Source organism: Phragmites australis, chromosome 7, assembly GCF_958298935.1.
Source record: "Phragmites australis chromosome 7, lpPhrAust1.1, whole genome shotgun sequence".
In the NCBI taxonomy this organism is placed as follows: domain Eukaryota; kingdom Viridiplantae; phylum Streptophyta; class Magnoliopsida; order Poales; family Poaceae; genus Phragmites; species Phragmites australis.
The window spans coordinates 3,107,714-3,179,802 of NC_084927.1; the positions used below are offsets into that span (position 1 = coordinate 3,107,714).

The window sequence follows — 72,089 nt, forward strand, 5'->3', positions numbered from 1 at the left end:
AGCCTCCTGCCGGGTCTCCCAACGGCGCTCGAGAGTGATGCGCGCGTCTTCGATGCCCCTCCGCTCATTGAGGTGCAAGCGGAGGTCCTGGGTTCCGGAAGCGGCCAGGGGGGCGGTGTTCCGCCTGAAGGCCCCCCGGCCAGCGCGAACGCCACCTGACGATGGGCCGGTCCTAGCGGCGCCACGCTGGGTGGTGGCGCGAGAACTCTCGGCCAGCACCTGGCGACGGGCAGTGCCTACCAGGGTAGCGACTTCCTAGAGCCAACGGCCCTCCGGGGTTTCCCCCGCCGCCTGGACTGGTGGATGCCTGAGGAGAGCGTGCGCTGCAAGCAGCGTGCTCCCGAAGCTGGCCTCGTCAAAGGCGAGTCTACGCCGGAGAGGCGCCCGGCGCTGTCCAGACGCGGACCTGGCGGCAGGAGTTTCGGCCACCGGTTGGGGGTCGGATGGTGCACCGGCGACGGTGGCGGCGACCCTGCTGGGCTCAGCGCCCTGGTCCCCTTGGGAGGGGAATGCCGCGCGTGCAGATCGTGGCTGCTGGTGGGACGCAGCAGCGACTGGGGCCTCCTGTGCGAGGGGCTGCATTTCCCCGCTGGAACTGGTGCCAGAACACTGGAGGCGATGACCACCGGCCATTTTTTTCTGCGGAAGAAAACAAACAAACAGATTCAGGGATGCTTCCCCCCTACCTGGCGCGCCAGCTGTCGGAGGGTGAACTCCTGTCGCAGGGATCCTGGGGGGACCCCTTTTTAGAGATTCGGTCGGGGGGATGATCCTGAATATATTCACCTAAGAAATAAATGGGTATGAATGCGATGGCCGATGGTGCGGGGTGATCTAATGCGGAAAGGAGTAAATGCACTGGTGTTTAGACAGGTTCGGGCCGCACGGGGGCGTAACACCCTACTCCTGTATGGAAACTATAATTGCCCTGAGGAAGTCCCTCAAGGATGTTGCTGGTTACAAGAATGTCGGTCTATCTTAGAACCTGGGGCTCCTTGTTCTTCGGCCTGTCTCGTGTTGTTCACTTCTCAGCCATTGTTTCTCTTGTGCTGTGTTTTCCCACACTACTGAGCTCTCTCTTTTTTTCTGCTGTCGGTGGCTTTAAATACCCACCGGCAGCAGCGTGCCCCGAACGGGAGAGGGGCACGAGTTCCGAGACACCATAAATGGAAAGGGCGTCATCATTTCCTCTGGGCGAAGTGACCGGGGGTGGAAAATGCGTCGCACGCTCGGTCATCCGTCACCATAAATGCACTGGCAACGGGCGCCGTGGAGAGGGCCCACCGGGCAGCCGCAATTATTAACCCCACGCCCCTCTGCCAGAACACGGCAGGAACTGACGCTGAGCGCGGCAGGAGCAGTTGGAGGTGACAGGCCACGCACACTCTTTAAATGCGGTCTTGAGCCTTTGACTGGCTAACACCTCATCGGTGGGCCCCTCGGGGGCCACTGCCAGGGGGCTCCCTGGGTCGTCAGGGTACTGAGTGCTCGGGGGCAGGGTTCAAAAAACCGTCGGTAACCGCTCAAAAATCGCGGTTACCGACCTTCCCGGTCCGGTCCGATTTCAAAAACCGCTCGGTAACCGAAATTTGAATTCAAAAAATTCGAAAAAATAAAAAACTTTAAAAAAAATTCAAAAAAATCTTAAAAAAAACTAGACACAATTCTAAGAACTTCTGTGAAAACAAAATTCAAAAATAATATCGTTTGAATCATATTCTATAGGGAGAAAGTTTGAAAAAAATGAAAAAAATTGAAGCGTGCGGCTCAATTATTAACTCACGTTAAGGAAAAGTGTAACACGCAAACACATATTTTTCTTGTATAAAACGTATTTTAAGAGAACCTTTAAAATTGATTTCACTTTATTTAGAGTTTTATTAAATTCTCTATGATTTTTACAAAGTTCACAAGCATAAAGTGAATATGTTAAGAAACATCACTGTAATTAATTTTTTCATGTCTACTATTATTTTTTCTACGTAAATCATAATATAAATAAGCTAATGAAAGTGGTTTCACTAATTTTTAAGGTGTGATGGGTCAGTTATGAATTAATCTAGTCGCAACATATTTACACAATCATGCATGTTACAATAACTAATTCATGAGTTCATATATTTTTAAAAGATATAGGATCATGTAAGAAGACTAACAAAATTAGTTTCATGATTTTTGGATTAGCAAAGAGTAAACTATGCATTTACCTTGGTTTAACAAATAAAATTTCTCACAGAAAATTTTGAACTTTTTTATGAGTATAAATACTTTTATAATGTAGATAATGTTACAAGGAAGCCAACAAAATTTGTTTCACTTGATTTGAAGGTCGGATGAATTAGTTATTGATTTTACAAGATTAAACCCTTTTTTAGGTTTTTTGTTGAACTGCGCTGAAATTCGATAAAACCGCTCGATAAATCGAGAAAACCGAGCGGTTACCGAGCCAAACCGCTCGGTAACCGACCGAATCAAAAATGCGAGAAAATCGCTCGGTAACCGACCCAAACCGCTCGGTAACCGACCCAAACCGCTCGGTTACCGAGAGGGCAAAAACATGATTTTTTCGCAAAAATTTAAAATTTGCCGAATGAATTTTCTCCGAATTTTTTTGAATTTTTGACCGGTAATCGCGGTTACCGCGGTTTTTCGGTTACCGCCGGAGGTCGGTAACCGACCTCCGGTCGGTAACGTGAACCATGCTCGGGGGTCGCCGTTCACCTCCTCGAGCACTCTCTCCCGAGGATGCCCTTTCTTGTTGTCGGGGTACCGAGTGCTCAGGGGTACTGTTCACCTCCCCGAGCACTCTCACCCGGGCACACTTGTACGGATCCACGGGGAACCGAGTGCTCGGGGGCTGCTGCACGTAGCCCCGAGCACTCTCTCCCGGAACTTCCTTCGGTGGGTCCTCGGGATACTTGGGTGCCCAGGGGGCAACTGCTAGCGACCCCAGGCACGTTTCTCCCGGTACTTAGCTTTTCTGGTCATCGGGGGACTTGGGTGTTCGGAGGTCACCGTACACCTTCCCAAGCACTTTCTTTCCGGTACTTAGATTTCGTGGATCATCGGGGAACTGGGGTACTTCGGGGGCCACCGACTGTGGCCCCGAGCGCCCTCTCCCGGGACTCGATCTTTTTCACCTTGCGAGAGAGACTCCGCGGGATGGCGCCACGTGGCGGATTGCTGGCCTGGCCTCGGGATTCGGGGACCCCCGGTTCCTGATACACCAACATACTCTATACACATACACATGCAATTAGTTTCAGGAAGAATGTAGTAGGCCATGTTTGGCATGGTTGTAACACCCTAAATTTTAATTTTTGCAATAATTTAAAATTTTTCTAGAAATTAATTAGGTTGTTGCAATTTTTTTCAATAGGAAAATTAATTTCTAAATTTAATTTGGCCTAGGTTAAATGTTTGATGCGTTCATGCCGTTGGAGATGCATTAGGGTTTTATTGTGTGGAAAAAGTTTGCAAAAAATCGCTAGAATTCACCGCTTTAAACCCCATTTTTAAAATTGGTTTGAAATCAAATTGAAAAAGGAATTCCTAAAAAGAAAATTGCCTTTGGGCCGATTCTCTCTCCCTCGGCCCATCTCCCCTCCCCTTTCTCCTTCCCGCGTGGGCCGCCCTCCTCTCCCGCGCCAGCCCGCAAGGCCAGCCGACCCCCTTCCCGCCCCTTGCCGCTACCAGGTGGGGCCCAACCGAGCCGGCTCCCCCCTCGCCCGAGCCCCTCCCCGCCTCTCTCTCCCTACGCGTGGGCCCGGCTAAGCCGAGCTGGCTCCCCTTCCCCTACCTCTCGCTGGAACCCCCCCCCCCCCGAGCCCCCAAATCCCGTCGCCGTTTCCAATTTCCGCCTCCCCGCGCTTTGATTCGCAAATTAAAGCACGCCCCCACGATCCCCTCCCTCCATTACCTCCTCCCCGACCGTTTACCCCTTGATTCCCCTCTCTTTTGCATGGAAACCGAAGCTTTGATTGCATTTAGGCCCGCCGGCCAATCTTCTCGAATCTGGTCGTCTCCCTCCCCCTCTCGGCTATTTAAGCCCTCCACCGACTCCCTTGCATCGTTCCGCACCCGAACAACCCGTTTCCCCTCTCTCTTGCGCTCGGATTTGCCCCGGCCGCCACCTCAGCCATTGCCGCCAGTAAGAAGCTCGACCACTGCCCTATTTCCCCATGGCCGAGCCTCAATTGATCTTGTTCTTCGCTCAATCGGTGTCGCAGGGTCTCGCTCAACGTCTCCCATCGCTTTTTGGAGCTCTCCGCGCCGTCGGACGTCGTCCCCGTCGAGCTCCAAGGCCGCCGCCCGTTCCTCTCCGTTGCCGACCATCTTCGGACCCCCTCCACCATCACCGATCCCGCTGTGAGACTCCCTTTCTCCCCCCTCTCTCTTTTGCACCGCTCGTTGTCGTGAACCGAGGCCGGTAGCACGATTTCGCGCTACTCCGACAAGCCCCGCTGCCGTCGATCGCCACCCCTTTTTTGTGTGCCGCTAGCGCCCTCCCCCCCAATTGAACTCCGGCCGTTGGATCCAAATCCGGCGGTCAAGATTAGATACCCCTTGGGATTATGAAGCTGGTCCACCATGGACCCGTGCACCGGCCAAGGGTCGTGGTCCGTAAGCCTCGTAGACTTATTCCATGGCTTTTCAGTAGAAAATCAATTCAGTAAATCTTTATTGCATCATAATTCAACTTTTCAATATAAAAACAATTCAAGTCTCTCTGGAAAATAAAGTAAAATTTGCATAATAGCCCCTATAACTTCAAATGCTTATTACTTTTGCTCGTAGCTCCGATTTGGGCGATTTTCGCCTCAAAATTTTCGTAGCGACATGTAGAATCTTTTTATAGGGTTTTTGCTTAGATTCTGTACTATCTGGTGTACTGTTCTTATAAGTTTGTTTTGTGTGTGCTTTTCCAGTTTGTCGATTAGGAGCTGAGCGGTTCGGTTACCTCCAAGACCAAGCTTTCGAGGACGTTGAGCAGCACCTTGTCGAAGGCAAGTGTCCTTGAGCATATCCTATTTTAGGATTTGCAGGTGTAGTTTTTATCCTTCAATATGCATTCTTGTCAATTTATGATGTCCCATGATTAGGGTTTAATAGTTTTGAATGAATTTTTCCTTGTCGCCGTTGTTCATCATGTTATGAAAATGGGTAGTCTATGCTAGCGTAGTCTTGGTTGGAAAATCTTAATATTGACTAATGAACTATGCAATAATATTGGGAGATGGTAATTCTTTTTGTAGCAACATGGTATAGGAATCCCCAATAGAATGGATGGTTTGAGGTGGAGCCTATGGCATGTTTGTGTTTGTATCTGTGTGGGGTCCTAAGGACCGGTTCTTAGACATGTAACCAAGTTATATCCGCACAACCACGAGGCCTATATGGGTACGGCCTGGCCAACTAATTAGCCACCTTCTAGCTTTGTGGGCACCATAGGTCGGTATAAGAGGCACAAGAGGGGGCTTCTGCAGCAATGTAATTGTCTGTTAGTGGTGAAATCTCAGTGGATGCCTGCAGGTTAGAGTGAGCTTTGTAAAGGCCTTGTAGTGAGACCCCGACTCCACACCCCGGAAGTATGGAGAAACATGGGAATCACAACTCATGAGGAAAGCAGTGCAAACTCTGCAGAGTATCAATCTAGTCGATCAGCCGTGCTCATGGACAAGAGCAAGCTTGGACTTCTTCAGGATTAGTTGGGGTAGCCAGGTAATGGAATTACCTGGTGAGTCTTGGTAGTCGGATGGAATTTGGTGTGTCATATCCCTTTGGTTACAGCAGTGTCTTCACACTACTCTTGCGGAGTACAATCTTTGTACTCACACTTGTTGTCCCCTACCCTGCATTATACCGCCGTTCAAAAGCCGTCAATGAAGCTGGAGCCTTCAACAACGACGACTTCAACCTGGAGCTGCTGCTCTAGGCTGTGGTGCCCCCGATCGACGCCTGTGGAAGATGGAGCCGTTGGCGCTAAAGACGCCCCCCCCCCACCTTTGTTCTCCGCTGTGTTTTCTTTTAGACCCTCGGGTCCTTTTTTAATAAGCTAAATACAATATTGTAATAATGGCACTGTGATGATAAAACTGATGATGTAAGCACATGTATGAAACTAGATCCTGGCATACATGTGTTGTGTCCGGTTTTGGCCGTTTAAAACTGGGTGTTACAACAGTTCCAGATTCTCTTAAAAATGTTTCGGATTCAGTCTCTCATGGGTAATGTTTGGTGAATCAGAATCAATTTATACAATCGTTTGGGTAGTTCAGTGTAGATTTCTACTATTTTGCTTGATATATACTTGTGGAATGGGATTCCATTCTGTTCCATTAGATATTTGGTTTCAAACTTCTAGATGTGGATACCAGAAAACCTCACTTTCTGAAAAATGTATCAGTTCTAAGCCAAATCTATGTATCTGTGACCTGGGAGAATCAATGAACTATCTTGAAAACAGGCCTTGATGTGATTTGGTTCATTAAAAATGGCTATCTCCTTAGCTTCAGTTCCATGTTGGACTTTGAGAATTGCTAAAAAAATGGATCATATCTGCCATATCTGAGGATAGTTAAGGCCCATGATTACTTTGTTTGACAATTAAAAAAATGCTTTGATCATATTTTTGCTATGCGAGTGATGTTGGACCAGTAGCGGCAATGCTCAATTTTGGGCTTGAAATATCCAAAATCTAGCATTTGGGCTTGAAGACTAATCTCAGAGTCTTAAAAAAAACTTCTTAGCTAATACTTGACGTGAAATATCGCTATAGGCTTCTATCCTTAATGCACACTACAACTATCATGTATTGAAAGAGAATGGGCCAAAATTGTTATATTGTTATTTCAGAAATCGCCACTTGTTCAGAAGATCCAAACATCACAAGTTTTAATTTTTAGATAGCACTATTATGTGTATATTGACTAGTAAAAGGCAAATGAACTTCGGCATGCATGGATAATTCTTCTATATGCAATTTTGCACTAAGTGCTGGCCTTGATATTCTTGCCAATATAATGCAACAAAAAAATAGTTAAAAGGTATGTGCAGAGTCCAGCTCTTGTAAAGGTCATTGGAATCAATCGTATTGGTTAATGATGGGCAATGAAACCATTGGACAAAAAGATGCTGATAAGAAAAAAATTCTCTTGACTATAGGCAAAACACTTGAACTAATAAGACTAATGCATGTACCATGTAACAATAAGTGGTAGAGATGGTTTACACATAATGTTAGAATGTAGGGGCGCAAGATATTATGTTTATAGCTTGCATCAAAACAAAGATCTGGCAAGAGCAATTAGCTATTGAAATCAAGAATCAAAGTGAGTCATAAGATTGCGGCAAGGAAAAAGATATATTTCATGTTTGTACCTTCTTGAAATTGAAAATAAGTGCAGAGATAAACTTACTAAGTCAACATCAAGTGCATGGTTGTACCTTCTTGACCATAATTTGATTACATATCTCATTAAAATTCTAAATCAAGTGTTTTTTGTGTCTAAAATTTTTATGTAGGAATGACACGTACAAAATCCAACCACCGTGCATGGCCCTGTCCCGTCCCCCCACTGATACAAGGCCCCTTATCAGATCCGACTCCAGCCTCAGTACAAGATGAGCCTACAAATATGGAGCTGGACCAGACTGGAGGTGGTAGCCCGAGTGCGTACCAGAACATGGATCAGTTTGAGTTAGAGACAGCCACTGAGGCTGCGCAGCGTAGGGTCGAAGATGATGCTCCGGAGGGTCAGATCGATCCTGATGCTGATGCTCCGGAGGGTGACGAGATGACAGGAGAATAGAGCATTGGACAAGGTCCCAGCAGGAAGCCCAAGGGACATTTCATCATCACGGAGGTCAATTCAGTCAGGGAGCCCACGAGACCTAAAGTTGTTTTGGGGCCGTTCAAAACAGCAATCAGGTGTCTAGTGAGGGACCATGTTGCAATCACATATAGAAGTTGGGGAGGCAGACGAGATGACATGTGGGTGGTTCTCGATAACATCAAGGATCTTATGTGAGGTAAGTTGGTGGCAAAGTTTGAATCCCATAAAGGATGCAAAATGGCCACAACGAAGCGTCAAGCCCTATAAACAATGGCCATCGCGTTCAAGAATTTCAAAGGTAAGTTGTGGAGAAATTATTACTTGGTGGGCCAGACACTGAAATGGGATGATTATCTGACGATGGAACCATTTTGGAATGATTTCGTAGAGTACAGGTGGTCAGAGGAAGCACAACGACTAAGTGAGGTAAACAAAGCCAACTCCCACAAGAACGTGTACCCCCACAGAACTAGCTTGTGTGGGTACGTGAGGAAATATGATAGAGATGGAAGAACAAGTAACCCGCGGTGATACCACACCTCAAACGGCCGACTGGATTGAATGAGCGAAGCACTATCTGTACGCGAGAGGAGTGACTTTGTCGGCAGATAGCAGCCTAATCTTCAAAAGCGACAGAGAACAGGAAGTGACACAAAGAATTGCAGATTCCCACACCCAGTCTTCCCAAGACTCTTTCAGGCTAGAAAGGGAGAAAGACCAACTAACCTTGGCACTAAGAACCAAGGACCACCCAGGTCGCACCAAAGGCAAGGGTGTGGTGCCTTGGAAAGAGGCATTCCCAGAAGTCGCTGAAAGTTATAGAAGTCGGAAGAGAAGGAGAGAAGAACTAGAAGAGCTCCTGGCTGTAGTACAACAAGAATTTGTAAAAGAGCATCAGATGAGAGACACCAAAATCAAAGAAGCACTTCAACAAGGAAACAGACAGCAGCAAGGCGAAGAAAATGTTGTGAGCCCTGGTGGTCGTTGGAGCAGCTGCGTGTCCATGGGGTTTGTAGAAGAAGAATCAACCCATTACCCCATGGATGACATCACAAAAAGCAAAGTGTGCAAGCTTGTCATGTCCACCTTGAACATTACCATCACAGTGGCTATAGGGCAGGTCGACCAATGCGTGGAAGGAGCTCTCTCCAATGATCTTTCGATACCATGGGGATACGCCAAGGTCCACATGGACTCCGTGCAAAGGCCGTACCGTAAGATTGACATAGATTACCCCAGAGAGACGGGTTCCAAGAGGCTCGGATCAAATGTGGGTGGCTTCGTTTTGTGGCCCAAGTACTATATAGTGTTTGAAGATGAGACAGACGAGTCGTCTGATACAGAATCAGACTCCTCTATGGTCGCCGCCACTGCCACCGTCACCCAGAAGAGAGCCAACTCCTCCCTTACGCAAGTCGCCACCAAGGGAGCCAACTCCAACTCCTCCTCCTCAGAAGTCAACACCAGTTCCACCAAGAGAGCCAACTCCTCCCCCTCCGAAGTCACCACCACCACCATCAAGAGAGCCAAATCCTCCCCCTCCGAAGTTGACACTAGTTTCATAGTCTAAGAATTTGAGTTCATCTCAGAAGTTGGCTTCATCTCAGAAGCAAAGGGCACCTAAGAAGGTGGCAGCACCTGAGAAGTTGCCTTATAAACAAACACCAGAGGAAAACAGAGAAATAGTGGACACCCATGTCAAAAAATTCTTTCAAAAGTCAGAGCCTGAGAAGAAAATACCAATTCATGCAGAAACACAGAAGTTTTTCTTGAAGATGGCCAAACCTGTTGAGCATAAGAGTAAATCAGACTACGCACGCATCAAATGCAAAAAATACTTGAAGGAGTCTTCTATCGAACAAATACGACAAGAACAGAATTTAGAAAGATTTCTTGAAGATGCTAAAATGACAAAAGAGCAATTTCTAAATGAGTCCATGGCACCAAAAGCAGCCGAGAGATGGCAATTTAAGCTGGGCGAACTATTGCTTGCGCCAAACGTGTGGGACAAACTGACATATCAACTTCGGAAATTCCATGCATGGTACATGAAGGAGTCGCGGGATGGTAGACAAATGTTCGAGGCCAGATACAAGGATCAAGATTTCCTACACGGGGATGACTCTATTTATATACTATTTGAGAAAATGTATCGACTGTACTAGCAAGATGCCGTCGACGTGTCTATCTTGAGTTGTTGGACTCTGTAAGTGTCGTGTACGTATAATTCATAGTATACATTTATGTACCATTGGATTGAATGTCTTAACTTATTCCTTATGTAGAATAGAGATACAAAGATGCAGGACAGAGGGCATCGATCATATGGGATTCATCGACCCACATCATGTAAACCCGACAATGATGCAATCCAATCCAAAAGGAACCGAGGACCATGCATTGAAGTGTATTCTGGAGCTACAATTGAAGAAATACATAGTTTTGTCCTACCACTTTGGGTATGTGTTTCCCTCCATGAATGTTCTACTCCTTTTGAGCAATACATCGTTAGAAATTAGTACCAACTAACCTATGGTGACCTATGTGCAGTTATCATTGAATCCTCCTTGTCATCCAACCAGACATTAGCAAGATCGTTGTCTTCGACTCACAAAATAATCCAAAAGAAACCTATCAACCCGTCATTGACTTGCTACAAAGGTAAAACTTGACCATTTCGTTATTGCTCTGGTAATATTTGATTTGATTGAATCTAAGTCTACTTATGGTAATAATCACACACATGCATAGTGTACCTACGATGCATCAAGAAGAGTGTTAGACACCCCATTCGCGAAAGAATGGATTATCTGACATGACTTTCCTTGTAGGAAGTAAGGCCCGAGCAATAATTTATGTGGTTTTTATGTAATAGAATTCATGCATGAATTCAACAGAGACGCGTCATACTAGGTGGTCGATGCCGAGGTATGCAACATACATCTTGATGACTAATTTTCAGATCCGACACGTGTTCATAAGGATTGATTTCTTCAATTCTTGAAATTACAGCTCCTCGTGTTGTCTAGAGATCGACTCATGGCCATTGAAATCAACGCATTTCAAGAACAACTTGTCTGGTTCATCAATGACCAAGTCATCAGTCCAACTGACGAGTTCTATGGATTTGGCTCCTCTCTCTCGTTACCTTCATCCAACAAGAAAAGGCGGAGTTCAGAACCTTCGATTAGCAAGAAACATTAAACTCTTTTTCATTGTTGTAATAAAATCTCACATGTATACGTTGTATATATACTATGACGAGACTTGATGTTTTAAAAATAAAATTTGTATGTGCTTTTGTATATATGCTGCGATAAAACTTGACGTCTCATAAATTAAATTTATATGTACGTGTCTATAAATATACCATATACTATTGCCGGCAATGGCCAAAATTTGAAATGCCACGGTATTAGCGGCAACTGCCACATTTTGAAAAGGACGGGAAATACCTATCAGTGCCGGTTGGTAAAAACAAACCGGCACTGATAGTGATTTTCAGTGTCGGTTCCATACCCGGTACTAATAGTCACAGACTATCAGTGTTGAGTAATCAGTGTCGGTTCAAAACTTGCCACTGATGTCGATTTTGAACCGACACTGATGAGGGTATATGTAGTAGTGCATCGTGATCCTCTCATCTAGCACATTCTTGATGTTCTCTGATACATGGTACCACAACCACCAAGGCAAATGCTCACCCTAACTCATTGTCACACCTGTTTTTCTCTTTGTTACATCTCTCTCTCATCTCTCTTAATTTGCCAGTAGAACCTGCTTGTGATCCCCTTCTGAATCTATATAACTCCTTGTATCCCCTAGTTCTTCGAACACACATCCGATTCTTAAAATATCGTACACACGTCCACTATCCAGTATACGCTGGAATTACTGTCAGTAATTTATCCCGACACTGCCAAAAGACAAAGGTCCTATCACAGACCCTGGAAAGGCTGTGGGTACCAAACAGCTGCGAAGTGATACTCCATCAAGTCCTGGATATCATAATGTTTACGTACGAAGGAAAGTAGAATCTGATCATAGTAAAGTGAACTCTTCTCAGCAGTTGAAGGGTAATGGAAGAGACAAAACAAAAGAGGAGGCACAGCAAGATGCGCAACATGATGAGGCCAATAAGCCCCAAGTGGCATCTCCTGTTGCCGAATCTGTTGAACTAGTATCTTCCAAATCTCCTGAAAAGACAAATGTGGAATCTGTGCCGGAGAAAATTGAGCCAGCAGTTGCTTCTGGTACTGGCATTCAGGTTGCTTCTGGTACTGGCATTCAGGATGGTGTCCAACAGTCAAGCATTCAGTACTGGAATGAGAGATTTAATCGGTTAAAGACATATTTGGAGAATTGTGATCGATCAACCCAGGAGGGTTATTTGCGAAGTAAGAAGTTGGTTCACACCATTGTAATTTATAGTGATTTCCTCATTAATTCCAGAGCTTATGTCCCTTTCAGCAGCTGGGCGAAGCATGCATGCGATTGAGCTGGAGAAAAGGGCTATACACCTCCTAGTGGAGGAAGGTGATATATCACTTTCTTACCGTATTGAATGGTTAAGGTTATGGTTGTTTAATTCATTGGACCGTCTTGTCACATAGCACATCTATGCTCTGGCATCTGAATAGCTTGCTGCTGTAGTAACCCTTATGCTATATGTGGCACCTCATGTATCCCCACCCTATATATATTTCGTCCATTCGAGTACGTTGTTCACACTGTGCTTCCTAACCTCCTCTGAATCACTTTTTATCATTCCATGTACTTTCAACAACTCTGAAGCTACAGTATGTGTCTAAGCATAAATGGTTGCATTATTTTTGTGCAACTTACAAAGTTATTATGCGCAGTGTATTCCTAGATTGACCTAATGTCTTGTATCCCATCTAAGTTCGGCATTCGAGGCTCATCATTTGAACATTTACTGATGCTTTCACTGTCTGTAGTATCCTGCAACCACAATGCTACTTGTGCTGAGTGGCATCCATGTTTACACTTCTGCCATCCTAATCCAAAAGAAAAAAAATATTGTGACATTAATTTGGCATGTATGTGACATAGTGGCGTTTTACTTCTGCGCAACCAGTTCATTTTTTTTCTTTTCAAGAGCGTACATCGTTGCAGCACACAATAATACTGCTATTCTGTAGGGAAAGGGCTGCAGCGGATGAAGGCTTTGAATGTTGTAGGGAAAGTCTCCCTGAATGCTTCGCCGAAGCAGACTCCATTGCAGCGACGACTCCAGAAATGAGATGTCCGTAGAAAACCTGGAGAGCTAAAATTGTAGGATCGAGAAGACGATTAGAGGGGATTAGAGGAGAGTGAATATAAGCCTCATCAAACTTTTGGATGGTTTTATTCTAATCTTTTACCTAATGTTTCTTAAATCAAATAGCGGAAGCAATAAATCAAGAGAAATAAACCACTCTAAATATCTTCATGAAAAACCATAGCTTTAATATAGCTTTAATGGATACGCCTAAACTCTAGGTTTCATAAAAGATCAATCTAAGTATTGTAGCTTCTAAAAACTTACAGATAGATAGTAAAACACTTAGATCTAAAGAACTAGACATCGAGTGAAGAAACTTCTCAAGTTGATGAATCTAGAGGTGAAGACTGGTTCAAGATCAACTCATATATGATTTTTATTTCTCTAGCAATAAGAAGAATAATTCTAACATAGTAGAAAATTTTAGCTTTTCAAAAAAACAAAGATTACTATAAAAACCAAAAAACTTATAATCATGCAAGGGAGCTAAAAGAGGAAAACTAGAATGAGTTGAACACAAGCATAAGAGTAAACACAATCTTCATCACTTGAAGAGGAACGTCTCTATCTTCGACGGATTACAAAGTTTTTTACTTACAAAACTCTCACCTAATACATAGATTAAGTTAACCCTAAAACTCTCTCCTAAATGCTCTCAAATAGTTGGCTCAAGAAGGTTCTCAACAGTCTCTCCTCTATTTATAGGTTTTTGGGAGGTTTCTTACCCCCTAAGTTTTCTAGATTTTTTTCTTGCCCTCTAAGTTTTCTAGATATTTTGCTTTCCAAGAAACCTATCTTCCTTGCCAACCAAAGAATCTTCCCGATGATGACACGTATACCCCATCTTACAATCTTGACTGCCGATAAGTCTCTCTCACTTCAAATCTCTCGGGTCGTTTTGTCACTTGCACTGGTATCTCTTTCGTTCGACTTTATCAACACACCGTCTTCATCCACCTTCTTCTTTGCTTGCTCTCCATGTATATAGCTAGGATCACTCTTGACTCCGTATGGTCTCATTTATCGTCTGGCACTAAGCACCACGCTTAGCCTTAATCATCTCACTGTCAACTGTCAAATTGCATACATCACCTACACATCACAAGACAATCACACATGTTTCTTCAACTCCATCTCTAATTAATCAAAATCAAAATTATCTGTCAAAAAGCTCATCATAGAAAAATCGTGAACACTGGATGTTCTAGTGTATACAATCTCCGATCACCCGACCATCCAGTATGTACACATTTTTCCTCTACCGAAAATCTTCTGGAAAAAGATCCGACGATGCATCTGGCATTCACACCATCAATCACCAGACCATCCGGTGTGTATAACTCCTTTGTGCACTGAAAACCTTCTGAAAAAAGCTCCGATAAAACCTCCAATGTATACTCCTTCTAAACGCCGGACCATCCGGTGTGTATAACTCTTCTATCTATCTAACCAAAGTAGATCTCCTAGAAAATGCTCCGGTGAAACATCCGGTATTCACACCTGCTCATGATCGAACCATCCAGTGTGTACCACCATCAGACAAGCATTGCAATATCTCCTAGAAAATAGTTCGATGTGCATTTCTTTTTAACACTGGACCATCCGTTGAGTTCTTCGATTTTCACTTCTAAGTTAAAATGCTCCGGTGTGAAATCTTCTGAACACCGGATTATTCGGTGTGTATATTTTTTCTGGCTCAGAAGCAGAAAAACTTTGACTCTCATTTCTCTCCTATTTCGGTTAATCATAATCAAAATCATGCACAGTTAAACTCATGCAAGCTAAACTTAACTCAATTTAAACTTTTTAAATAACTTATCACGTATAAATCAAAGTACATATCCACTTAGTTTCTCAAAAATACTAAGTACATTGAAGAAAAGACATGTTCTGCTTATATATGTAGCTCCAGTTTGTTCAGAGCCTCCTTTGCCATGCAATTCCTTTTCCATTTATTTATGTCCTTTCGTTTACCCGGCTCACCATTGTGCTGTAGGTTTGTTGCAATGTTGTGTAAGTAACTTGCCCAGATAAACCTGCCATGGTTAATGGCCAAAACCCAGCTATTTCTTCCTATGTCATTCTATTTATTCTTTTGTTTTGTGAATCTCAGTTGATGTGTGGGTCAGTACTTGTCTGTTAACTTTTTTTAAAAAGTACATAAAGACGTATATTACACGTACATCATACTTATATCATACACACATATGTACGTATCTATACACAAACTAGAAGAGAATGGAAAGCTCGAGGTCTTCAGTACATAGAAATAAGCAGTATCACTGAACACATATGTGTATCCTATTCTAACCTAATTCAGGCCCTGGCAACTTACCAAACGAGCGTTCTCACCTTGTCTCTAAACAATTGAGCACGGCTTTTGAAGCAAAGCAGGACAGGCGTTACGGGCATGCCGAATTGCAGCATGGCCCATCTACAGAATGCAGGAGATCTTAATAGGCTTGAACCTGGGCTTGTAACATAGAAATGTTGGACGATGTTTTGACTGGCCTATACCAAAGGCCCATTCATCTCTAATTCATTCATGCTGCTTAGGATGAAAAAAAAAACCTTTCTAAATTTGAACCATCATAAAAAAAATCAAATCCATGCATGAAAATGGATTGTATGTTTCAGGTAACAGAATTAGAAGTCCATAGATTCTGATAAAACCCAAGAGACATTAAACTCTGAGAAATTTTCTTTCGGTGGATCATAGATTTCTTTCACAACTCCTGGAACACAACAACGCCCCCACCTTGCCATGCACACATCCTCCTCTTCTGGCACCATGTGCCCCCTCTTTTTCTAGCTTTAGATTTTCAAGAAGAAAGAACAAGATTCATTGATTGTTTCCCTCTCCTTTTCTTCTCATGTGAAGTGCTTGATCTGTAGTGTAGGCAGATGAGGTTGTGTGTGTTGACCTGCTTTGGTGCAGGAAGATGAGGCTGTGCTGCCCTGCAAGTCACAATGGGCTGGAGCCTGGAGAAGGAAGGATGCATGAATGGAAAGCCAAGCCACACTGAAAACTGAAAGCTTTCGTTTTCACTTGATTGCAACCTTGTATGTCTGACATTGTTGGATGGATGTGTGGTGTGTGGCGGTTCAGACTCTTGCTTGTGGACTACTATGGTGTAGTGCAAGAAGATAATAATCCATGGAGAACGTGCATGCATGGATGGATTTCATTTTATGGAGATAGTGACTAGAACTGAAGAAATTAAGATTGTCTTTGCTTCTGTCCTTGAATAATGGTGATGGCAACTTCCATTTATTTCTTTTCCATGAATCTTTTCGTTGACTAGCTATATATAGTTGGTTGTTTACATTTTTGCATGGCTTTTGGAACAAAAAAGATGCTATGCTTAATGGCAGCTTTAGCCCATCTGCAGTAGGCCTTGATGGGCTGAAACATGGGCTTTTAATTTGGAACTTTTGGTTAAGATTTGGACTGAGCTCTTTTACCAAAGGCCCATTCAGCTCTAATTCATTCATGCTCCTTACTCCTCAGGATGAAGAAAAACTACCTCTTTTCCTAAAAGAAAATTTTGACCATCATCAAATTTTTAAGTGCATGCATGAAAACGTATCATGTGTTCCCATTCCGATAAAACTAAGGAGACGACTTTGAATCAATTTCCCTTTGGTGGAATAACTAGTTAAGTTACTCCTGAAATACAATACAATAATGCCTTGATCATACCTTGCACGTATCATCCTCTACTGCCAGGAAATAAAATGTAGCTTAGATTTTCTGGCAAGAAAGAACAAAATTGATCAATTGGCCCCCTTCATTTTCTTCTCCATGTGAAGTGCTTGTGCAATGTAGGCCGACGTGGCATATATTGGTGTAGGAAGATAAGGTTGTGCACTGCAGCCACATGGGCAGATGGTGCTGGACAAGGATGGAAACTGGATGACCTACACTACACTCATTTTCACTTGCTGGAGCAGACAAGCCATCTGAGATTGTGTGTATGAGTTTGTTGGATGGATGTCTATTGTGTGGCTCTTCAGACATGCCATCTGAGACTTGCCAAGATTTTCGCAGAAGATCGATGCTCCAAGATACAGATATGATCCATGGAGAACATGCATGTCATGGAAAAAAGGGATGGAGTTTTATGGAGAAAGCGATTTGCATGGAAACTGAAGAAATTAAGATTGCTTTTGCTCCTGTGCATGCTTCGTGGTGATGGCAACTCCCATCAATTTCATTTTCATGATGAATCTTTTGGTTGACAAGCTATATGAGATCTGCAACTTGAACTAGATATGGCATTATCCGCGAAACCGATTCCTGGTTCGTATCACATCGCAGATTTAATTTTTTTCCTTTCCTTTTGGAAGGATGCACACTATATATAGATTAATATTGTGAGAGCGTCTATGAATAAGAGAGAGGTGAAAATATAAGGCAATACATGTACAAATATCAGCTGCATATTTCGTTGGGTCTGCATCTGGATATGTATACCTTGTGCCCAATTGGATAGAGAGTGGACATATATGTAAGATATAATCATCACAGATAGGCGATAGCTACTCCTGACAACCAAAAAGGCTACTACATTTGTACAAGTATATATTGACCAACAAGTGACATTTTCCTGGGTCCTCCTCAACATGAAAACAATTGATCTCAGGCATCGCATTTGGAACATAGAGATTTCACAGCAATTTCGTAACATACAGAAAGCTCGGTTCTTGTGGTGGGAATGAAAAGAAAATGAGCACACGACAGGTGATCATGCATGCAGTTAACCAATCGAGTGAGAAGATTGCATGTTGTGGGGCTTCTAACGAAGGAAATGAGCACACGACAGGTGATCACACTGACACTGACATGCTTCCAGCTTGCTTCAAGGCAGCGTAGGCCTACCTTGCACGGATCAAATCTCTCCAAGTCTCCAGCATTCGATTAGGCCAGAAAGATGGCGGCAGATTAATCCACGTTACCCTCGGCTCTCATGCACATGGACTGCCATTGCATCCGTACGGCACATGCATGCATGGAGGCAGACAAACCATGAGAAACAACTAGTCTTTTGGCTGATCCAAGCTGCTAGATCTTGTTGGGAGTAGAGTAATGCATCCTTGGAATGCGTGATCAGACACGTTGGATATATTTTGAGTCTAGTTGCTCCTGGGAATCTGGGATTCATGCTGCGCTGCCTATTGTAATTCCGGCACCACACCCTTATCTGGCCACATAAAAATGTGAGGTATTTATATGCCGACATATCCTGAGAATACAACTTTGTCCAGAGTAATATTGCAATATATGTTTTTAAGCTAATAAAATTACAATGATATGAGATCATTTTTGGGGCATATATGCACATATATACCATGATATATATGACAGGCCTAGTTATAAACGGCTATTAATATATTAATTGAAGTAGGTTAAGGTTAAAATAGCTTGATTGTATGCATTCTGATCTCATCGCTGAATTTTCATCAAGCGGTTAATTGAGATTCAGGAAAAAATAATCCCAGGCCAGGTTGCTGAGGGATCCGGATCCCCTGACTATTGTGAGGTCAGAGGTGCACAGTAAAACACGAGGGTGCTACAGTACCTCAAGGTCGATTTCTGATTTTACTGTTTACTGTATTATGTAACTCTCATCCAACCATTAGCGAAGTCACTTACTTCACTTTGCTGTGAAGTTAGAGGATCTCTGTCCATTGCTGAGGGGACCTAAGTAGTATCTAGGCAACTAATAAGCATGAGCTAGATCGACGGGATCATATCATACCTAAGAGTCTAGATCAGAAATGTGCTTTCATCGGCCAGAATCCTCCACACATCTGCGATCTGATATTCATGCATGGTAGATGCGTGATTGGTGGGAATGCATGCACTAAGCTCCAATCAAGGAGTTGAAACTGAGCTAGCATTGCAAAAGTGTGTGAGATTTAGAGCTCATCACATGGAGTAGAAAGTAACGTAACTATGCTAGATTTTGACTTGGAGGAGGATACTAGCCTAATTAGGGCACTGCACATTCCAACACTGCGTTGACTACGCAGAGCGAGGCAGGTGTGCGAGTTAACAAACCGTACTACCTTTATTTTTTTTTTACTTATCGATCATTTGATCATTATTTTCTTTTAACTATTTGTAATTGAAAGTTATTAGAAATATTAGCATTTAAAGTATTTAACATAACAAATCTACTAATATCATTTCTATGTAATAGATCTTAATACTTTTGTGTGTACTTAGTAGCCAAAGTTTCTAAAATTTAATCACACGTATCCTAAACATCATTTATTTGAGAACAGATGGTGTAACTCATAAACCAAAGCACATGCATGCGTGAATAACGTAGACGAGATCCCTTTTGTTAGGGGGTGAAAACGCTGAATAAACTTGCTTTTTAGGACTTGGGAGCTTTGACTTTGATACTGGGATTCCCCATGCATGCACCGATCTTCATGGCTATTCAGAATTCTTCTCTGTCCCCGAACAATGCAGAATTCAAATTGCAAACTACACGCAAACACATTTCTGCATTATCCTTTGTTCTGAACCGTATGATGGAGCTTGAAGGTATTAACGCTGAAGTAGGATATGCTGAAGAACACTTTCAAGCCTGTTCGAATAAAGCCAGATCCGGTCAGAACCGGCCAGGTTAGGTCGCATATATCCATGGTAATATAAAGTTATCTTCAATAAATATTTTAAAATTTTATTTTTTATAATATTATTATATCATACTCTAATCTTATTACGATATCTTTTATTTTTTCATCTTCAACAACTACTATATTTCATATTTTTTATTACTCTTCTCTTTTCAAACCCACTGTCATCCTCTATAACAAGTATTTAGAAAGAGGGACTGTAAATTTGGAGTACCCACCCTCCTGTCCGTATACCTATAGCGGGAGATACGGCTCCTGCAGAAGCCGTGTGAATATGACCTAAGATCAATCCTCATATCTGAACATGATGAAGAGTACTATGCTAGGGGCGTACCAAGGCATTGAATCATACATGGAGCCTCAAATGCTCTGACATCGTACTACACCGTGTGCATCAGGGAGCTGGACTCATCTTGGAGCCAGAGCCAAAGTACATAGCCATATACTTCACCAGTCACGCACATATATAATAGAATGTAATGTTTCTCTTCGAGTTGGGATGAAATTTAGACCTGTCATACATGTAACAGTACATAGATCCATAGACCATATATATGAAAAATAATACTATTTCACTGCATAGGTTAATTTACTATGTGAAATAAAGTCATGGGTGATGGATCTCGTTCCGCACGTGTTACTGATGATTAGTTATAAGTGGCAGATAAGGATCCGTCACCAATAAAGTCATAGGTTGCAGGTTGTAACCGTAACCCATCACTAACGCGTGTCTCCTATGTGCTAGAAAGAAAGACATAGGTGATAGGTTAATAAGTTATCCGTCATTTATATTATGATAGGTGACGGGTCAAGATCCGATCTCGATCTGAGAGGCTACATAAGTGACGGATCGTAGAAGTACTCATCACTAAATCGTGTCCTATTTATCTGTTTTTCACATAATGATTGAAAACAATGCTCTGATCCTCTCCTACAGGCGTGAGCTAATCACGATCATGATTGATTATAGCAGCAAAACAATCCTCTATTTGACCTGCAGTGGTTTCATGAAGAGACCAAATTGAAGCCCAATCAACGTATCAATGATGGTGTCGTTGCTGCTCCTTGGTGACCAGGGGGCAACTCACTCGTCCTCTCCATCTTCGGCCCTAAATCCCCATCTCCCCCCTCCCAAAGCTTAGATCCATCTCTAATCCAGTCATTTTGTGCACCCCACCTCCAGTTCCACTAGGTTCCACATGAGTTTCTGCCTTCGCATGGTGTCTCGATGCCACCTCTCTAGGGTTCAGGCTGCTTGGCCTCTGGCGTGCTGGATCTGCTCGTCGTTGGCCATGGGGGCCCTGTGGATGGCTTTTCTGCTCCTAGCCCGACGTGCGACACCGTCGCCTCACCCTCATCCAACCTCATGGACTCAGGTTATCTAGCTGCCCCACAGCAGTCCTCCACTATGGATAGGTCCTCCTTCAATGCTTTCACGATAGGGAACTCTTGCTTGATGCGACGGGACAGAGTTGCTGCAGCCAAGAAGCCAGATCTCCCTCAAGATCTCATTTGCCTTCAATTCGAGAAGTCCAATGCCAACACTCCAGAGATGAAGTGTAGCACTTTTTGCTGCCAGCATTCAAGCGTCATGGGCCTTTTTCAGCCGGGCCATGCTGAGTGTCAGTGTAACATCTTGGCTACCTCCAATGCAAAATCCTCGGCTGCTGTCGCTCGAGGGGCTAGAGGCAAAGCCACAGAGGTCCTTGATGCGGGGTGGAGTTCGGTCCGACCGCCGTGTTGGTAGAGAAAGTCTGGGGTTCATTCACTGCATTGTCCTCTGGTGGGTTCCTCTCTTAATGCAGAAGAGAGGCTGCAGGGGAGGAAGGCCTTCTTAAGGAGAGCTCAGGGGAGGTGCCTCAATTGCCTCTCCCTGGACCATAGAGTTGCTTCTTGCCGTGACCCTCCACAGTGCTAGAAATGCAAGAGGGTTGCCCATGCCTGCAGGACCAATGGAGCTACACCCCTCCTATGATAGTACCTTGGCCTCCCCAACCTTCGATTCAGCACCAACTCTGTTGCAGATGGTCGTGGTCTCTAGTGACCTTCCATTAGATCTCGCAAGTCCTCCAGTCTGCATCGGCAACAATGGCCGACGCCAGCAGGTGCTCTACACAGGCTGACCGGGGACACATCTGAGGTAGAAGACGACTGCAACCAGCATAACTTCCTGGTGACAACCTTCACACCTGCCACCAAATCCCTGCTCCCATCGCCATCCACAACAAGGCCATGATGCCGCTCCAAAGCAACCACTGTGACGACGTTGAGATTCAGCTCATGCCTTAAGAAGAACGCCTCCTCCATCCCGGTGGCACGTTGCTCATAGCACCGTCTCATTCGCGAGTTCGACATGGTGCACCCTGATGAACCGATTGGCGAACATGGGGTGGAGGCCTACCTCAACATGTACAAAGACAAAATTCCACCAAAGGCGATTCTGGCAATACGGAAGATCACCAGCCTAGACACCGAGGTGGTCTTGAAGGCTTCTGCGGCCCTGGTGGATTCGGTTGATGCCATTGAAGTAGTGCCGGAGGCGGTGGCCTAAGCCTTAGCACCCCTGGCTTGATTCATCGCTGCAGTGTATATGTCTCGGTTAGTTCCTGCAACAATAATGGTGTTTAACGTCAGGTCAAGTTTGGTCAGTTCCCTTGTGATGTTTATGTTTGGTGATGTGGTCAGATTTTGGCAGGGCATGATTTTGGGCTGGCCATTATCTGGGTCTAGTGGTTTTGCCCTTCCACCAGGTTGTATGTTTCGGCTCATGTACCTGTGGTCAGATGTTTGTTTGTTGCTGGTTGGTGATGTGGTCAGACGTATGTTTGTCGATGGAACTTGTCTGTTGCTGGATGCAACTTTGGTTGTCCTGTCTTCTTACAAATGAATGAGGCAAACCTCTCAGCTTTGATTTGGAACATTTGGGGTCTCAACAATCCAGCTCGGTGGGAGTCTGTTCTAGATTTGCTAAACTCAGTACGGCCAAACATTGTGGCATTGTAGGGAACCAATTTGATGAATGTTGATCAACATCTGGCCCACGAATTCCTCAGCAATATATTATTGGACTACTTTTACCTGCATGCAGATGATACTTGTTGTGGGTTGTTGCTAGCTTGGGATAGTGCTTTAATGACAGTGACAAGCCCCTCTATTAGAAAATTCTCAATCACGGCAACAATTGCTCTACGGGCGCCAAATGCCCACTTTCTGCTAACGATTGTTTACGGTCCTTCGGAGGACTCTGGGAAACAAGATTTTTTGGATGAAATGCAATCCCTCAAGCCTTCGGCTGAGACGCCATGGATGATCGCGGGTGGTTTCAACCAAATCTATGAAGCTAAAGATAAAAACAACCTCAATTTGAATAGGTGTCTCATGGGAAATTCTAGGAAGCCTTGGATGCGGCGGAGCTCCTAAAAATTCCACTCCACAACCGAAAATACACCTGGTCAAACGAGCGTGAGAGCCCAACTATGGTGCAATTAGACCGTGTCTTTTGCAATGCAGAATGGGACCTTCTCTTCTCGTCGCACTCTCTGCAGGCCATATCCTCTTAGATCTCAGATCACTGGCCTCTTCTTCTTGCCTAGCAAAAGAGCCCACCGAGACTAGCCACCTTCAAGTTTGAGGATTTTTGGGTCAAGGTATCGAGTTTCATAGAAACGGTAAAGTAGGCATGGGACAAGCCAGCTCATAGTCCGACAATGGTTGTGCTGCGAACGAAGATGCAAGCCACAGCCAAGGCCCTCCGACAATGGAGCTAATCGCTATTTGGGCATGCAAAGCAACAAATGCATATTGTGCAATAGGTGATTCTACGCCTAGATGTTGCGCAAGAGGAGAGGATGCTCTCGGATGATGAGTGCAGGCTGCGAAAAGACCTCAAGCTACACATCCTTGGGCTCACCGCAGTACAACAAGCCAGGCGGTGCCAATGCTCGCATTTAACGTGGCTGAAAGCCAGTGATGCATGCACACGGTTCTTCCACTTGTGAGCGAACATGCACCGCTGGTGAAACTACATCTCAACTTTCACCAAGAATAAAGGAACTTGTGTCTTGACCCATGAAGACAAGGAGACCGAGCTGCACCAATACTTCAATTGTGTTTTTGAAAGGACAATGATGTCGCCTAGAGGGGGGTGAATAGGCGTTTTTACAAAAATTCAACCCTTTCTACCGTTGGCCTAAGCTTGCAGCGGAATATAAACTAACGAGTTTTTCACAAGAGAAAAACCTAAATATGCTAGGCTCAACTAGTGCACAATCACCCTAAATAAGTGTGGAAATTACAATCCTAAGGTGACAAAAATTACTCAATTCTAGTAAGAGATATGCAATAAAACTTAAATTGAAAAAGGCTGAAAATACTGTTCATATGCCTGAAATTACTGTTCACCGGAGACTCCGGTGTAGTCCGGATACTCCGGTGTGTACAGGTCCGGAAACTCCGGTAAAGGCCGGATTCTCCGGGTTCTGTACAGAACAGAGCCCGAAACTGAATGAAATGGATGTGTAGAGAGTTTTAGCTCAAACCAAGTGATGTCGTGTGTTTCCGGAGATGATTCCAAGTAGATCCACGAAGAACCTACACTCAAATACACACAAACAAGTAGATCGAGCAATATGCACAAAGATTTGAGCAAGAACATAAAAGTAAGGAAACAAGAGAGGAGACACAAAGATTTGTTTCCCGAAGTTCGGATTCACCACCGTGAATCCTACGTCTCCGTTGAGGAAGCTCCAACGAGCCGGGTCTCTTTCAACCGCTTTCCTCGATCCACTAGCTTTATCTCTTCCCTTTCGGAGGCGAGATCGACCTTCACAAACTTTCCCGCGGCTCACCACATGCGCGGGAGCTCACCGGGCAACACCTAGCCGGCTAGGAGGCTTCACCTCCAAGAGTAACAAACGCTTCGAGAACTTCTTGTCAAGAACTCAAGTGCTCAAGATTGGATTTTAGCTCACTTGCACTCAATCTTCCAATCTCTCAACCCAACTCACTTTTCTTCTCAAATCACACACTAGAATGGAGTGGGATGGAGTTCTTTTGGCTCTAAAAAGTGTTTCTTTCGTGCCCTTGCAGCAGCCCCAAAGGATGGGGTGAGTGGGGTATAAATAGCCCACTTCAAAAAACTAGCCGTTGGGCTCTTTTCTGGAACTTACCGGAATATCCGGCCTACACCGGAGTCTCCGGCCACTCCAGGTACCGGAGAATCCGGTCTTCACCGGAGTCTCCGAGTACAGCACAGCTGACCTCCGAAAAACGGCGATAACTTTTGATTCCGGAGTCCGATTTCGACGATTTTGGACTCTATGGAAAGCTTATTCAGAGGGCTACACATACCAACTGAATTCATGACCTAAAACATATAGGATCAAATTAGGAACACTCCAAAACCCATTTTAGACACTTCCGCACTTCCCGCTCCGGACTCATAACGACAAACTCTCACTTTGGGTTTGGTTGGGAACTCTTGAGCACTGAGACGCGACAATTAGCTCACGTTGCATCCCTCTCAATAGTGCGGCATACCTATACTCAAATTCAAAGATAAAACTCGTTTGAACCACTTTGAGCATTTGAAAACTTTCAAGTACCGCTTCTTTTTCTTTCAAACCTTGAGGGTTGCCAACTTCCATATATTCTTCACTCCATCTCTTCTTGATTCTTCATATGATTGATGTGAATCATCCATACCTTCCCATAGCCTCGCACGGTCCATCGACGCAAAGCCTTCACTCGCTCTTCACCACCGCCTTGGTCCTTCGGCGCCAAGCCATTTGCTTGCCCTTCACCACGGATGGTCCATCGCAGCTGAGTCTTGCTTGTCCTTCACCGTCTTGCCATAGAAAACTACTTTGTATTCGACATCTTCAAGGAATTCACTTTTTCATATATGGAGTCCACTCTTGTTCTTCACTCTTGGCATATATGATTTCAATTCAACTCATGCCTTCTTATGGATCCTAACCCCAACTCACTCTTAAGCACAAAGCACATGAGTTAGTTCATAAAATCTAAATGAAACTTTTATACCTTAAGTTACTTGATCTCCATAAGTAACTTATTAGCCTTCATGCATATTGTTAATCTTCATATAGAACCTAACCCCACTCATTCTTAAACACATAGCACACGGGTTAGTCCATAAAATTCTATTGACAAGTCATATCTTTAGTTACTTGATCTCCACAAGTAACTTAGCCTTCAAGCTTATTGCTAATCTTATTGAGCTTCTTCTTCTTATGAGCATCACCAAGAGCTCCTTTATTTAGATGCATATTTCTCCTCCATGCATTACATCCGAGCATCACCTAGAGCTCGTTCATCTCGATGTACTTTCAATCTTCCCATTCACCTAGAGTTCATGCATGTCTCTTCACCTAGGCTTCACCTATTGAACAACCTACTAACAATCTCAACAACATTGTTAGTCCATATGTATTGTCATTAATTACCAAAACAACACATAGGGGCTAGATGCACTTTCAATCTCCCCCATTTTGGTAATTGATGACAATCTCACTAGATGATTATATTTGATAAAAATTAAAGTTCTAAGTATACATATAGTCCGAAGATGAATGTATACAAAGAACAAGTTTTGGAAATACCAAATATCACAAAGATATTTGAGATTGCCAAAACTAGTTTTACTAGCATCAAACACCACAAAGGTTTTGATGTTAGTAAAAAAACCAACATATGTATATAATAAACTCCCCCACAATCTATGCATGCGTGAATGAATTTTGAATATTATTGCATATATTGTCTATCTCAAATTTTGGACGGAGTTTTCTTTACACATATCAAGCAAGCATGACAAAATATGTATGAAGATGAATATGCTCATGCAAAGCAAACCTTTCAAAGGCAATCATTCAAATTCTCCCCTAATTGACATCTTCCCCATATAAGCAAATTATCCTCCATAAGCAAAGTCCTCTTACAAAATATAACATCTAGTCCAAATTCTCCCCAATTGACATCAATGCCAAAATGGAATCATCGAAACAAATTCTCCCCCAATTTACATCAAATTGGTAAGAATTAAGTAGGACTTGCTAAAACAGAAATCTTTCTCCAAAACACCATTAGCCCTATCCCACAAGAGAGAATCATTGAAAGCTAGTGCAAGACCATGTATAGTGTAAACTCCTCATGATATGTGTATTTTTCATAGTTTGAGTTAAACCAAATACACTTATCTAATTACGAGCTATGTGAGGAGAACAAGCTATACAATAGGTCAAAGGGGGTTCAAAGAGATGCCAAAAGAGATTTCAAAAGGAAATATCAATTAATACTTCAAAAGATATCAATTAGATACCTACAAGAGATACCAATTGAAAAAGATGCCAATTAAAATTCCAAAGGATATCAATTGAATACCTATAAGAGATATCAATTGAAAATTCAAAGCATACCAATTGAAACAATTTAAAGAGATACCAATTCCAATTGAAACTAATTCAATTGAAGGCAAAACAAGCATGAGTCCGAAATGAATATCCAAAGCACAAGTTCAATGGATTATGCTGTAAGTTGAACATAGCAAGATTGTTGACAATATAACGAATTTTTTGTTTATCACAAAGTGTCAACATCACATGAGCGTATATGTCCAAAAGAGCAATTTAAAGCGGACTAAGAATCTCAAGTAAAAGATTTTGCAATTTTCATCAATATTGCATATATGAGCAACTCAAGCATTTGATATGAAAACTTTTGCATATTTGGGATTGGATGAATCATAAACATGATTATAGAGTTTCCACAAAAATATGCTACTTCAAATTGCTCATATTTGCAATAAAGAGGTTTTAAGCACTTGCAAGAAAAACACATTTTTGCAAGACATTTTCATGATATGATGCAATCTACAGAAGATTGAATCTTTAAAATTAAATGCATAAATCAAGAACAAATTACTTGGAATGATATTGAATTGCACACTTTGATATGGTCCTTCTCTTGATTCCAATTGAAATTGAAGGAGATGGTCTTCTTTGTAGATACCAATTGAAAGATAAAGACCTTCTTCATGAAAAATCCAATTGAAAGGACAAAATCATTTTCATGAATTTCAATTGAAATGAGCTTCTACTTGAAAGGACCTTCATTATGATTAATCCAAGCATCCAATGCATCTTCATTGTACCTAAAACTTATTCAAGTATAATTTGGTCCCCAAACTCATTGGGTCCGAAGAGGTTAGTGAACTCATCACATAAAGCACGCTCTCTCATAGATATGTGCATATTGATATGACATAGAAGTGATGACAATTGAAATTCATACCAATCGATAGAAACCAATTGAAAATATATACCACATGAAGGTATATACCAATTGAAGTCAAATGAAAGCTTTATGCACATTTTAGACAATAAAAGCATTTGAGAGAGACTTACTCTAAATGTAGGATCAAGAAAAGCAAACATGCTATAGATATTAACATTTAAGTCAAAAAAGCATGCTCATCACTTTCAAGATCTGATAAGACGTAATTTGGACAAAAATAGCATATAAGACTTGAAGATACCAAATGAAAGGCACAAAAATAAAAAGATTGTTCAAATTACATCTAAGACAAAGATCAACAAATGATCGCTCTCAAAGTTCAACAAGTGAACTAAGCAAGATTTGAACATATAAAGAATAGAATTGTATTCATGCTCAAAAACTTATCTCAAGCAAGTATATTGAAAATAATTCAAGCATTGAGATAATAAGCTTCCAAAGACTCCAAAAAGGAAAGTTTCCTTGAAGAAACCAATATTCCTAGCATATGAGTTAAATGAAACCTTTCACATAGAAGGAAGTCACTTGAAAGCAAGAATTGAAACAAAGATGATCAACAAGGATTACCACTTGTATTATTACCAATTGTAAAAAGACAATGGTATATGGAGATATCAAAGTCGGTAATTGCAACAAGGTATGGATCAACTTTCTTTCAAGAAGCATGAAAGAAGGATTTTAGAAATTAAACACATGCTTCAAACACATTCTTTACAAAGTCAACTATTACAAGAAAACACAAATAAAAATAATAGTTGATACAGTTCTGTTGAACTGATCCGGAGTATCCGGTGAACACCGGAGACTCCGGTCCTTTTTATCAAAAAGAATAAATATTAACCGAGACTCTCTGGCGGAGTCTCCCTCGGAGACTCCGGTAAAAATATTTTCTCCTACCGGAGTATCCGGTGAACACCGGAGACTCCGGTCTTTTTCAACAAAAATAAATACTTAACCGAGACTCTCTGCCGGAGTCTACCTCGGAGACTCCGGACTAAAAAACACCAACTACCGGAGTGTCCGGTGAACACCGGAGACTCCGGACAATGAAAACAATTGTTGATTTGATCCGAATGAGAAATAATTCAAATTAAAATCTTGAGATTGAAAAGGTCACTAGATAAATACCAGGAATCTCAAGTTTCAATTTAAACCAAAAGCGGATCAATTAATGGATTCTTGCAAGAATGAGCTTTATATGAGCTTGACATACCACATAGATGCTAGATAAACAATAATATCAACTCTAAATGGTATTGCTCAAATGTTCACAAACTATGGGTATTTAAGATGCATAAAGCGTAATACTCCCCCATAATGTGATAATCCATTAATATCTCCAAAAGAGAGCCAAATAGAATTCAATAAGACGAATAAGATCAAATAAGGCTTCAATACCACAATCAACACATGAAAGTGCAATGCATCCTACACATACTAGTTATATGACTCACACATACTAGTTGGCAGGAAAAGCTAGATGCACTAGAAACAAATTCATAGCACACTTAGCAAGCAATCAAGATATGTATAAATATGAAACGAGTAAGCATGGCAAGATTGCACTAAAGTCTACACATGCTAGCATAAGCATAAGCTCTAAACAAGCATAGATACATAACCTACACATGCAAAGAGCTAGAAACGTCCACAAAAAGTGTAGAACAATAAATCTAACACAATGAACAAGAATATGAATTTAAGACATTGTGATAGAGAATTACCTTCATAGAGTGACATTGGGTAATAACAAATATAATTCCATAAAACTTGACTCTTTAATCAATTAGATAAATCTTCAAATAATTAGCCAAGTCTCCAATACCCTCTATTTTACCAAGAGACTAAACACAAATTTTACTTGAAAAAATATTAGTCTCAAAGCACAAAACATAGGATGAGCTCCCCATATATATGTGCATCCAAGTACTTGAATTACTTGTAATATGCACTTAGTTCATTCAAGAATCTAGAGGAGTTTACCCTATATTTTGAGTTAAGGCACAAAAGGAATTTACAATGGAAATACTTGTGCTAAGAATGAACTTACAACCATGAGATCATGTAAATTAAGTTCATCTTCCATAGCCATCACAAAGTATCCATTACCTACAATATTAACAAGATCTTGCTCTACTAAAGAGCCGTTAAAAGCATCATATTACACAAAGTATAATTTTTTGCTCAAAATTTACCTAGCCACATTCAAGTGCTCACAACCATGAAAAATTGAATATTTGCACTTATGCTAAGCTAAGTGGCTAGATAGCTCAAGTTAGATACTTGTTACCGAGATGTCATTGAAGATAGAAATAAAGCAATAATCCACACTCTTGGCACTTCTTTCCAAATATCATGAAAAACCCCAATTTGAAAGATTCTTGAGATGAGATATTCAATATAGTTCTTCTCAAGTAAGCCAAGTCTTCAATACATCTCCAAGTACCTATTTAGCAAATTAAGCACTTTGTGGTACCCAAACTATGTTGGGTCCTTTAAGGTTAGTCACAAGAGACTTAGGCACCCAAATGGCATTTCTACTAGCAAATGATGAACTAATCACTTTAGTAGCACAAGTACCACTCTTAACATTCCTAGGCAAATATTGATCATTATTTAATGAGTTAGGCTTAGGAATGTTACCAATGGGACAATTCTTACCAATATGTCCCTTAGCCCGGCAAATGTAGCAAATGCGGTGCTTGTCCTTGCAAGATGCCTTCTCATCTTGCTTCTTGCTTGCTTCCTTGCCGGTGAGCCTCTTCCTTGATGACATAAGACCTTCATTCTTCATGTAGGGGCATGATGCAATTTCATGTCTCTTCTTATTGCATCCATAACACTTCCTCTTGCTTCTTCTTGTTTTCTTCTTTGGAAGTGTGGTCTTGTCATCAACCTTGTTGGAACACATAGAGGCATAGTGTCCCATGCTTGAGCACTTGAAGCACTTGATATGAGCTATCTTCTTATTGGGTTTTGCTTCAAGTCCATAATATTTGTGCTTCTCACTTTTCCCTTTGCTATCAATATTACAAGTAACACTAGAGAAAATATTAGCTTTAGAGCAACAAAAATTAATAGGCAATTCATCATTGGACATAGAATTGACATTAAATGAATTGCTAGAATTAGCACATGTTAAATCTACATTAGACAAAGAATGTGTGCTAATGTCCACATGAGGTTTATAGGATTTTACCGTTGTGATGATTACCTCATGAGCTATTTCTAGCATGGCATGTGAGTCCACAAGATTTTCATGAGAGCACACAAGCTCATCATGATTTTCTTGCAAGGCCGCATGCTTGCTAGTAAGCTTTTCAACTTGAGCCCTTAACTCAATATTTTCTTTCTTCAAAGATGCTACATAAGAATTAGAGTTAGTAGCACAAGCATCATCAATCAAAGAAATATGCTTAACTTTAAGATCCCCATAAAGATTAGATAAAGAACTATGAGATTCTTCAAGTTCTTCATATTTCATATTTAAAGCATTAAATTCCTCAATTTTCTCAATGAGAAATTCCTCTTGCCTCTCTAGGCTTTCCTCATGATCTTGTATTATACGCAAGAGCTTGATCATTTTAGACATATTCTTTTTGCTCAAAAGATCAAACCCGAGCTCATCACTATCACTAGCACTAGAACTAGCTTTAGCATTATTAATCTCACTTACCGATTTCCTTTTACCTTTTGCCATAAGGCACAATGAAGAATCGATGTGAGGGGATGAGCACCTTGGAGAAGTGGATGCTTCACTTCCAAGTTGAGGACAATCCATGCTATAATGTCCGTGTCGGTGACAAATATAGCAAGCTTGACTTGTCTTTGATCTTCTCCTAGATGAAGCTTTCTTGTTGATTTTTGTTGTGGCTTCTCCACCTAGGCTTTGTCTTTTATAGACTTCTATTTCCTTCAAAATGTTAGTCTCACAAGTACTAATGGAAATAGATGCATCGTTATGAGAACAAGGAACCATATCATCATGATGAATAGATATTTTAGCACTAGATGATATACAAGGCTTAACAACATTACTAGATATGGAAATTTCATTGCAAGTGTTGTTAAAGTCCAAAGGAGGGATTGAACACTCACTTACAACACTCACCATTTCATTACCTTGCTCGTTGTTAAATGTTGGTGAAGTGGATGACGGAGTGACATCCTCTTGGACAAAAGAGAAAGTCATTTGGTGCTCTTCATGGTGTGATGATGAAGTAGAGCATTCCACAAATGACGTCTTCGGAAGAAGTTCTTCTTCATCACATTTGGGCTTGTCATATCTTTCTTTAAGAGTGGTCCAAATGAGATGAGCGTCTTCAAGCGGCAAGATTGATTCAATAACATCTATGCTCAAATCATCAAATAAGACATTAGTAGCTTGAGCATTAAGATGTATACATTTCTCTTCCTCTTCGGGTGATATGAGTTTATCATTAGGAGGAGAAATGATCACATCTACAACTCGCTCTATTTGAGGACCCATGGCCCTAAAGATATTACGCATGCGAGTACTCCAATCACAATAATTAGAACCATCTAAAAGGAGTGGCTCTAAGTGCACTAATCCACTAGTCGGCATCTTTACTCTCTAGGCGGTAAAGCCCGAAAAGAGAGACTTGGCTCTGATACCAATTGAAAGTACAATGATGTCGCCTAGAGGGGGCGTGAATAGGCGTTTTTACAAAAATTCAACCCTTTCTACCGTTGGCCTAAGCTTGCAGCGGAATATAAACTAACGAGTTTTTCACAAGAGAAAAACCTAAATATGCTAGGCTCAACTAGTGCACAATCACCCTAAATAAGTGTGGAAATTACAATCCTAAGGTGACAAAAATTACTCAATTCTAGTAAGAGATATGCAATAAAACTTAAATTGAAAAAGGCTGAAAATACTGTTCATGTGCCTGAAATTACTGTTCACCGGAGACTCCGGTGTAGTCCGGATACTCCGGTGTGTACAGGTCCGGAAACTCCGGTAAAGGCCAGATTCTCCGGGTTCTGTACAGAACAGAGCCCGAAACTGAATGAAATGGATGTGTAGAGAGTTTTAGCTCAAACCAAGTGATGTCGTGTGTTCCCGGAGATGATTCCAAGTAGATCCACGAAGAACCTACACTCAAATACACACAAACAAGTAGATCGAGCAATATGCACAAAGATTTGAGCAAGAACATAAAAGTAAGGAAACAAGAGAGGAGACACAAAGATTTGTTTCCCGAAGTTCGGATTCACCACCGTGAATCCTACGTCTCCGTTGAGGAAGCTCCAACGAGCCGGGTCTCTTTCAACCGCTTTCCTCGATCCACTAGCTTTATCTCTTCCCTTTCGGAGGCGAGATCGACCTTCACAAACTTTCCCGCGGCTCACCACATGCGCGGGAGCTCACCGGGCAACACCTAGCCGGCTAGGAGGCTTCACCTCCAAGAGTAACAAACGCTTCGAGAACTTCTTGTCAAGAACTCAAGTGCTCAAGATTGGATTTTAGCTCACTTGCACTCAATCTTCCAATCTCTCAACCCAACTCACTTTTCTTCTCAAATCACACACTAGAATGGAGTGGGATGGAGTTCTTTTGACTCTAAAAAGTGTTTCTTTCGTGCCCTTGCAGCAGCCCCAAAGGATGGGGTGAGTGGGGTATAAATAGCCCACTTCAAAAAACTAGCCGTTGGGCTCTTTTCTGGAACTTACCGGAATATCCGGCCTACACCGGAGTCTCCGGCCACTCCAGGTACCGGAGAATCCGGTCTTCACCGGAGTCTCCGAGTACAGCACAGCTGACCTCCGAAAAACGGCGATAACTTTTGATTCCGGAGTCCGATTTCGACGATTTTGGACTCTATGGAAAGCTTATTCAGAGGGCTACACATACCAACTGAATTCATGACCTAAAACATATAGGATCAAATTAGGAACACTCCAAAACCCATTTTAGACACTTCCGCACTTCCCGCTCCGGACTCATAACGACAAACTCTCACTTTGGGTTTGATTGGGAACTCTTGAGCACTGAGACGCGACAATTAGCTCACGTTGCATCCCTCTCAATAGTGCGGCATACCTATACTCAAATTCAAAGATAAAACTCGTTTGAACCACTTTGAGCATTTGAAAACTTTCAAGTACCGCTTCTTTTTCTTTCAAACCTTGAGGGTTGCCAACTTCCATATATTCTTCACTCCATCTCTTCTTGATTCTTCATATGATTGATGTGAATCATCCATACCTTCCCATAGCCTCGCACGGTCCATCGACGCAAAGCCTTCACTCGCTCTTCACCACCGCCTTGGTCCTTCGGCGCCAAGCCATTTGCTTGCCCTTCACCACGGATGGTCCATCGCAGCTGAGTCTTGCTTGTCCTTCACCGTCTTGCCATAGAAAACTACTTTGTATTCGACATCTTCAAGGAATTCACTTTTTCATATATGGAGTCCACTCTTGTTCTTCACTCTTGGCATATATGATTTCAATTCAACTCATGCCTTCTTATGGATCCTAACCCCAACTCACTCTTAAGCACAAAGCACATGAGTTAGTTCATAAAATCTAAATGAAACTTTTATACCTTAAGTTACTTGATCTCCATAAGTAACTTATTAGCCTTCATGCATATTGTCAATCTTCATATAGAACCTAACCCCACTCATTCTTAAACACATAGCACACGGGTTAGTCCATAAAACTCTATTGACAAGTCATATCTTTAGTTACTTGATCTCCACAAGTAACTTAGCCTTCAAGCTTATTGCTAATCTTATTGAGCTTCTTCTTCTTATGAGCATCACCAAGAGCTCCTTTATTTAGATGCATATTTCTCCTCCATGCATCACATCCGAGCATCACCTAGAGCTTGTTCATCTCGATGTACTTTCAATCTTCCCATTCACCTAGAGTTCATGCATGTCTCTTCACCTAGGCTTCACCTATTGAACAACCTACTAACAATCTCAACAACATTGTTAGTCCATATGTATTGTCATTAATTACCAAAACCACACATAGGGGCTAGATGCACTTTCAGTTTTGGGCACTAGAGAAATGCGTCTGTCCTCCTTTGATAGGGCACAACTCGGCCTGACCAAGCTAGACAAGGCAGCTACAGCTCAACTGGATGAACCATTCTCTGAGTCAGAAATTGCGGCAGCCATAGCACAGCTACCTATAGAGAAAGTGCCAGGCCTAGATGGCTTTACTGGGTCCTTCTTTAAGCATTGTTGGACAACCATCAAACAAGAGGTGCCCAATGCCTTTGCTAGCCTGCACAACCTTCATACATCTACTCTACCATGGATCAATAAGGCCACCATCGTTCTGATTCCGAAGACGGAGGTGGCCTTTCAACCAAAGGACTATAGGCCAATAAGTCTCATCCATTCTTTTGCAAAATTGGTTTCCAAGGTGCTGGCTCTCAATCTCTCAACACACAATGATTGCCTGATATCCTACTAGCAAAGTGCTTTCATAAAGCGCAGGTGTATACAAGACAATTTCTTTATGTGTACAATCTGGCGCGCGCCTACAACCGAAGCTGCACCCCAGCATGCCTTTTCAAGATGGACATATCAAAGGCTTTCAACAGTGTCCTGGGAATATTTTTTTGAGCTACTGCAGCATAGGGGTTTTAATGCACAATGGAGGAACTAGCTAGCTGCTTTCTTCTCGTCCTCGACTTCCTCCATCCTACTTAATGGCGTCCCCAAACCAGATATTCCTCATGCACGAGGACTCAAGCAGGGGGACCCCTTATCCCACTACTTGTTCATTCTCGCCATAGATACCCTGCAGCATCTTTTTGGGCTGGCAACAGAGGCACAAGCCCTCACCCCTCTCCGGGGGTGTCATGCTAGACTTCGATTATTTCTATATACCGATGATGCAATTATCATGAACCCAATTAAACAAGACATTAACATGATGATGGAAATTATGCGCTACTTTGGAGGAGCTACCGACCTGCATATCAATCTCACTAAGAGCGTAGTGTCCACCATCTGCTGCCAAGGTCTTGACATGGAGACAATGCTCGAAAACTTCCCTGGTATCTAGGCTCCCTTTCCGATTACCTACCTGGGACTACCTCTCTCCGTTGGCCGACTTCGCCTTGCCCAATTACAGTCGATCAAAGACCGGGTGAAGGCACGCTTGGCGAGCTGGCAGGGGAGGTTTCTATCGCCTACCAGAAGGTGCGAGCTTGTACGTGCTGTCCTAAGTTCACTGCCTACCTATCTTCTAATGGTTCTTCAACCACTGAAGCAATTCATAAAGGAATTGGATAAAGCACGACGATGTTTCTTCTAGGCGGGTGATCAATAACTCATAGGGGACAAGAGTAAAGCGAATTGGTCTTGTATATGTCGTCCCACCGCCAATGGTGGCCTGGGGATCACAAACCTGTAATTCTTTGGCCGTGCGCTGCGTCTCTGCTGGCTTTGGTTCGAGTGGATGCACCCTGAGTGTCCCTGGAAGGGTATGCGGTTACCGGTCAGTTCAACTGATATTGCTCTCGTTAATGCTGCCACTTCGGTATAGCTAGGCGATGGCAAGAAGGCATCATTCTAGCTGTCCAGTTGGTTGGAGGGCGTAGCACCGGCGTCTCTGTTTCCTTCCCTTTATCATTACAGCAAGCGCAAAAACTACACAGTGTCTAATGCCCTCATTGATGATAAATGGATTCAGGATCTAGACCATGACCTTACTCCGGCTCTCGTAGCTAATTATGTTTATCTTTGGACCCTTCTTCAATTAGTGCACCTAGATACAAGTAGTACTGCTATGGACACGATCACCTGGACACGTACTCCTTCAGGGGAATACTCCGCCCGATCAGCTTACCTCCTCCAGTTCGAAGGTCCCAAAATGACCGAGATGGACAACATAGTATGGCGGCTCTAGGATCCTCCCAGTGTTTTCCTTTGGCTACTCCTCCAAAAACGTATTTGGACTGCTGATCGATTATAGCGACGTGGATGGCCAAACTGCTACTTCTGCCAGCTATGTTTGCGCAACCTTGAGATGGTGGATCATTTGTTTTTGGACTGCATATTTACACAGGAGATTTGGAACAAGGTTGCCTCTTGGGTGCAGCACCCCAACCTAATATCGTGTCTTTGTCCAATGAGGTCACTTGGGTCCTGTAGAATAGACTGGAACAAATCCCTCACTCAGTGTCCATCGGGTAAGGCAGCCAAAGGTCTTCGCTCGCTTTGCATTCTAGTCATATGTACTGTCTGGAATGAGCGAAACAATCGTGTCTTCAACAAGTAAGAAAAAACAATAAGTCATGTTGTGTCTGATCTATAGGATGAGACCCGACAGTGGGTTATGGCAGGTGCACAAGATTTGGAATTCATTTTGCCAGCAATGATCGACTCTGAAGGCTTAGCTCTTTTAGTTCCTTAGTTTCAGTTTTAGCTTCGGTTCCTAATCACTCATGTTTTGCGAGTAATCCTCCAAGCATCTGCGTTGAGAAGCTTCAGACTGGTGAAAACGACTGATTGTTTGGGTGTATGCTCTTTCGTGTTCTTTGAAGTATGTGTCTTACATGCTGCCTAAACTCCCCTCTTAATTAATATAAGCTGTTTTCGATCTTTCAAAAAAGAATTGAAGCTCGATGGGGGGAGGGGGGCATGAACATGGATGGGCAAGACAAATAGATGCATCAAGGCTTCATAATTTTGCTGTGGCCACTAGCAATACTCTTGAGCTGTGTCCGTTCTTTGGTCTCCCGTCTCACAGGCACAGCATAGTCCTAGCGCTCCATGTACGCACATAGCTTCCTCTTCGCTTCCAGAACGGTCATCGTTCCTTTCGCAGCTAGCTTCTGTATCAATTGATGATTTCACCCTAGAGACAGTAACTACTCCCTCCGTCCTAAATATAAGTATATTTGGACTCAAACATAAGAATTAAGGTGAGATATACAATGATCATATTGGTGGGTGACACATTTACTGTATTGATTGGGGTATATTTTCTTTAAAGCAGACATAAAGGAATGAAGAAAAATATGTATTATTAAAGTCATGATAGATTTATATTTAGTGCACGTCGAAAAAGACTTTATAGACTTATATTTGGTGCACGTCGAAATATTACTTAGCTTCGTCGGTAAAAGGGGCTTCCTATTAGTTGATAGCTCGTCAGGGGCAGGCACAGCTTGGACTGGACTGGGCATTGCATATTTGCATGCCTTCCCAGGCCGCGTCTGTTTTCCTCTGATGAACTTGTTCATCAGAATACAATTCACTCTGCTCAAGTTACTGCATACTAGCATATAGAACAAATGAAGAAAATGAAAAGGACCAATCTGATATGACGGACGACCAGTGTCAACTCGTGGGGCAAAATAAGTCAAAAAGGCTGAAAGGTGACCTGCAATTATTATTTTTTGGAACACGACACCAAACGGCTGATGGATCGGCAGGCAATGCAACTGATCGAAAAGGTTAGCGAGTAATCCGGCGACCGGCCGTCTGGCTAATGCATGGAACAGTGAACTTTCGTACGACTAGGCAGGTAACATATGCATAATGCGAGGTGGTGGTTGCAAAATAAGTTGAGGTCTCCCTGTCATGCGCATGCCTCTCATGTACCAACAATTATATATATATTCAGACACCAAATGTACGTGCACGCTTGTTGCTACCAAAATGCAGTTTCGCGACAATATAAGCATGCAATAAATTTAGATATATGTCATTATAAATATTATGGTTTTAAAATATGCTATTACAAATTTGGTATTTGAAAAGATGATATTACAGATCTCTTAAAACTGGATTCATCCACATTAGTGTATTAAATCTTCTTGTTTAACTGATTACTTCCTTAGTTAGATAGGGATTATTTTCTAGATTAGCTAGAGATTGTTTTCTTGATTACGTGATTAGTTCCTTTGTTCAGAGAGGTAATTTTGCAGGTTGTTATTGTCTTTGTACTCCATATATGGTGTAATATCAAATAAATCGGCAAGTTTGAATTTTTTTTCCTTCTTTGTAATATATAATTTCTGGTCACGTAACATATATATTTAGGACACGCCAACCTAAGTTTTACGGTCACGTAATATATATTTTTCCTATTTTATAACGTTTGTTTCCGATTTTTTTCTGCTCACGGGCCTGTTGGATCGCATCGACAGATTAGATTGGTCCAAAAGTTGACACGTTAAATATTTCAAGCGCGTTAAATAGCATCATACATACATATACATACACATACATACATACATATATATATACATATATACATACATATATACATACATATATATATATACATATATAGGCAAATTTGGAAATTTAGACAACATACGCGACCGTATTTGCGAAATTAGACAACATGTCAACGTATTTGCAAATATAGCACTCGTATTCGGTATCTCAAATACCGAAATTAGATTTTCGGAAACTGAAAATCCGAAAACAGCGTATTCGGCAACTGAGGTGCCGAATACGGCACTGTGTGCCGTATTCGGCATCTCAGTTGCCGAATACACCCTGTACTCTGCTGTATTCGGCAACTGAGGTGCCGAATACGGCCCACAGTGCCGTATTCGGCACCTCAGTTGCCGAATTCAGCGCATCGTGTCACTTTCACGTCCTGTCGATGCTTTCGGTGTGTGCGTGCCAGCGGGATGCTGCTTTTGCGCTTAATAAAAAGCCCTGGCTCGCAGAAGAGAGAAGGGAGAAGAGAAGAGAGCAGCAAAGGAGAGAAGGGAGAAGAGAAAAGAGCAGCAAAGGAGAGAAGGGAGAAGAGAAGAGAGCAGCAAAGGAGAGAAGGGAGAAGAAAAGAGAGCAGCAGTGGAGAGAAGAGCAGCAGCGGAGCAACGCTAGGAGAAGCAGCTCGAGCAGAGGGGGCAGCCGGAGAGGATCAACGCGAGCAGCAGCCGCGCTCAATTTCCTTAAGGTAAGTTTTTAGATTACGTAGTTAATTAGTAATTATAATTAGATTTTTCTTAGTTCATTCAGAAGTATATTAGTCATTTCGTCAGTATATTGTTAAATTCATTCAAGTACATTTGATTAATTATATTATTTTGGTAAATTAGAGTATTTAAATTAATGATTTAGTTGGGTTATATAATTTTTATTAGTAAGTGTGATTAGATTCTTTACTTAATATAGTAACATTAATTTACGTGATTTAATCTAGGTAATTAGTTTTATTAAAGTAATATAATTAATCAATTAACTTGATTAATTAGTTTAATCACTTAGGTTTGGTAGAACCGTAGAAGATAGTGTCCAGTAGCAACAAAGATGCATATTAGTTGTATATTGCACTATTTAATTAGTATTATTTTTGTACTTATTATTTATTACATGTATATTTGTTTAGGAGATACGGTATGATTTTCCATATTTATTATGGAGAACGTCCCACAGTTTTGCACGGGAGACTTGTAACAATTCAGAACTGCCAGCACATAGAGAGTTCGGTTGAGGTACCTATTGATCTAGATGGCCTAAAATCACATATTATGCGCCTTTTGCGTGTGAACCAGCAGTCCCATACTGTTGTCTTAGAGGGTGTACGGCCGCGGCTTGTTCCAAATGTGCGGAAGTGTGGACGGCCCTATAACGTGCGGAAGTGTGGACGGCCCTATAACGTGCTCCGATGGAGTCCAGTGTGCCGAAGGCTCGCCATGCTGGTACCAATGTGAACTTCCAGGTTCATTGAGATCATGAGAAGACTGTCCGCCGAGTAGATCAGTGAAGGTGGCGGTCGCATGCATTGCAGCACCCCAGTCAAAAGCATTAGGGTCGCTCCAGCAAGGGGTCTGCTGCGTGTAGTCAACGACGTCCTCCTGATGAGTAGATGCTGCAGCCGGAGGTGTCATCGTAGCCGGAGGTGCTAGTGAACCCAGCGTAACCTGCTCGGGCGCAGGAGGCTGCGTGCACTCCTCGGCCTCAGCACCGGAACATGAGACATGACGCGCCGAAGCTGAAGATGTATGTCGTGATTCTGACCGAACGGGTTCCTCACGAGCACTAGATGACCGCCTGCTGTGGGAGGACCGCCTGCTGTGGGAGGCACGAGACGGGTCCATGGCATGTTGGTCGTACCCCCTCCATTGCGGGGCACACCCACCTAGACCACGTATAGCGTTTAGGAAGCGGGATCCTCTTGTCCTCATGTACTCCCGGAGAGGGTTACGATCCCTCTGCAATGATGACCTGCTTGGTTCCCCAAAAGGTTGATCCGCTTGCGTATGCATCTCATACGCCTCTTCAGTCTGTATAAGATGAGGGACATGTCAGTAATACACAGACTTTCCAAAGAAAACCAATATAAGTAACGCATCACTTACCACAACATGAAGTAGGCGGGCACGATCCTCGGGGAAGGGTCTGGGGCCCGGCTGTACAGGTCCGCTGAGTAAGGTGGCACGCGTGCGCGGACGGTACCAAGCAAGGTAGTCCCAGTACGTGGCCTCGTCGTATTGTCCAGCAGTAATGATGACATCCACCGCAGCTGATTCTGTCCACCTCCGTATGTACTCGGCATTCTTGGATGCCCAGTCCTGCGTGCCTCCGCCCCCCTTTAAGCTCCACCTGTACGTGACATAAACAGTTATAATTTGTTAACATGGATAACCAATGTACTAAGGCAACATACAATAACACACTTACTCGTGCGCCCGTCCGGCGTCTCGTGGTGCTAGAACAGGCACCACCTGTCGGTACCCGAACTGCCTCTGTACACGTTCTGGAGAATATACTTCCACGCAGTTCATGTACAACAAGAAGCATGTGGTCAACCATAAGTCTGCGTCACGGCTACAAGAGGATGCCAGGAGTCCACCATCTGCAATTTCTTTTACTCGTGCCATACGCCATGGATCCCAATCCACTAGATCAGTGCTAAGGATGTCCAGGTCACTTATCACCCTGGAGTAGTTACCATGGTCTTGCTGCTGACTCCATCTTAGCCTGGCATGAATCCACCGATACTCCATCGTTGGCCTTATGTCATCTGCAATGCCATCAGAGATGTGAACTAGGTAGTAGCACTTGAGCACCCAAGGTCTGGAAATCGGGAGGTACTCCCAACTCCATAACTGTAAGAGATGTAAGCACCCTGTAATGGTTGCCTTCCTCTTTGTTCGCTGGGTTGCATCACACAATCCTCTGTAGGTTGCAGCCAACACTGCAGATCCCCAACTGTAAGATGTAGGCTCATAAGGATGTGACGCGAGGTGGGCTGCTAACCATACAATATGTGGGACGACATAATCGCCTGCCGTATTGCAGAACATGATGCCTCTGAGCAGGACGTATAAGTACACCTCATAGTGTTGCATAAGTGTATTCTCGTCCGCATCCAGTGGGCATGGACCGAACTGTGTCAGCGCATGAACCCAGGACATGGAGAGGCCAGCATCCTTCCCGTCGTATTGCACACCAAACCTATAAGATGCAGATAGTCAATGACGCTTTAATAGCACTGTAATATTTTAAATGCATTACATAACAAATAATTACCTATCTGCAACATAACCCTTCCACTGCTCCCTTGCGGGTCGCGAAACTATTAACGGGGCACCCCTGATTGGCAGCCCGGTCAGCATGGCCACGTCCCGCAGTGTTATTGCCATCTCACCAAAAGGAAAGTGGAAAGTGTGTGTCTCAGGACGCCAGCGGTCGACGAGACCTGTGAGCAGTGCCTCATCAATTGCCGGGAGAGGTGTCCTACCACCGACCTCCATGGGAGCTCCAGCCATCATGAGAGCGAAAGGTAATAGTCCCGCCCGTGCGAGTGGCTCGTGGAATCGAGGGTCCAACTCCTTAATCTTGTGCACACTCCGGGCTCGTAACGGACCCAACTGCATGAGTTATCCAATACATGTACAGCGTTAGTTCAAAATTCTCGTACCAATAAAATAACACATATAAACGTGGTACCTGTTGTCCTGTGAATATCATCCTTCCCCTATGGTTCTCGTCGTACCGCTGCTGAAGAAGCTCGGGAAGACCACCATGAGCCATGATAATGATTTAAGGCTTCATGGTTCAACAAATAGGTAAACAACAAATTAGAATATATTACAAGCTTCATAATATATTGTATCTGCTAAACAAAGGTACACGTAATTTTTTCTAATTTTACCGGATAAGGACATTCATATAATTATACTAAGGACACAATCTAATTACAATGTTGAAAGAAATTCATGATATCAAACTAATTAAATAATATAATTATATAGACTAATCAAATTCATATAATCAAACTAAGCATCGTAATTAATTAATCTAAGTACTCTAATTTATCAAATAATTTAATTCATTTAATCTAATTAAATAAACTAAGTACTCTAATTAATTAATCTAAGTAATCTAATAACGTAATTAAATAATCTAATTTGTATAATCTAAGTACTCTAATTAAATAAACTAAGTACTCTAATTAAACTCTAAGTACTCTAATAACGTAATTAAATAATCTAATTTATATAATCAAAGTACTCTAATTTATCAAATTAATATAATTAAAAAAATGTAATTGAACGGATTAAACAATCTACTTTGAAAAACTAATCTACTTCGAAACGGACTAACCAAATAAGCTAATTACTCTAAATAATATTACTAACCTAAGTATTAAATAGGTAATATAAGGACTAACCGGTTCGAAACCTAATTAAGTGCTTGCGTTGCTCCTCTTCTGCTGATGCTTCTCGCGTTCCTCTGCTCCCTTCTCCTCTCCCTTCTCTGCTCTGCTGCTGCTGCGACCTCAATTTATTCAGCAGAGCAGCGATCTCTCCGCATGTGGCGCCAAAACAACAAATGCATGCACCGGCCGAAAGCATCACGGGAGGGAAGGGAAAAATGATTGATGTGACGTAAAAGAGATTGATGCGACGCAGCAAAATCGGTCGGCCGGCATATTTCGGCAATTGAGGTGCCAAATACGGCACTGTGGGCCGTATTCGGCACCTCAGTTGCCGAATACGGTGTTTTTGGATTTTCAGTTTCCGAAAATCTAATTTTGGTATTTGAGATACCGAATACGAGTGCTAGATTTGCAAATACGTCGACATGTTATCTATTTTCGCAAATACGGTCACGTATGTTGTCTAAATTCCCAAATTTGCCACATATATACCTCCACAAACCGTACGTGCCCAACTCCAACCGATCCGTACCTACGTACGGACTGAGAAGAACTAGTTAACTAACTTAGAACTTCTACCAACTACTTCGTCCAACTTCCTTTCAGCTACTGCCACGTACTATAAAAAGCCAATGATTCATTCATCCAATAGTTAGCTAGGAGAATAAAGTCAATAGACTTTGCAAGAAAAATGGTACCTAACTATACATGTAGTACCTCCTTTTGCCCATTGGCCATAATGGAAGAAAGAGACGATGATGGACAAATTAAGTTTTTTATAGCCTAGATATATAGTACATGCATGAAGGTGAAAAGATAAAAGGGGGCACACCTATCTAATATCGATGTTTTGGGCTTCAACATGGTCGCATCTTCGGCTGCTATATATTTTCTAAAATATTTATAGAAATTAATTATGATATTATGTAAGTGCCTTTTCAGACAAATCTGTACATACCACATTCACGTCTCAAATCGTAATATCTAGAAGCGTATAAATTAACAGTCCTAAAAAAATATGACCACGTGTATGCCACAATTAGTGTCACTTTTTCCGACCGAAAAGGAGTTCTTGAAAATTTGGAGAAGGATGGAATCCTTAGACCTTAGTCTTTGCTGCTTCTCTAAGCTAGGCTCCAACCTCCAATAATAATAAGCAGTCATCCCTGCCGTTGACAACAAAAGAAAAAAAAGGCAACTTCCCACTTTCTAGTGAGAGCCACTCCAATTCTTTGCTACTTAATTTTGCACTTTTGGAGCAGAAGAAACTGCAGAACATGCATATGCAGAAGTGGCACTCCCTCCCATCAAAAAAAAATGTCATTTTTGACATCGAAACAATCACCAACATACTACTTTGACCATCAATTTATAGTATAAACTATATGTAAAATATAGAAAATTTGTAATATTATGAAATCACTAGTTAAGACAAATCTAGCTATACTATTTTAAAAAATTATGTGCAAAATATAGCAAATTTGTAATATTATGAAATCACTATTTAAGACAAATCTAGCTATACTATTTTTAAAAGTTCAATAGAAATATTTAAAAAGATATCGATTATCAAAATTTAAACGTGTTGACTATATACAACCTAAAACGACACTTTTCCATGACGGGGGGAGCAGAAGATTTGAACAGGCAAATTAAAGGATAATGACAAGGGAAAATGCAGTTAAGGGAAGGCCATGCAAGGTTAATGGCAAGCTAACTCTAGCTGGTCAATTTGGATGGTGAGAGGGTGACTAGCTAGTTAACTCTCAGTTCCCAGTCCACAGCACAGCACCGCACAGCACAGCAGGTTGATTTTGAGTTGAGTTGAGTTGAGTTAGTTGGAGCAGTACGCATCATCAGCCAACGACCACTACCCTCGATCAGTACTAGCTCAGTCACTGGACTCACTACATTTTCATGTCACCGGAGATTATTATTTTTGTATGATTTCAACTGACACGTGAAGATGAAACGGCAAGCAATCTAGTATATTGTGAGGGAAATATCCGTCCTGTAGATATCACCAAAAGGTCACCACAGAAAGTTTGATGGAACCTTAGGCTTCAACTCCACAGAAGAAAGTCTGGTTTCTGAAGGCCGTGGGTCCCTCCGGAAGCTATCCCTAAGATGAAAGAAGAAGTTGTCCTCTAGGGGAGAGTAGGGGTTGTCTCTAGGGACCCTCAACACCCTCAGAAACACAGCATTCTGAAGCCCCTGTCTCTCGAAGCCCTCGATGCCCCAGAGCTACAGCCTCCCAAAGCCCTCATCTCCCAGAGCCCTCGACGCCTTCAAAGCCATGGCCTTCTGGAGCCGCAATCTCCAGGAGCCCTTGGCGCCCTAAAGCTACAGTCTTCCGGAGCCACTGTCTCCCGGAGCCTAGGTAGGCTCCCCTGGAACTCGGAGGAAGGAGCCGTATGATCTTGAAGAAAGATCAACCAAATAGGGCCCATCAGCTATCCTCCTCTGGCAAGGAAGTTATCGACATTCAATGCGATGCATGTGGGAGCCGTCTTGACATCCTAAGTGCAAATGGGGACCGGGTTGACACCTTAGACAGTACGACACCGTAATAGACGACCAACTAGGCGTCATGTTACTAGGGCTACTTGCACTACTATATAAACATAGTAGATAATATCTTATGGTTATGGATAAAATACATCTTACCTAGATCCATACCGAGTCATTTAACCAGTCCTAATTTCTTGTGGGATAGCGATGATTTGTATCGCTATATCTGTAAAGGTATATTTATATATTTATACTATATATAACACTATAAATACAGACTCTTGACCATCAAACCAAAAGATGAATCATTTTTTACCATCATATATCTGATGTTCCTCTCTCTACTTTTTTTTCCAAACTTGAGCACATTTCAATGAGTATACTTTTGTCACACTTATTTGTGTTCTTACATCAACATATATCGTGTTGAGTAGCGAAGGTACCCTAGCCTTATCTGCATTTTCCTGAACATGGGGCACTTTTACTGCATGTCCACAGTTCATTAAGGGAAAGAAATTACGACAGCCATGAAAGAGAAAAGATCAACGATACATTTTTGCAAAAAAAATCATTTGTCATGAATTTATTAAAAAAAATCATCTCAAATAAAGCTTCCTCTATTAAAAAAATATCGTGAATACGAGTGTTCCAAATAGTATGTTTTACCCCTAGTACCAAACAAAGGAAAAGAACCCTTGGACGGTAATCATTTGACCATCCGGGCCAGTTGCATCAAGAAGCATGGCGGAATGGATAAGGAAGGTAGATAAAATATTACAAAAATTAAAGTAGCCATTGAACGAAGCAGAGAAAAGCAAGGAGAGTAGCAGTACTACACCATCCTCAGCCATATTTTTTTTTATTTTGTTCTCTTTCTAATTCCTCTTTTTATTTTTATTTTCTTTATTTTCTCTTTGATAGTTTTCTTTCGAAAAGAATCATGAAAAAAGAGAATATCATCCTAAATAAAATAATCTTAAAAACTTCTCCATAACGAAAACTACGAAAAAAATTCATTGAAACGCTAAAAAATTAAAAATCTATCTCGAAGAGATTCTCCGGCGAAAGATTCCAAAGGCACTCATTGGGATGTATGTATGCACATGATTCCATGCATGCAGATGGGAGCATGGAATCAGCTGCATGCATGCATGCGTCACGTGGCTTGTCAAACCTCAAACATCGAGATCGAGCTCCCCATACGACGTTGACTTGCCTCGATCGCGTCCCAAGAGAGAACTCAATCGAATGACGCATGACTCATGACCGGGCGCACAACTGGTTAATTTGACTCCCGTTCCCGCGACTTCTCTCCCCTCATTGCATCGCTGCAGAAACGGAGGAGAGAAGAAAGACGGAAGGAAAGCGGACGCCGAAAGCCGGTCGAGCGGCGGCCAACGAGTACGGACGGCGACGATGGGCTGGAAAAGCGGTGAAGGAGGTGCCGGTCCAGCGGCAGCGGCCACTGAGCAGGGCCGGCCCTGGAGGCAGCCAAACGGGGCAGCCACCTCGGGCCCTCAAAACCCAGAGGCACTCTCATGTTGATATATATGTATATTAGTAATTAAAAAAGTACAACAATTTAAATTTTAATTGACTGGTGAGGGTAGCCTCTCATGTACGTAGATATATATGTATGTTAGTAATTAAAAAAGTACAACAATTTAAATTTTAATTGACTGGTGAGCGCAGCTACGTGATCGTATATGGTTTTCGCCTTTGTCCAGTCTAAAAGAAACAAATTTGCTGCTTTGGTTTCTTGCAACAGGTTAGCAGTAGCCCATATTAACAATTCTTTCATGCGCAAAGAAATCAATGAGATCATTTCCTCTCGTGCAATCCTGATCCGCCTCTTAGAACGCCTCCCTAGAGGGGGCAGACGACCCTTGTGCTCCGCCTCTCCAAGCACCTCACACCTTCCCCAACGGCCATCGCCACCACCTGCTCCACCCGCACTAGCATCGCGTTATCGCCATTGTCTGTGTATGCGTCGCTAGCGTTGGTGGGTGCGAGCACGTGCGACGTCATACTGGAGCAGCTGTTGAACTTTCTGGATGCACCATCTGTCGTGGTCCTCGCCTCGTTTGGACACCACGTGGTGAACTACATCCTTGCCAGCCAATGCGGGCTATTCGACCCCCACGAGCCGCGTGTGCTCTTCATAAGCAATATCTGAGTGGATAATGGATGCCTCATGTTGCAGGCTCACCGACGTGTTTCACGATGTCACCACCTAGTCCTATAATTTATATATTAATTTTTTTAATTTTTTAATTTAATATAGTCTCGTTTTTAGTTTCATTGAGTCACCACCGGCCCTGCCACCCAGCGAGGGCAGCGACGACGCCAGGCTGGAAAATAGCGTGGTGGTCGGTGTCGTTGGACGAGACTCCCAATCTGCTCTATAGGAGCTAGCACAAATGGAGTGCACGTGATGAGGAATCTTAATTTGCAGGAGAGTGGATGTGAGGTGCGGAAAATGAACATTGTGGGCACGGGAAGAGAGACATGTGATTGACGAGTTTAAGCAAGCCCATGATTTTTTATGAGTTTTGTTTAAGTTTTCTAGAGATTTTCTATTAAGGGTAATTCATGGCTAAAAGAATGGGAGGAACAACACGAATAGTACACAAAGATGAGTCCTATATCTCTAGATTTTTTTTTTACGTGGAAGAACATGAATAGTCCACATGACCGAATGGCATGTCTCATGGGCAGCCTAGCTAGCAGGAGAACAAGCTACAATTTACTGCCAAATGCTGCAGAATGGCCAGTCGGTTCACAAGGCAACTCTATTGATTATAAATAGTTACTATTTCCTAGATGAGCTAGCTGAGAGAGTATATTTTTAAAATTTATATGAGTTTTGTTGTTCATAATTTTTTATAACTCACAGAAGAGAGAGGTGCTAAGTGACTTGATAATACTAATTTTTTTTATCTCTTCTCTTCAACAGCTAGGACTACTTGCTGTCATCTCTTATGTAATGTATGAAAAACTATGCTAATCACAACATTAAAAAATATACCTCTCAGTTTAAAAAATAGCGGCTATATATCTCCTACTATTAGAGATGCTGTAACTCGTACACATAGGATCCACTCTGCTGAGCTGCCGTGGTAGTTTTTTCGATAGGGATGCTTGCGATTAACTCCACGTCGGCCGGGTCGGGCCGGTGGCGCAGCTTTGTCGGCGTTCGCCGCCTGTCGCAATTAACTCCACCGCCTCAGATCGATGTTCTCTTTTCAAAGCTTTGTAAATTAAGCTTGAGAAACTTACATTATTACTGTATCAACCATGGAATTTAATTTGTACTAAAAGAAAATGTAGCAAGGTAGAAATCGGCATGCTCTACTGTGTGCGTGTGTCGGTGTGTGCGCGAGAGAGAGAGAGCTAGCGGCGCTGCTGCTGCTGTTATTAATTATCTTCTCCGTCGACCTGTCGAGTCATAGTGTGGTGCGGATAAGAGGAAGAGAGAGAAGCTAGGGGGACTAATTGACGATTAATTAGTACATCGCATGTGCCACAGATTCTCCTGGTCCTGGTCCTTCCATTCTTCCTGCCTCAATGGAATCGGCACTAACCGGTACCATCCATCCAACTCTGCCCTCCCTCCTAATAAAATAATAAAATAAGGTCACATCTAACATCTTATATTATAGGTGATGAATAAGAGAAGAGAGTAACAAATTAGTGTTTAAAAACAAACTTTCCATGTATGTTATTAAGTCCTTTTAAGACAATTAATTGTCTCATAGGGTATGTATTATATTTAGGATTTCTCAAAACGTTAGTTTCTTTCATAAGAAATAAATTTGTTCTCTCTTATCTTTAAATTTTTTTATCACATCAGTTTTTTTTCCTAGCTAGACAACTAATCAACGCCTAAAAAATCAGTCACGTTGTAGCACTGCTGAGTGAGAGTGGCAAGGTCACACTATCACTACGCAGGTCCCAGGTGGCACACACACCGCGGGGAGGGGGGAGCAGCTGTTCACTACACGGCCTGTAAAAAATATGATCATTCTCTCTCATCTTTAAATTTCTTGTCATATACTTGCACCACATATCATCCTTTTTGGTCTTCGATGGAACATGTGATTTTAATATCAGTTATGCATGAAGAATTATTCCCGAATTCTGTCCAGATATAATTGTTTTTTGCGAAATTCTTGCAAAAGTCTCAAATATATCCGTAAGAATTTTCCCCCGAATCAGAATTCAAACGGCATACCTCATCCAACTTTCACGCAAAAGAGAGTACACTAGCTAGTAAAATTGAAAGACTAGCTAGTGATGTTTTCGATCTCAAAATAGTCCCTAAACGCAAATTCGACCGCAATTTTCTAAATATTAGTGGAACCTAGCTAGTAAAATTGAAAGACTTATGTATCCGTGGTAATATCCAAAAAGGTATCATCAACAGCAAAAAGTTGAAAAGATTGACAGTGCGTATGCCAAACGTCAATTTTTTTCCCGTCCAGAAAGCAGTTATTGAAACATGGAAAAGGTGTAGTTTTAGACCTTATTCGTCTTTGCTGCTTCTCTAAGATATATAGGCTCCGATAATAAGCAGCCATTCCTGCGGTTGAAATATACTCCATCCGATCATAAATATTTATTATTTTTATTATTTTTATGTTTTTTAATGTGCAACTTTAACTATTATTTTTTATTAGAATATAGTTATAATATCTAATAATAATATAATAATATAAATCTATTTTTAAGATAAATCTACACATATAATTTTAATATTTTTAAACTAAATATTCTGGAGGCTATTGAAGATCAAAATTTTAAAAGTTTGATCAGATATTAGTCAAAACGATAAGTATTTATAATCCGAGCAAATAAGAAAAAGCATGCATGCAGCTTCCCACTTTAATTTGTAGCTAGTGAGGTACTCTAGTTTGTTGCTACTTTGGACCTTTTGGAGGAGAGGAAACTGGAGAACATGCATACACACAAAGACTGGAAGGAGAAGGATCGATGGTGACAAGAGGAAATATATGCACCAAAGGGGATCGGAGGCCAGGCAAAGCTGGTAGCACCATGTTCATGGCAAGCTAACAAGCTAGTCGATCAATTTGGCTGGTGAGAGGGTGACTTGCGAGCTAACTCTCTCAGTCCCCAGCAGCAGCAGCAGCAGCAGCAGCAGCAGCAGCATAACAGCAGCTAACTGACGGTCGCAACAGAATTTGTCCGGGAGCTTAACGAACGATGCGTTTGGCCATGCTGCGTTCAACTAGCGCGCGCATTATCAATGGATCGAATTAAATGGTTTGTATTTGATGATTTGACGTGTGGTTTGCCATGCACCGCCATGTATGTCATGCCACTAATTCAGTTTTGGAGCAGTGATTGGCTAACGACCACGCTTACTAGTTAGTTTTAAGGGCATGTTTGGATGCCTACCACACTTTGTCGCAATTAACTAAGTTAGGCAAAGCGTGGCAAGTCAAAAAAACTGGGACGAAGAAACTGGTCGTCACAAGTAGAAAATATGTGTTACGATACGTGAAATTAGAACATATGGTTAATAAAGTGTGACAAGTCACACTTGGTAGAAAATGTAGCGTGACTACTCTGGGATGGCAATGAACTCAACTGAAAAATCTACCCCTTTTTTATGATTTCGACCAAGAGTCTAGGACAAAAAGGGTCAGTTTGCAATTGTCATGTGTCACGATATATCTATTAGTTAGAAGAATATTCATTGATTCTTGGTAGATTTATTTATCATGGCTTAAAAATTATTTGATCCAAAAAATGCTTTTGAAGAAGCAGCTCTAATGCCAATAGAGCCAGAAAATACTTCATGCACAATAATTTTGTAGCGACATTATTACAAGCAGGTTTTTAAATTCTCTTACCCAAGTTTAGGCCACCATCCAAGTGATTCAATCCTGAGTCGTACGTAGATGGCAACTACGTACAGTTGAATCTAATGTGCATGCTGAAGTAATTAACTAACGGCCTACCCAGTGAATTGAATTGAACACGGCATGCACGGACATGTCAGAGGTGACCTGGGAGCGATTTGGACGGCGACAGGTCCATCGCCTTTGCATGCATGCATCATCACGTGGCTGGTCAAACGTCGGGGATCGTCGGAGCTACCCTACCCATACGACGTTGACTCGTCTCGTCCGCCTCGAAAGCCAGCCCGGAAGATAATTATACTCGAAAGACGCGACGGGAGAGAAAAGACTTCAATTTCACCGTCACCATGTACCGGGTGCACAGGGGTTAGTTTAGTTTGACACCACTTCCCGCCACTCCTCTTTCCCGCCAACTCTCAATAGAATTAGGACATATATTTGTTTCATGTTTTTGATTTACTTTTGCTTCTGAAAAAGTGTCTCGTCTCGAACGAGTTGTTTGTTGGAAATTAATGCAATGAAAGGAATTATGTAATTCGTGTATGTAATTTATCAGTCAGACGCGGGATGTCGACGACCGATAAAGTTAATTATATAAATAATTATTTAAAGTAGAGATATCTTATTATTAACTATGTATATAGAAAAGAAGGATATCTATACAGGTTTAGATCTTTCTTGGGATAATAAATATAAATCATGTTATGTCTTGATTAATTTAATGAAAAAATAATTACAATAGGTTGTGTCTAAATTTAGTCCTACGTATCTCGATGAGTTCTCTCGTGTTTTAAATACTAAAAATCTTTTGTCGAATCAATTTAATCGTGGCTCAAATCTATTATGAATCTCAATAAATTATTTCTGTTTTTATCTGACTATGCTCGTTTCATGTTGCTTATTCAGCTTCTATCTTATCTCCCCTCTCTTTGAGCGTATCATCTCTCCTCCTTTTATAGTCATGTCGGAGAGATGTACTATAATCGGAATCTCTAAGTGTAAATTTTTTAGATTGTATTACTTTTAAATATCATGAGGACTTCTTTAATTATAATCCAAAGATAGTTTTTGTGTAAAGTACGATGAACTAACTGAAATATCAGCATGCCTTATTTATCTTATGATTGTTATAAAATCTACGTATCGAACTAAGGACACATATACCGTGAATATCCGTCTCTAGGATATACCGTATTTCTAATAAATCATTAATTATTTTTTAATTATCAAACTCTCATCTAAAGTGTACTTGAAGGAATAAAAATATCAAATAAAGAAAGAAGGCAATGGAAAATGGCGGTTGTGCCCTTGACTCCTTGTGCTGCCGCGCGCTTTGCTGTCCACCACCCCTCTCCTCTGACCGGTGAAGAATGGTAGGCATGTTGGTTAGCTGCGAGCGTCCACATGCCTGGTGCCCCTGCTGCTGCTGATAGCTACTCTAGGTAGCCGAAGCAGGCGTCGTGTAGGGTTCGGTACATGCAAGGCTAGGAACGTGAATCCTCTGACTTCCTGAATAGGCACTACAAGTCTATCATACAAGCCTGAATGATACAAAGTCGTCTTACTCCTAAGTCGTTCTCACGTGTCACTGAAGGATCCTCTAACATACTAAACGGATACTATACGTTCACTGACATTCGAGCCTGGATGATACAGAGTCATTATCTTGTCAATCGTTCTCACAGTGCCACCGGAGGATCCTCGTCCCCAGGTCTAGGTACTGCACGATGTTAGAGGATCCTCGTCCCTTAGCCTGGGCAGTGCTGGGGCGGAATCAGTTTCCTTTTCTTTCAGCAAAATCAATTTCCTTGACCTGCACAGTAAATGGTTTTTGTTCGTTTTTGGTATCTCAGCATAACTAAGAGCTGTATATCATCAAAAGCAGTCCGCTGCCTTTTTTTTTTTACAAAAAGACCTTGGAAAATGGGATCGGATATGAATGTGGATACATTTTTTTGTCATAGCAATCAACATCACACGCACAATAGTGACACAGGCGTGTGATACTCCCGAGCTGTACTTGTGTTTCTGAAAAAATATATCTTGTGCTCACATTGGAAGCTTGTCGTGTGACATGACCATAGAGACATCATCTGTTGTATTGGTCGCAAAAAAAAAAAAAGAAGCAGACACATTTATTGTACATGTAATCATGTCACGAGGAAATCCCATTGTGTCTGCCATGTAATAAGAGTACAAGCCTGCAACGGTACGGTCACAAAATCTTTGCTTTGTTTGTACGGTACAGATTATTGCTCGTGTGTATCGCCTTGACTGTAACTGTCATCTCTAATCAAGCTCTGTCAGGGTTATGTTCTGCCTCACTTTACGATTTTAGTATGATGAAATTTCGCAAGAGGCATCGAAATTATAGCAAGATTGCATGAAAATGGAATCATGGCAACATCAGGAGACGGGATGCCCACTTAAAGGATTACTAGTACCAGTGAGTAGATGATTAAGGGCAGGCAAAGGCAAAGGCAAAGCATGCAGACATGTGAAATGATTCTACGCAGCTTGCAGGCAGCAGGTCATCAGCGGATGTTGTAGAGAGAGAGAGAGAGAGAGAGAGAGAGAGAGAGAGTACGTTGTTTTGGGTGCTTATCATCTTCTCCGGTAAGTAGTCTAGGATGAGGAGTATGCTTTTGCTTGTTTTATTAGTGGGAGGCTCCTGCTGCACTGCATTTGATTTGCTTCAGATGGGATAAACGAACATGATGAGAGTAGCAAGAGCTAACTTTTTTGCTGTGGTCTATATGTGTCGATTTGTCGAGGGCAAGTTGGGATAAGAGGAGGAGATTCAGGGCCTTTGTGTCTCGGATATAGAGTACACTTGTGCCAGTAATATAATAATGATGCCCCTGAACTTAACTGAATTGCAGGGGAGTTGTTAGTTAGGCTACTCCAAATATTTTGTTTCTTAGATGATATCTTAAAGAAAAGAGTAAGAAATTGGTGTTAAGAAATAAATTTCTAATAATGTTATCAATATGTTATATCTTTAGGTTTTTAAGACAATTAATGTTTGCATGTAGTATGATCACAACTATTATTTTGATCACGTGGCCAACTAAGTTGCTTTATGGGGGAGAGAATGGGTGAGTATTATTTGTGTCATAGAGGGTGTAGAGGATCAACTATGGAGGGTGAGAGAGGATAAGGAAGAAATTGTAGCGCTCTGATATAGTGTCTTACGTTATGGATAGTTCAACTAGCTAGTTTCTTCTATAAAAAACAAACTTCATTTCTCTTTAAACAGTTTATCACATCAGACTTTTACTTACGTTGATATCTAATTAATGTCCAAAAACCAATCATATTAGAGCGTTGGAAGAGACCTTAAGTAAAGCCATGTGCATGCATGCAGTACCATGTTAGAGCATTGGGAGAGACGTTAAGTAAAGCCATGTGCATGCATGCAGTACTAGTAGTATGTGTAGCAGCTATAGATGACACAAAAAAGTCAGCAGCAGAGAAGAGAAGGGTGCACCCATGAGATGCGCGCGTGAATTCCGCCCTGGCAACACAAGCACGCATCTGCACCTGCACCTGCACCTGCTTGCGTACAAGTTCACGGGGATCCTCGCTTCACGGGGAGTTGCCTTGCCGCTGCCGCTGCCGCTGCCGATATGGAGTATGGAGCAGGCGTAGTTCTGTATCTTTTCATCTGCATGCGCCAGCGGAGTCGGAGACATGCATCATTCACTTGTCTTGCCCTCTCCCGGTCTGCACTTGTCTTGTCGATCGCCTCTGCTATACCAAAGGATGAAAGGAAGATGCATCATGCATGCGACCAGATGCCCAGCTCTAGCCAAGGTTCACAAATGCGATCTACACCAAAAACTTGACCCCAACGCATTCTTTGAAAACCAGATAATTCGGTCGAATTTGGTCAAAATGCGATCGAATTCAATTGAATTTTGTCAAATTTTTAAATTCTAAATTTGAACTTAATCAAAAACCGGTTGATTTCTGAATACAGACCGTAGCAAATTGATCGGTAACCGCATATGTTAAACGGTTATCGACGTGTTTATGAACCCTGACTCTAACTCGTCTGTGGCATGACTTTCGAGCCAAGTTGAGTGGCCTAAATCTACGCACCCATCCATTTGCTCTTGCCCGGATTGACACGTTTTCGAGGTCGTCTTGCCAAGTTACTAGCTCAGCCTCCATCGACTAGCTCGTGACAGGTAGGACCCATTACTCACCAATAAAGCAATCAGAGGTGGCGAAATGATTATAAAAATTATATTATATTTTTCATGATTAACAACCCACCCTAATAAAAAATCCAATTCAAACTCGTGTTCCATTATATACAGACTACAGATATATTGTTAAAAATGATATAGATATAAATCCATAACTTCGATGGACCTCAAATTTTAACAATAGAAACTAAACAAAGTTTGTGAACCTATCTTGGCAAGGACCATGTCAATAGGATATATACATATCTAAAGTTATGAACCCAAAAGCAGACTATAACAAATTGTGACAGGAACTTGATTAAATTCTTTTCACGATTAGACAAAAATATGAAAGATTAATCAATGAAACTTTCTATATCCTGAACTTGATGCCCTAGCAAAGTTTTGTATAGATCAATCCAGATGAAACTTGTTGAAACGTGATATCAATCGAAAAACAAAACATGGCATGCAAAATGTAAAATAGAGATAAAGAAATCGATCACCAACTCATTAACTTACAAAACTTAATCTTCATTACATAGATGAGTTCACAAGATACCTCTACAAAGCATCCTTACAAGGATTTTTATGAAATCCAACAAATACTTCCACAAGCGTCTCTCTCTTCCTCTAAACCTAAACCTTAGCCTCTCCTTTGGGTCTTGATGCCTTCTTAGCCGTGACCCCTTCTTTTTATAGCCTCCCAAGCCGATCACGATTTGAAATCAAGAGATATGAGTCAAATCTGATGCTGGATCACCTCCTAGATATAACACTACATGTCCTATACGGTTACATATACATACATATGCAATATACAGCCATATCCAAGACAACGGCCTTACTATGTCCTACTCGCACACCATTCATACATGTCCATCTCTCACACATACTCATGTGACCTACAACTGAGCCCATATTGTGCTTGCTTCCAATTCTGCCTCTCACGTGCTTGACTCCAAGTCTGTCTCGTGCTTGAGTCTGATTTCGTCTCGTACCCAACTCCTCGTGGGATTGGACTCTCTGTGGCTCCCTCGCATCATCCTCACGTCTGGTCATCCACGCCCACATCATTTGATTGCTTCGTCTAACTGGTTGGGCACGACCTCACATATGTTTACTCTTTCTGTCACACACCTAGTCGTACACCTGTAACCTCACATTTATGTGCAATGTTCTCTAGTCTGAACATCTTGTATAACATATTTGATCAGTATAATCCCAGTTCGTCCTTGAACTTAGTCCCGATCCTATCATTGGCCACGTTCGCCCGTAAAACACATATGCACATGAACAAACTAAGAAATAATTTTCCTACAGAAGCTTTTTCCAACTTGACTCAAGATTAATCCACGCAACATCACTTACATGAGTTTATTACATACAATCTAAACCACAACTACGCTAACAGAAACGTATTCAGCCAACATATTACTGTGATATCATAGCATATCAAACAAATTATGCTACCACAAGTATATCTAAGCTTGCTATACTATCACAAACATATCTAAAATAACATATTAGCAACATAAGCATGTCATCCTATACCATATGCTCAATCACTCTGCTCATTCCAATTTCACCGGTAATTCAAATTTTCATCGCACGTGATCTGTCATGGCATGACTTCAGAACTTTAGATATAGATCGCATTCATTCATTGCTCCTCGATCAAGTCACAGTCACACACTGTGTTGTCGAATGAGGAAGGAAAAAATAAAAGCACATAGGTGGAATGGAAGTGGAACTGGCAGCAGCAACACCCATGGAATGGATCACCGATGGATAGAATTCCGGACCCACCTGCCATCCACTTGGCGCTGGCTACTAGTCCTTGGGATGCTTTGCTCGGGCCAACCGGATTCTGTTAGGGCGCGCCGTGGTAGTTGGTTAAAGCTATGCTTGGTATAGCTCTAGCTTTAAATTTTTTTAAAGTAGATTATTTATAACTTTAAATTTTTTAAGCTAAAGCTGTAGACCGTTTGAGGATATTTAGTTAAAATATTTTGTTCTTAGTTTAGATAAAAATAGATATTTAAGCTATTTTTTATTCTATAAACTCTAAATCTAATATAAATTTTGAAACAAGCTCTGCTAAATTCTATGATGGAACTTCCATTGATTTCTCCCAGCAGAGCAGCTAGGGTTACTTCCATTGATTTCTCCCATGTACTAGGCTTTACCTGCTTACCATACCGTCAAACGTTACTGATGGAACTCGCAAGTGCTAGATTTCGTTAACTGAAACCCGAGGCAAATCACAACTTAATTACGACCTGCAGCGCTTTGATCTGATTGTGTGAAATTTGTACAGTATACCATCTTTTGGGTCTTATTTTGAGAGTGCGTCAAGTTTAGGCCCCTTTTGGAACAAATAATAAAAGGAATAATTTTGAATCATACGGGCAAAACTTTATATATCTGCCGGTTTGGACCAAAGGAATGCAGCATACAAAATTCTATGATGGATTTCAAAGGAACTTTAGTGCCAAGCTTTTATACCTTCAAACAGTGAATTAGAGAATTTCCAATTTGACCATGTGTTATATGCTCCCTCGTTCTAAACAGTGCAGGAGCTCATTCCGAACGTAGAAATTCTTACTATTTCGTATGCGAACTGGAAAGTGGCATGTGAAATCCTGTGTTCCAAACAAGCCTAATACGGATTTCTCCGAATCCAAACATGCCCTGATTTTGTAAAATATGCTGAATACTTGGACTTCACATACTATAAACTGAATAGTACCATTTAATAGGGTGTCTATAGTTTTATCTTTTATGCATCATGATGTTAAGTGGCAGATCCAAAGCAAAAGTTTAGAGACTCAACCTCCTTCTCTTCCTCATTACACTCTTTTTTTTTCATTTTTTCCCTTCTTCTCCTCTTCTCTTTTTTCTTTCTTTTCTGCGTTCAAAAATTGTAGGGAGGTTTGGGGTTCTCAAGTATGCCCGCGATCAGGGGCTCCAGCCCCTCCCAGCGGATCCGCTCATGATCAGTGACTCGCCTCGGCTTAATACAAGTCAATTTATTAAAATAAAAAATCAGGTTAAAAAACAAAATAATATAAATTTTGGGGTCCAAATCAATTCGGTACACCCAGCTTAAAACTGCTTAAGCTCAAGTCCTAATAACACCCGCAATTAGTTGGCGCGAGTTCAGAATTTAGACACCCGCCCCCAAACTCGGACACCCTTAGCATTTTCCATATTTGCATCAAAGCCCTTATGATCGCGATACTGAGGACCTGTTTGCGAAACAGCTTTTTCAGAGGGGCAATGTTGGGGTGAGGGGCGCGCAGGGCAGTAGTATAAAACCGGCGCGGCTCTCAAAGCCCTCCTCGCCTCGATCCGCCGTGCTTCCGTTTTCTCTCTCTCTCTCCGCACGCGGTACGAGCTCTTTGGGAGAGGGAAGGGCTCGAGTAGCGGCGGCGGCAATGGCGGAGGCGGCTTCTGCGTCGGCGAGGAGGAGGCGCGCCGGGCTCGCGGCGGCGCTGCTCCTCGTCCTCGTGCTGGCCGCCGGCAGCGTGGCGCTCGGGGGCGGCACCGGCGGGCGGCTCCTCGACGGGCTCCGGTGAGTGCCGTTGCTAGTGGGTGCTTCGGCGGCGTTCGAGCTCGACCTATTCAACTTTCGTTTCGCCGTGCCTTTTTTTCCTTTTCGAATTTTTCAATCTGCTCCAATGTTTTCGTTTTCGAATTTTTGAACTAACTAGTCGTCGGCGCGCCTCTGTTCCAGGCACCGGAGTACGGCCGCGGCGGCGAGGCGGTGGCTGCGGGACTCTTCATGGCCGGCGGCGACGACGCTTAGGTGAGCACTCCGCCCCCCCCCCCCCCCCAATCACAGGCGCGCTGCCCTCCTCTGCTTCCGGGCGATCTGGCGCGTCGGTTCCTCTCCTGGTCGCGATCTGGGCCGTCCCTTCTGGTGATCTAGATCCGGGCCGTAGCAGCAGCACACGAGGGGTGACTGCTCCGTTCCACGAATAAACCTCCTTCCTTTTTCGATCCCAATTTTTGGTTTTAGGGTTTTGGGTGCGCGGTATCCACCGAAATTCGTATTTTGGTGCTGGAAATTTGGGAATCAGGTTTTGATCAGAAAGCAGTATCAGACATGCTCCGATTTCTGTTGCCGAGTTCGTTACGATGGCAGAGAGGGGTATTCTCGTAATTTTCCACCACAAAAGCCCCGTCCTGCGCCTGCACCGGCCACGGTAAAGCGGGGGCAGTAAAAGATTTGGGAGGACGGGGACAAGAAGAAGCCGCGCAAAAGCTGGCCGAGGAAGCTCGCGACTTGCCGCTTCCCGTACCCAGCAATGCACCGGTGACACTCACACTTGGTTAGCTGGTTTACCTTTATTAGGATAAAGAAAAAGAAAGAATTCGAATTCGCTTACGGTTTCAGGCTAGCTTTGGGTACAGCCATCGCGTGCGCAAAGCGATGGCCTGGGTTGGTGGTTGTTTAATCCCGTTGCCTCGAGCGGTGCCGCACGCACGAATCATGAAGAACGGTCGCCACCAAATTTCTCGTATCAAGAAATGCTAGTGCGTGCTGGAGGAGCAAGTAATTCTTTCGCTCCTAGGCTCCTAGCATGTAGTACTACGAACTGCGCCCTTCATCTCGTGTATTTTCTCCTTTCTCTGATGAGATTTGTCGTACAAGCTGCAAACTTTTTCAGCTGCTCTAACAAAACAAAGAAGCAATGGTGGTGCTACCGGTTGCATGTGCTGTTGCTTCCCGCTTGCGGCGGTGTCTCACCTGGGCTAGCTTTGTATCGCAGGGACGGTGACGACGACGGGGCGATGGCGAGGACCGTTGCCGGCGCGGTGGGCGACCCGGAAACGGTGGTCAGCCAAGTGCACATGTACGTCCCTTTCCTGCATTCAGTTCCCTTCACTCTCACACACTGGCACTTGTAGATCTACATGCTTAATTCGTGCTTTGTCACTGCAGTTTTATTTTAGCTGCAGCCATTGTACAGTACAAATGAAACATTATTACTCCAGTAGGAATTGCTTTTCTATCGTAAAAAAAAGTTCTTTTCTCTCTTTTCAGCTAGCAGTAGTGTCTAGTAGTAGCCTTTTTGCCCACCGCCTGACACCCCGGTCCCACCCGCAGCGTCACCGTAAAAAGAAAAGTGAAAACAAAGAGAGCAGATCTGGTTCGAGCTGTAGCAGTAGTAGGAGTGTACTTTACCCAGCCACGTGGTAGCACGAACACAACCACACAAGCGGGGCCCACCTGCCACGCACCTTACCCTGCCACGTGGGAGCAGGAACACAAGCACACAAGCGGGGCCCACCTGCCATGCACCACCCACACGCAGTGCTTTCTCGCGACGCGGCCGGCCCTGCTGCACCGCCGTGCCGGTGCCGGAGGCCATTAAACTCCGTTTCCTTTTACGGCGACCCAACACCCTCTCGTTCCGTGCGCACCACCAGCACTGTGGCTGACACACCCACACGTAGTGAGGCTAGCGAGCAATGGTGGTGGCGGCAGGCAGCGAGTGACACACCACGTTGTCCCCTCGCTCGCGTGGGGGCGGCCTGCCTGCCCGCCCCTGCATTTGCGACGCGCATTGATGGTGCTCTGCTTACCAGCAACCCTTCGTCCCTCCCCCCTTTCTCTCCCACCTAATCTTCTGTCGTCCGCAAGATCTGCGGCCGGTAACGGTAGCTGATTCACAGTTGAGGCTACAATGTACTAGTGTGGTATACTGACAAAAGAAGAAGTTTTGCTGTTGGGTTCGGCGCCAAGAAGCAATTAGTGACGTGACCGACATGGTAGATCCAACAGTTGGGCATGGGCAGCGAATTGGTCCCCAGATCAATAGTATAGTTCTCTCTGTGTATGTAAATCTTCATCAAGTTTTGTCGCTGCATTGCTCGTCTAATAACTACTCCACCTGAATGTTACACCTTTAATTGTCATGCCTTGTGCATTAGATGCAGTAGTTAGTAAGAAATGTTCTGTCATATTTGTGAATCTTCGTCAAGTCCTGTGTGGCTGCATTGGTCATCAAATTCCTGAATTACTGTACCTGAATTCCCGAATGCTAGTACAATTTGTCATGTCTGATGGCTTGTGGAGTTGTGGTAGAAACTTTTATGAATTGAATTGTCGGAAAACTGAAATCTTGCTGCTTGGATTGAATGAATGGTTGCGCAGGTCCATCAAGAACAGCACAGCCCGGCGGAACCTCGGGTACCTGTCGTGTGGGACGGGCAACCCGATCGACGACTGCTGGCGCTGCGACCCGGACTGGCACAACAACCGCCAGCGCCTCGCCGACTGCGGCATCGGCTTCGGCCGCAACGCTATTGGCGGCCGCGACGGCAAGATCTACGTGGTCACCGATCCCGGCGACGACGACCCCGTCAACCCGCGCGAAGGCACCCTCCGCTACGCCGTCATCCAGGACGAGCCGCTCTGGATCATCTTCAAGCGCGACATGGTCATCACGCTCAAGCAGGAGCTCATCATGAACAGCTTCAAGACCATCGACGGCCGCGGCGCCAACGTGCACATCGCCAACGGCGCCTGCATCACCATCCAGTACATCACCAACGTCATCATCCACGGACTGCACATCCACGACTGCAAGCCCACAGGGAACGCCATGGTGCGCAGCTCGCCCAGCCACTACGGGTGGCGCACCATGGCCGACGGGGACGCCGTGTCCATCTTTGGCTCCAGCCACATCTGGGTGGACCACTGCTCGCTCTCCAACTGCGCCGACGGACTGGTCGATGCCATCATGGGATCCACGGCCATCACAGTGTCCAACAACTACTTCACCCAGCACAATGAGGTACATCCTACTAGATCCTATCCATTTGTTTTTGTTTACCCTCCAATAATGCCTGTCCATCGATCTTTTGTTTTCTTCACCAAAGACATTGGGAATTTGGAGGAATCTCCTGGATTTGGCGCATATATGCCAAGGACTTGTTTGTTTTCTGCCAGCAGAAGCGTAGTAGTTTAGCATCAGTTCTGTGCATGCCAACTATTCCTCCAAATCTAACCAGAAGCTGTCGGTTGTATATGCTGTGGATATTGCTGACTTTAGCATCTCACGTGCATAACGAGATTCTTTCAGAGTTTTTTCTGCAAACAACCTAGCTGGATTTCTCACCGATGGTAAAACTGATATTATGCAGGTGATGCTCCTTGGCCACAGTGACTCCTATGTGAAGGACAAGGCGATGCAGGTGACAATAGCCTTCAACCATTTCGGCGAAGGTCTCATTCAGAGAATGCCAAGGTGAATTTATGAACTGAACACCAGTGTACTGAACCTTGTATGCTTGTTCCTGTCCACCATTGCAATGCATTGATCACGGATTCATTTCTTTTTACATGTTTCAAATAACATTTTGCTAACCCTTGTCACCGTGTCGATTTCCCTTGTTTCAGGTGCAGGCATGGTTACTTCCATGTGGTGAACAATGACTACACCCACTGGGAAATGTATGCTATTGGCGGGAGCGCTGAGCCAACCATCAACAGCCAGGGCAACCGCTACCTTGCCCCGACAAACCCCTTCGCCAAGGAGGTGCATTGATCAACCATTAAGCTTCATCGATTCTTTGCCTTCAGCAACCATTCAGTTGCTAACTTTCAGTGTAACTAAACTGCAGGTTACTAAGAGAGTCGAAACCGCTTCGAGTGTCTGGAAGAGCTGGAACTGGAGATCAGAGGGTGACCTACTGCTCAATGGCGCCTACTTCACCCCATCTGGCGCGGGCGCCTCAGCCAGCTACTCACGCGCCTCCAGCCTCGGTGCCAAGTCATCATCCATGGTTGACTCCATCACCTCCGGCGCTGGCGCCCTGTCGTGCCGCAAAGGCGCGGCCTGCTAGCGCGCCACAGAGGAAAACAGATCCCCCCACACCGCCTCTCCGACAACAGAAAAGAAAAAAGACAATAGAAAACTAAGCTACCGGAACACCGCGGTTACAGCTTTTTACTTCTCTTCTCTTCCCCTTTGTTTTGGCCACTTTTGGTAAGAGTTATCTGATGGTCCTCCTGATTCACCATTGCTCAACCTCCCCCTGCTCCTGACGTGAACATTACCTGGAGCAGGCGAGAAGCGTTGCTGATTGGTTTGTCGCTCGGTCTCCTATTATTAGTCATCTGATCTGAGTGTGCTCGGTTGTGTCAATGTTACTGCCCCCAAGCCCACAGCAAGTGTATGTTGAGGTCAGGGGTGCTCTGTGCGTGTCATACTTGGTTGTCGAAAACAGTCGGATTGTTGGTAGCTCTACATTTTGTGCCTGGACTGGAATGGAGTTGCCCTGCAAAAGACATAAGAATGGATAGTTATCTTCTTCTTCAGTGAAAGTGAAATCAGGCTTAATCTCTTGACTAGAAAGTGTCACTCGTGCAGTTTTTGAATTGTCTCTGAGCAAAATGTGCTATTTGTGCCTGAGTTTTGTGTCTTTTTTTTGTGTGCCATCTGCACGGTTTGATTTGAGCATGTATTCCTATTGTCCTGAAACAAAGGCTGTTCTGAAAGAACAGTGCCACTTCTTCATCGAAGCTGCATTGGATTGGTAGCACTTTGTGATCTTTGCTGGTGATGTCGATGCCACTATTTCAGGTCGAGACTGGTGTCAGGGTACGAGTTTCATACGGAGCAAGGAATCCTCTGGTAGTAAATGGCAGATCCTCCCAGGTTACGGGACTGGTGCTGCAGGATTGAACGCAGATGCAGTTGCAGCAGATGCAGTTGCAGCTGGTCCCAGCTCCCAATCTGAGCTCCAACTGCTAGCAAGCATCGTGTTCCTTGTCCTGATCCAGTTGCTGCATGGCCATCTTCCAGATCAGTTTGAGCTGATGGATTGAATGCTGCACGTTGGGCGCCTCCTTATGCAGATGCAGACATGCAGTTGCTGTTGGTCCCGGCCGGTCTAGCTCACCACGATCAACAGGAGACGAGTGGCCAAGGAGGGTTCTTCCAGTTCCAGATCGGGGCCAGGCATGAGCAAGACGCGAATGGAATTGAAGGGGAAGGAGGCTGAGTAATGTGTTGGGGTCCCAGAGATGGACGGATCGGTGGATCTCGCCGCTCCCATTGCTGCCCTGGCCGTTGATCCAGCCATGTTCGCAACGGAAAGAGGTGTTCGTTTCGATCATGTGTTTTCCGGTCCCTTGATTTTTTTTAGGATTCCTATACCACTCTTTTTGTTGTTTTTCTTTCTTTCTTTCTTTCTATTTTCGTGGCCTTCATTTTATTTCATTCGAATTTACCGAAATTCGACTAAGCTCCGAAGGAGTCCTCAGCTTATCTATTTTATGCAAACGTAGAGTTGGCAACGGAGAGAGGAAGGTACTCCTCGAGCCTTGGCTCTGCTGCCATAATATGAGATGGTACACCTTTTCCCTTTCTTAGCTCATCTTTTTTATTCTTTTGATGGGAAAGACCCAGATACGGTGCAAAGGAAGCCACAATTAGGACCCCAATGTACTTTTAGCTTGAGATTTTTTCTTTCGCGGCTAGTTTGAAATCACTTCTTCTGTAACATCATAGGTCGCACCTATATGTTTACGTGTGTGTCCTCTTGTAATTAAAGAACAACATTTTCCTCCTTTTCCACTTCGATAGTCACTGACCACGGTTACCTTGTCAGACTTTGAATAAAGACCAAAATGCTCATATTTCTGTTTCAAACTTCGATAAAAGATCCTGTCAGGCTCACATGTAGCCTTTATTTTCTTTGAGGGGTGGAGACCCATGCTAGTAGGGTTGTAGCTCGAGCGAGCTTATCCTATCAAGCTTGAGCTCAATAAAACATCGAGCCGAGTTCAAGTGAGCCTACCATGATGGTGGAGTTTGAGTCAAGCTCGAGTAGGTTTAAAGTTCGGCTTGTCTAAGCTTGGTAACGGAAGAAACTTTGCGAAAAACCTAAGTAGGTCTTGCTGTCTGGATTGGTTGTTATGACATGGCCACTTAGATATGCTTGAGGATGATCCCTCCCATTCGATACTCCTTTCGATACTTACAACATCTTCTTAAGCCTTAGAGATACATAAGGAAAGATACCGTATAGGCTTAATAGGGTGGCAAACTCAAATAAAATTCGCAATTCGTGTTAACTCGAGTCTTATCAAGCTCGAGCTCGTGAGGCTCGCGTGCCTTGGCGTAGGTTCGAATTTGGCTTGTGTTAAGATCGAGTCGATCTCGAATCAAGCCTATAACGAGTCAAACTCGAGTAGCCCGTGAGGTTCAAGTTTTTTTTTTGACAGTCCTACGTGACAGTGGACTAACTTTGGGCCCATTGGAGTGTGCAGACTTTGGGCAGGTAAGCCCAATTCGGGAATTTAGATTTTAGGCAAGTAAACCCAATTTGAGCGAGAAGGGTACTGGGCCGATTCTTCAGCTCAAAAACAGCCACCATATGCGCTGGCCCAAGGGTCAGATGAAGCAAACGAGACTTCAAGGGAGTTCTCGGCTCGATCGCTTCTGTTGGGAGATTCGTCGAGACCAGAAAGCCCAGCTATCGCTTTGTTCCGCTGCCCAGGTAGGCCCGATGAATTCTTCTCTCTTTTGGAAAAAAATTCTCACCACACTGCATATATGGACAAGCAGAGAACACCCACTCATTCCTCGAGAAATTCCTTCTTTCTTGCCCAGAGTACTGGAGCTAGCCTAGTTGTTTCTACAGTTGCACGGGTGCATATCAGGTGAAAATGCACTAACTGCAGCAAGTACTTTGTTTTCAAGAAGCAGATTGTATTAATTAGAAGGAGAAAGCCTGACGGGCCGATTATAAAAGCATTTACAACAAGAGGCGAACCCAAAAGTTTTGAAACATTTATTAACTGTTGCAAATACAATCTAAAGTTTTCAAAGTTTTAAAATAAACTACTAGTGACAGGGGCACAAATATTCCATATCTCAATAAACATCAAGATCAAACTCGACTTCATTTGAGTTATATGGAAACGACAAATACTTAGCGAATAGTGAATAATGTGCCTTCCGCTATATATTTCTGTTCTTTTCTTTTCGCAGTTGCAATAAGTTTGTTCCCGAAACTTTACATTGACGTGGAACATACATGTAGCTTATGAATTATATCGATTTTGCTTTAAAAGGTTATCATTTAACTAAACTATTGAAAACTGCTAAGGGCTTGTTTTGCCCAAGTAGAACAATATTTGGAACGCTTGGAACATTTGGTTGCTGGAGCCTCTCCGGAGTTGTTCGTCGGCGATGGGATCAACGGGTGAGATGTGCATCAGTGTGCTGATCTACGTGGGCTCACTTGGGGTTGGAAGCTGGGCCAAAAGTGGGGCGAGGTGTGCGTGAAGCGAATTGCGTCCGCACAAAGCGGCCTATATTGATTTTTTTATTTTTTTTATTTAAAAAATAAAAAATTATAAAAATAGATATCCGTTTGAAAAAAATTACACAAACAAACTACTATCATCTGCTGGAAGGGCGACAGTAACCCTTCTAACAGGTTAACGTGACGTGTCAACATGACTGTGATGTGACGTAAGCATCCTTGCTGTCGCCCCCGTTGCACATGCTATGTCCTTAGAAAAATATCGGGATCCTAGGTGGATCGAGCTTCACAAACAAGCCTAAGAGTCAGAATAAATTGCTATACATATATGTCGAAGTCATTCTTTTGTTATATTAGTACTTATATACCAAGGGAACGCACAAGTGCAATATGATTTTTTTACTATTTTATTCCCTAAACAATCTCGATAGACAAATGATATAAGATTGATTGTCATCTTCAATTATTTTTTCTTACTGTGCCCATCCATGGAACTGTGTAAAAGCAGTCACAAAATTTGGTTACTGCATAAGTAGTATGTATGCATGTGTTAGCAATAGCAGCCTTAATTACTTTGTTAATTTAGTAGAACTTTTTCTACATATATTTACTAGCAATCACGCACGGGTTACACACGTGAAATTAATAATATCGTGATAGCAAATTTGAGGCAATCATACGCTATAAGATCCTCCCATATGCCATACCTAATTTATGAAAAAAGAGTTCTGTTTTTCATATGAGGCTCATATAATACATAGAATAAAAAACATAACATATTATAACTAAATAACATGATTACCTTCGAGGGATGATATCAATGGATATCGCTCAAATCCCATGAAAGTAATGGAGATATTATCGATCTCGATCAGACAACTTGGGAAATTAATGGAGGTATTATCGATCTCGATCAGACAACTTGGAAAACTTTGGTTATGCATGTCAGGTAGTGGTATCCTTAAAAACTTTGAAGTGTGCTCACTTATATTCACACATCGTCTAGTCGATCACAACTTTGGTGGCGAGGAGAAGGTAGTTATGGACACCAGCTGCTATGAGTAGGTTGCGATCATTATCATCTGAGCTGGTGAAGACCCGCGGGAAGGTAATCCAACTAACAAAAGAGATAATTATTTTTATATATCAACTGAATAAATTTTGTAATTATCAAAATAAATAAATATACCTGTCTCTTTTTTTTAGTGTGATATCTTTAATCCCTTGAGGGTAAAACGTGTAGTGGTCTAGAGGCCCAACACGGGCAACTACGGCTATAGCATCGACTAATGAGCCACAGGGGCTACCTCAAAGCATCATAAGTATGCCATTTGAGTGACACAAGAGCGACAGATGAAATTATTTAGGTGTGCTGCATAATAAGATAAAAAAGAATCATATGTATGGCACTGAATTGACATGAATGAAACATTAGAATTAGAATTAGAAGAACCATAAGTATGGCACCGGGATGAGGAGCAAGTTGGGGGTGGAGTTGAAATGAACATGAATAAAGATGAGGTGTACCTATGTGGAGACACTTCGTAATAAATATGTGAAGGCAGGTCCTCAATCAAACAATCACTCTAACCAAATTCACGTTCAAAAAATCAAGCCAGGATTACAAGGAATTTTTTTAGCACCCTCAAAAACTTATTATGACAATCTATACTAGAATTTTGTAATTTTTTTATTGTGACAACATGTTTCAAGCAATATTCATATCATGAAGGAAAGAGAGTACTAATTAGACCAATCAACAAATCTTGCAGCTACCAATTAAAACAAATGAATCAATTCTAATGAGAGGGGCATGCATCAATTACATACCAAATAAAAAAAAGAATTAATTTTCTTTGTTGGCTTACTGTAACAGACGCTTCTAAATTAACACGGCTTTCTAAATTAGCGTGTATATTGATTGAGGTTTCCAAATTAAATGCTAATTAATTTGACGGGTAGAGAAGGAAAGAAGTGGAGAAAGAAGAAAATGAGATGAGAGATTAATTTTGATAGTATAAAATGTACTATAAAGATCACCGTCCATTTTATAGTAATATAAATTTACAGCCAAAGCCACCGTTCATTGGGGACAAATTTGGAGCTTTCCAATTAAACGAAACTCCTTTCTCGTCTAGGAAGCTGCTGTCTTATCATGCTTAACTTTTGTTCGGAAAGGTACGGAAACAAGGGTTGTAATTTTTTTACTACGCAACTAACGTACGGCGGGTTAATTTACTCTTGATAAAATTATTTGTAAGTACCATGTCTGCATCACCGGTTCTTTATTTATATGACCATTCGCCAGCCTAGAAACTAGATATAGGTAAGCTTTTGACTTGAGAACTGTTCACTGCAACATAATAGATCACCACTTTGTAAAATAATGCACCAAACCCACATCTAATTTTCTTGTACTCATCTAGGCAATACCTTATTGGCAGCTACTTATTATGTCTACTAGTGCATGAACTGACATTCTATAATGTTCTCCATAGAAATATACGACAAGGCCCCAAAGAAAAATCGATGCATTTTGGATTGATCTGCATACGTATTGCTACCTAGTCCAGAGACATTAATAAAATCTTTGAAAAAATGGCAACTCCTTTTGCTACGTTCAGCTTTGAACCTCGTATCCACACCGGTGTGTGTTTCTTTTTCACGAAGACAGTACGTGACAGGACGCCAATTAGGCCTTCTTTTCTCTCCATGTTTCACACCCAGGGCCGGTCCGAAGGGGTCGAGCGGTGCGATCCTCTCGGGCCCCCAAAATTTAAAGGCTCCATATGTATATGTATACTGTGTATATCAGTCCAAAAGTAAACTGAAAAAATTAGATCTGAACGATTTATATTTAATAATGAAGTCACATTTTTAATCTCGTTCTGGATCACCGAAATATCAGGGTCGGACCTATTCACACCCCCAACAAACAACACTTGTCTTTGCATTGACCCGAACCATATCATCTCCAACCATATGTCCAACTTTATTTACTCTTTCTAGCTTGCTGTCAATCTTTGTTCCTAAAGACATAAAGGTAATTAAATTGATGTGCCGTTTGGAACATTGTATTTCCATTAGAGTTTCGCAGGCGGCAAGCCCACTACATCAGGGAGGAATTCCATAAATAAATACACATAAATAAAAAATGCTGTCAATACAGACTTTATAGAATGGCGATTGAACATATATAGGCAACTGTATCCATGCATTGATGCATATTCAAAACAAGAGTCCAGATTGTTTTGGTAATTTAATTTGTTGTGGACAATTTATTTTCAATAGCTTTTTACTGTATATGAATTACGCATATGATGATTTTTGCAGAGTGTTTGGTTACTAATGAATGGGCCAGAACATGCAAGTGTAACAACATACTCCGAATTTATTATCACAAATTAAATTTCATACAGACAACATTATTTGAACCATCTAAATTTGTACTTTCAAATTCATGTTAATTAGTTCTTTGAAAAACATGCAACTAGAGGGACGCATAACATCATTCATAAGTAGAAACAACTTGCAATGCACATGACATTTTTGTGCTGGTACACCCTCTCTCGCTCAGGTTAAGTCCTAGGACTGCCTTAGAAGTCCCTGTGCCTTCTTACTAGTGTGTATTACAGCTTCTGAACATTTTTCCTTTTAAAAAAAATGAAGATTCGGATAATTAAGATCATGATATCCAGCCCATCCACGTACCCTGTATAAAATGGTGCAGTCTTGCAGCACTTGATTGCAAAATCTTGCTTTCTTTGGTGGCAAACAAATACACAAAAATTCAAGATAAAGTTGGGCAGCCAAGGACAGAGACAGGCCAGCAGTGATTGCAGACGACTGAGACAGAAAGAAGTGCCTAGTGTATAAAATTATGCAGGCCATGCTCCTATGATTGAAAAGATTTATACTACTGCTTGCTCTTCCTCCTTCCCCTTCTTTTAGAAAAGCAAGAGTAGCTCTCATTGCTATCTATGGAGCTAGGGCATCACTGGTCAATTCCTCACCATGCTGCTCCCTCTTATTTGATCCAGCATGTGATGGAAAACAGTGTTTCATGAACAATTTTGCAAGCAAAAGTAAGAGATGGACTTATAGGGCTCATTTAATTTGTAAATACAAATTGTTGGAAGTGTAGCATTATCCTCCTTCCCCCTTATTGCTATGGACCGGACCAAAAGAGGCTAAGGGAAGATGGAGGCTGGTAGCTCATTGTGCATTGTGCAGGATCGATCAGCCATGGCATGCATGTGGAGTGTTGCTATTCACATGACACCTATGACACCATTTGAAGCATAGTGCTAAGTTTGTCTCTTTACCTATGGTATTATAAAGTAAAGGGTAAGTGTAAACTTAATCTGAGCACTATAAACTTATAGTGTATCTTGTGGTCCCGTAAGATATGAGATGTGGGTTATGTATGGACCACTTTGTCAGTATTAAAAGTGTGATATTACGAATTGTATAGACATGAATAATACAATGACCACTATTA

General features: G+C 42.5%; 2 protein-coding genes across 2 annotated transcripts; one reads left to right on the forward strand and one right to left on the reverse strand.

Moving 5' to 3' along the window:
* Positions 1-22,372: 22,372 nt before the first annotated feature.
* On the reverse strand, positions 22,373-41,930 carry LOC133923772 (uncharacterized). The gene is made up of 4 exons (XM_062369031.1): positions 41,926-41,930; positions 41,402-41,645; positions 40,746-41,326; positions 22,373-22,379 (listed from the first exon to the last, which is right to left on the reverse strand). Exons 1-4 carry the CDS (start codon positions 41,928-41,930, stop codon positions 22,373-22,375), a joined length of 837 nt encoding a protein of 278 aa, XP_062225015.1.
* Positions 41,931-59,658: 17,728 nt separating this feature from the next.
* On the forward strand, positions 59,659-64,624 carry LOC133923882 (probable pectate lyase 8). Its single transcript, XM_062369166.1, has 7 exons — positions 59,659-59,873; positions 60,036-60,107; positions 61,075-61,158; positions 62,463-63,105; positions 63,455-63,558; positions 63,711-63,849; positions 63,935-64,624. Exons 1-7 carry the CDS (start codon positions 59,737-59,739, stop codon positions 64,154-64,156), a joined length of 1,401 nt encoding a protein of 466 aa, XP_062225150.1. The 5' UTR covers positions 59,659-59,736; the 3' UTR covers positions 64,157-64,624.
* Positions 64,625-72,089: the final 7,465 nt, after the last annotated feature.

Excerpts from the sequence above, each read along its gene's own strand:
- LOC133923772 (XM_062369031.1), bottom strand. Across the intron at positions 41,327-41,401 it reads CCCGCCTACTTCATGTTGTG|ACTGAAGAGGCGTATGAGAT; the intron begins GTAAGTGATGCG and ends CATCTTATACAG.
- LOC133923882 (XM_062369166.1), top strand. The coding sequence starts at position 59,737 with ATGGCGGAGGCGGCTTCTGCGTCGGCGAGGAGGAGGCGCGCCGGGCTC. Across the intron at positions 59,874-60,035 it reads CGGCTCCTCGACGGGCTCCG|GCACCGGAGTACGGCCGCGG; the intron begins GTGAGTGCCGTT and ends CCTCTGTTCCAG. Across the intron at positions 63,850-63,934 it reads CAAACCCCTTCGCCAAGGAG|GTTACTAAGAGAGTCGAAAC; the intron begins GTGCATTGATCA and ends ACTAAACTGCAG.